The sequence below is a fragment of the Bos mutus genome, chromosome 15, assembly GCF_027580195.1.
Source record: "Bos mutus isolate GX-2022 chromosome 15, NWIPB_WYAK_1.1, whole genome shotgun sequence".
NCBI lineage: Eukaryota > Metazoa > Chordata > Mammalia > Artiodactyla > Bovidae > Bos > Bos mutus.
Window position 1 is genome coordinate 35187339 of NC_091631.1, and position 60948 is coordinate 35248286.

A 60948-nucleotide genomic window follows, 5' to 3' on the forward strand; every position below is an offset into this window, starting at 1 on the left:
CCCCCAAAATTAGGGGATAAGATTTCTCAGGGCAGCTCTAAAGAGCCAACACAGCTTGGCAGGGGTTGCAGTCCAAAACAGGCAAGAGATAGATCTTCTGATCCCTAAACAAGGAGGGACTTGAGCCATCTTGAATGAGACATGTTGTTTCTGGGTAAATATCTCCAGCTAAGCTAAAGAAAGTCTCACAGTCCTCGAGAAAAACATTCAGATCCTACAGGATCTCAAAGAACGAGCTGGAGAGTTCTCAGGGTGGCTACAATCCCTCTTTGGGGGACCCTCCTGGTGAAGGAAATTTGGAGTTGGCTAATGCCCCTACTAGTCCTTGTTATCCCTATATTGATGCTGCTCATGATTGCTCCATGTATTATCAATTGTCTAACCTGTTTTGTCGGAGAAGGCAATGGCACCCCACTCCAGCACTCTTGCCTGGAAAATCCCATGGACGGAGGAGCCTGGTAGGCTGCAGTCCATGGGGTCGCTAAGAGTCAGACACGACTCAGCGACTTCACTTTCACTTTTTACTTTCATGCATTGAAAAAGGAAATGACAACCCACTCCAGTGTTCTTGCCTGGAGAATCCCAGGGATGGCGGAGCCTCGTGGGCTGCCATCTATGGGGGTCGCACAGAGTTGGATAGACTGAAGCAACTTAGCAGCAGCAACCTGTTTTGTGTCTGCCCAAGTCAACAAGCAGTGCCAGTTCAACAAGGATATATAAAACTACAGCCAACCACAGAAAATATCACTCACCCTTAGATGGACACAACTCTAAGGACTCTGAGCCTTGAGACTAGCAAGAGGGGGAGGCCCAATACCCCTCACCATCCCAGTTCAGCAGAAAGAAGCCAGAAAGACCTTGCCGCCCCTATTCCCAAAGAATTGGGCCTCCCATCTCTTGAGTGGGGAGTGTTAGGTAGTTAGAATAGGAAAAAGGAGGCCAGAATGGCGGTGGTTAAAAGAAAAGGAAGGGAAAAGCCCGCGAAAATAGAATAAAAGAAGGTCCGGGAACTGGAGTGAGGCCCCCAGGTAGAACAAACAGCACTCCCGGCCATCCCAATTTACATAGGGCAGGCCCAGGGGGAGGAGAAAAAAAAAAAAAACATATAAAAAAAGGAGCCAAAGGGCCAGGGGTCTCTCTCTCTCTCTTCTCTTTGCATCTTTTGGGTCAATATGCCCTCATGCCTCGAGGATGTATTTTCCTTTATTTTCTAAATAAAACTGAGCTGTCACACGGAGCTGTAACACTGGTCCATTGCTTCAACTTTTTGTTGTGATGAGACAGAACTGAGGAAATTACACACTCCCCTGACATAACTGTGGTCAATAGGAAATTACACACTCCCCTGACATAACTGTGGTCAACTTGAAATTGACTAAGAGTGAGGTAATGGATGTGTTAATTAACTTGATTGTGGCCATCATTTCACAACCTATATATATGTCAAATCATCATTTTGTACACTTTAAATACATACAATTTTGTCACTTATATCTCAATAAAACTGGTAAAAAGACAAAAATTAAAGCATTTAAAAAGAGAAATTGGTTGTTTTATTATTATGTAATCAATAAATGAACAAGTGAACTAAAGAATGATTATCAGGAAACTCTGTTTTTAGCTTCATTTTCTTATCTGTTTTTAGATAAGTTTTACTTAATTAGTCCTTATAAGAGTTATGAGAAAGAAATTTCAGGATATCAAGGGATGAGATTCAATTAAAGTTTTTTGCAGATGTTTCTTTGATGTCTTACCAGGAACACTATTGTACAACATTCATATATTATTCACAAGATTTCAGCAACCTGCTAATGAAGTTTCTCTGTTTTGTTTTATTTTGTTGAAAGTTGAAGTTGCGCTCTACTCCCATTTTTGGCAGAGGTACATATGAGTATAAAGAAAAGTTTTTTCCCATTAAAATCCATGGTTGTTTCACTGGACTTTCCTGGTGGTGCAGTGTATAAGAATCTGCCTGCCAAGGCAGGGCACATGGGTTCAACCCCTGATCCAAGAAGATTCTACATGCTGCAGACAACTAAGTCTCCATGCTGCAACTACTAAGCCACAACTCTAGTGCCTGTGAGCCACAACTGCCAAGCCCATGTGCTGCACCTTGCTGAAGCCCTAGCACCCAGAGCCTGTGCTCTGCAACAAGAGAAGTCCACACATCACAACTAGAGAGTAGCTCCCACTCTTCACAACTAGAGAAAGCCCACACAAAGCAACAAAGAACCAGTGCAGTCAGAAATAAACAAATAAAATTATTTTTTAAATGCTTTCAAAAATCAATGATTGTTTCCTAAAGTGCTCCAACCTCTTTTTTTAATGTCACTTTAAGCTGAAACAAACAGTGGTACTCCTTTGGTATAGATTCAATGTCAGACACTTTCTGTTGTCTTCTAGCAACATTAAAATAGGAAACAAGAATGAGATAGTATATTTTTGCAGTGTCTAATTATTCTTTCTATGTGTAAAAGATACATATAGGTTGATATGATTCATGGATAATAGAAAACAGGCACAATTTATCATGTTTATATTCTACAAGAAAAAAAAAACCATATACTGTTTGACAAATGTTGAGGTGTTGATGGCATTTTTGCTCTATAACAGAAATTTTGACAAGATTTCCAGACCATGGCTTATAAGTGAAAATTAAATATGATAAATTACTCTCAAAAATAGTAACGCACTGGAAGAATATAAAATAACCAAATGAAATACAGTTTTGGATTATAATGTCTATAGGTCCTTGAATAGAACCAGTGTGGTCTTTCTCAATAAAGAGCTGTTTTTTTCAACTCATGCATGGACATATTTTCACTCAAAAAATAAAAAGCTATCTCTCTATTTGTTGGTTTCCTGGAGATGAAACTAGTCAGCAGGGCACAGTGGGCTTTCAGAATCAATACAAAATTGTTACTATCATTTTTTAAAGGTTGGTGACATTCATGAAAGTTTGCAAACTCAGATTATTTACTCTATGAAAACCGTACTGTGAAACCTATACTACAGAAATTAAAGCAACAATGTTTGTGAAAGCATAAAACTAGTTTCTTTGTTTAGCATTCTCTAGAGGAACAAAAAATTAACACACACCCATATGGCCACCAATAAACAATTTTTTGAAGAAACCATGTGACACCTAATATTAAGGAGTATTATGCATCTATGAAAAAAAATAAAACCATTAATATATAAAGATGTTCTACTATATTATCAAATTTGTAGAACTCAAAAATTAAGCATATTCATACCAAGAAATGCAAACAGTCTTCACCATTTATTAAACTTAAATAAAGTTCAATCAAGCAGTAATATCACATAGACCTCTCAGCATAGTCAGAATGTATGTAAATCCACTTTTCTTCGCCATAATTTTATCAAAGCTCTTTTCAGCTCACTGTTGCGCAAGCTATATATCAGTGGATTCAGCAGAGGTGTTAAAAGTGAGTAAGACAAGGACATCAACTTCTTGGTTTCTGGGGAGTAGCCAGATTTAGGTTGTAAGTAAGTCATACTGGCTGTGCCATAGAAGAGGGTAACAGATGTGAGATGGGAGGCACAGGTGGAAAAGGCCTTTTGCCTCCCAGTGGTTGATGGCATCTTCAGAATGGCAAAGAGAATTCGAATGTAAGACAGAATTATCAACATGAAAGGAACCATGATAATCAAAATGGTGCCAGTGAAGGCATAGATCTCAAACAAAAATGTGTCTGCACGTGCCAGCTCTAGCACTGCTGGAGTTTCACAAGAGATGTGATTGATTTCACTGGGGCCACAAAAGGGAAAACTAGAAACCCATGTTGTTTGCACAGTACCTAACATGAAACCCAAAGTCCATGAGCCTGGAACTAATTTCATAAAAACTCGTTTGTTCATAATCATTGGGTAGCTCAGAGGAGAGCAGATTGCAGCAAATCGGTCATAAGCCATTGCCCCTAGGAGAAAACATTCAGTCCCACCAAAAAAAAGAATAAAATACATCTGTGCAAAGCAGCTCACAAACGAAATTGACGTTTTTTCATTGGAGAGAACCACCAGCATTTCGGGCATAATGACTGCACTGATACTAACATCCACCACAGACAGGTTTTGGAGAAACAGGTACATGGGAACATGCAGGCTCTGTTCCAGGCAGATGACAACTATAATGACGACATTTCCTATCAGTGTCAGCAGATAAATAATCAAGAAAATTCCAAAGAGCTGCCCTTGGAGTTCAGGAAAGTTAGAAAAGCCCAAGAGGATAAACTCAACCACAGAGCTTTGATTTTGCCTTTTCATTTCAATAGTGGAGCATATTTTGCATTTATGGGCATAGTATATAAATTATGAAGTCACAATTCAATAGCTATGTTTTCATTCAACCCTAGATATTCTTAGGAGAAGATAAAAAGAGGAACTCATTCTGACAGAAATTCAGTTTGGCAATTTTGGAGAGTGGGCAATTATTCAAATTAATGAATCTTTTTGCAAAAAAAAAAGGAGGAAGTGAAGAAGTCTGTCTCAGAAATCTTGTCTGAAAAGTACAAAATAATATCAAAATTCTTTTCCAACTTGTGTAGCTTGAAAATGAAAATAGTCTTAAAACAAATGTTTTATAAAGTATAAAAGTTAACAACTGGAAAAACATACCCATGAAATTTTTTATAAGTCTAATAATTCAAAGATACAGCACAGTCAATTGTTATTTATTATAACTATTTTTCTAGTTCAAAATCCCTTTTGTGATTTGGTTAAATATGAAAACTCTGCAGAAAAACAAAAAGGGACTTGTGTTTCAGATCTTAGGTGGTCTGTAAATAATGTGAAATGACTTCAGTTTACTGATTTTTTTCATAGACTGTGAAATAATAGTCAATTATCTTGCAATTGGCCTTCACAGAAAATATTCAGGGTTAATTCTTTATGGTTCATCTTTGTCATGATGATTTAAGAAAAGTCCGATTTTGATCATTCCGAAATTGTGATTTAAATGTGTTTTTTCTCTCTATTTTTTCTCTTTTAGTCTCCCTCTCACCAAGAAGTTAATCATTAATTATTCAACAAACACTGACTGAATACCTATCATTTTCTAGGCTCAGTAATCTCAGGTACACATTTAATCCCACAACTCAACAAAGAGCTGGAAACACTACACAAAATAACATTCTATCCTTGTCTCAGTATTCTCTAAGTCCTAGCTCTATCTTTGTCCATTGTCCATTACCATCAATTGTCAAAAAGTTCATCCAGGCTTTACCATAACATCTTACAGAAAAGATATATATACGGATTTAGATTATACATATAAATATGAACTCTAACTCCCTCACTAAACTATTAACTCCAGGAGTCAAAGATTTTTATTGTTTTTTGCTGGCCCATAATAAATGTTAAATCAACTTTGGATTAATAAAGGAATAAAAAATGAAGAAAATCCAAAAAACCTTTAAGGAAAAGAGAGTCTAAAAGGAAAGTGCACAACACTTTTAGGAAGCAGAGGTGATAAATGCTTCAGACATTTCAGTGAGGTATGGATTACTTCTAATTTGGGACAAAGTACAAAGAAATATAATCATAGAATGTCATCAGTGGGAAGTACCTTAGGTGAGATAAAGAAAACAAAAGGAGGAGAGATGACCTGCTCAGATCAAAGGTTTTTGATGACAACTTAGCATCCCATTGAAGGCCTACTGGCCATTGTGTGGTGACTTGAAAATCATCAGGAAGATGATGTGGAACCCAGAAGAACAGAAGGAAACAGCAAGGTGAAGACATTTAATGTCTTGGGTGAGGATCAGTAGGACATTAGTAGACACTAGAAGGCAAGTTGATTTGTTCTGAATAAATCATCATTAAAATTGAATGTCTGTATTAACCATAATAATTAGGTTTAGAATATAAAAATCACCTAAAATTAAGAGAATATACTCACAAGATCAAACATTTAAAATAAATTTCTAAGAAAGAATGTGTATTCAGTGCCAATATTTAAAAGTGGATTGACTTTGAAATTAGAAAATTTAGAGTATAATATAAATAAAATGAAAACTTTTTAGGACTGATTTTAAGCATGTTATGGAACAAAATGTGAGTGGTAAAGAGCAAGTGACCACAGATGTTCCACAATATTCAACTAAGACTATAATGCTCTCTTGATAACTCACTGACACAAAATACTTGAGCAGATCACTCCCTCAGGTTTCATCCTTACAATGGAAAAAGTAGGTGTTGGACTTGTTAAACAAGTTCCCTTCCAGTTGCAAACTTCTAAGATTTGATTTTAGTGCATGCAAAGTACTTGACACTTCTGGTTATTGCCTGAACCTTTCTCTGAAGTGGGGAGAAAAATAACTTGACCAGCATCAACATCAGTTAGTTACTGACTCAAACGTTTCATCTGTGTCTAGTGATTCCTGAGCACTGAGACATCACTTCAACAGCATCTCCAACTATCAGTGGAAGACGAACTACAAATGGAACACCCACTAATGAGCACACAGCAGAATTTTCACTTTCTTACCTATTGAATCTGTCAATTTAAAGTTCACACTACATTGTCAGAAGTTTCACCTCTAGTCAAAACCCATTTCCTCATAAATACAACTCAGTGATTCAGTGTACTGATGCTAGAACATTATATGGCATTGAATCATATGCCCTGGAGAACTCATCCCTGGAGAACTTGAAATTACTTTATACATGCTTTCTTGTATTTCTGCATAACTAAAGATACTTGAACTTGGGCTCCTCAGGTGAGAAATCTCAGGGGGACTAACCTGGAGCACCACTCCCTCATATTCCTACAGGGACTAAACACCTCCTTACACAAGAAACTCAATTTCACCATGACATCTCCCAATAGCAAGTAGAAACAGAGGCTGAAAAAAGTTGTAAATATGAAAGAAGAGAGTGGTGGGATAAGGATGTGAGCAAAGGCAGGTAAACCAGAGTAGGATGATAATTGGATGGAATCTATATTTTGTGCAGTGATGAGAAACAAGTTAAGGCAAGCAGATTGAAGCCTCTTTGTAATAAGTCTGGATGCCAAATCCCCAGCCCTATTCAAGACACTTTGATCATTTGTATTACAAATACAGTCACTAAAATATTTTTTACCAAAAATGTCACTACAATCATCATCACAGATAGATCTTTTAAACTAGGAGTCAAAAGCTAGAATAGTTTGTATATTGTGAACAAGTCATTTAACTTCTCTGATTCTATTGCTTCCTCTGTAAAACAAACATAACATTAACATTACATATTCCAGAAAAACATCTACTTCTCCTTCATTGACTGTGCTAAAGCCTTTGACTGTGTGGATCACAACATACTGGAAAATTCTTCAAGAGATGGGAATACCAGACCACCTTATCTGCCTCCTGAGAAACCTATATGCAGGTCAAGAAGCAACAGTTAGAACCAGACATGGAACAACGGACTGCTTCAAAATTGGGAACGGAGTACATCAAGGCTGTATATTGTCACTCTGCTTATTTAACTTATATGCAGAGTACATTACGCAAAATGCCAGGCTGGATGAAGCACAAGCTGGAATCAAGATTGCTGGGAGAAACATCAGTAATCTCAGATATGACACCACCCTTATGGCAGAAAGTGAAGAGGAACTAAAGAGTCTCTTGATGAAGGTGAAAGAGGAGGGTGGAAAAGCTGGCTTAAATCTCAACATTCAAAAAGCTAAGATCATGGCATCCAGTTCCATCACTTCATGGAAAATAGATGGGGAAAAAATGGAAACAGTGACAGACTTTATTTTCTTGGGCTCCAAAATCACTGGACAGTGACTGAAATTAAGTGACTGAAGCCATGAAATTAAAAGAGGCTTGCTCCTTGGAAGGAAAGCTGTGACAAACCTAGTCAGCATATTAAACAGCAGAGACATCACTTTGCTGAAAAAGGTCCGTCTAGTCAAAGCTATGGTTTTTCCAGTAATCATGTATGGATGTGAAAGTTGGACCATAAAGAAGGCTGAGCACTGAAGAATTGATGCCTTTGAATTGTGGTGCTGGAGATGACACTTAAGAGTCCTTGGAATGCAAAGAGATCAAACTAGTCAATCCTAAAGAATATCCACCCCGAATATTCATTGGTAGGACTGATGCTAAAGCTCCAATACTTCGGCCGTCTGATGCAAAGCATCGACTCATTGGAAGACTCTGATGCTGTGGTAAGATTGAAGGCAGGAGGAGAAGGGGACGATGAGGATGAGATGGTTGGATGGCATCACCGACTCAATGGAAATGAGTTTAAGTTTAATCTGGGAGTTTAAGTTTACATTTAAATAAGTTTAAAAGAGTTTAATCTGGGAGATGGTGAAGGACAGGGAAACCTATTGTGCTGCAGTCCATGGGGTCACAAAGAGTCAGACACGACTGAGCAATTCAATAATAACAACAACAACATCACATATGAGAATCAAGGACTCACGGATCATCCTAAATTGATCTAAACAACTAAGGAGACCACTGGCTCAGTCCCAGCAGAGTGAATAGATGCCTGAATCTGTAGGCATAGCTTTTCCAGAACTAGGCAATGTGGTCAAAATGCAGCTTACCTTTGTCTACTTCTCATCACTGCAGGTTTTTGAAGCAGGTTCCGCCTTCAAAGAAGCTTTTTCAGGACTTCCTTGGTGATCCAGTGGCTAAGACTCCATACTCCCAATGTGCCGGAGTCCAGCTCCAGCAGCCAGGGATTCAACTTGAAGTGGGGGATGGTGTCGGCGAGTAACGACGCAGCCTCTCAATTTTCTTGGACTGCGCATTTATTTCAAGTTTAAGATTTTCTTTTATACTTTTACAAAAGCATTAGGTCAGAGGTTTGACATTTTCAGTTCCCCCTCACCCAGATTTATTATCTCCATAAATCATTGGTGCCCTTCAAACAGAGTTCCTGCTTCAGCGATTCTCTCGGAATCAGCTTTACCATCTATTACCTACTTCCTTTTATGTGTCCTATAGTTAACTCGTGATTACACTGTAACTCATGCTACATTCCTTAGTTTATTTGTTATCTTTCTAAACCCTGTTTGCCCCTAACATCCTGAGCTCACTATCTCTTAAAAAGGCTTCTAGCTATAGTATCTCTAAAATTCCTAACCTCTATAAGCTATAGTAAAATATTCTAACATTACATTACAACATTCCTTAAATCTTTAACTTCTAACTATTTTAATTATTTCTAAGCCCTAAATTCAGTAAACTCCTTTGCCATAAACATTTTCCTCACAAATAGGCTTCAGATAGCAATCCCTCCCATGGCCTCAAGCTGCGGCCTATGTGCTCATCCTGAAACACTCTTTTGTAAAAGTCCTTAAACAAATGTCAATGATTAACTTTATGAATTATTCTCTGAGCACAGCTGCAGAAGGCTTTGTGCCTTCTCATGCTCCTCTCAAGAACAATAAGCACTTTAATATTCATTTTCAGTCAACCCAGCCGAGGAGAGGAAAAAACAAGTCAGAACACAAGGTCTAACTCCTTCATCCCGGGTCCGTGCCTGCGGGACAAAGAGAGGGGGTTGGGGCCATGCCTCCATTTTGTCAGTAATGCCTAACGTGGCTCCCGACATCTCCCCCTTTTTTATTTTTTAGAGCGTAGATATGAAACTCAGTTGATAGAGCAGAAACACTTTGGTTGAGTATTCTGAAAAGGCATGGGGCTATTACACAAATCAGAACTAACAGGCATAAGCACATGGCCGCATTAATCATTATTGTAGAAAAGGATCCATGGAAAAGACACCCCTCCATATTTTCAAAGAGGGAATTAGAAAGCCATTGAGAATAAAAGTCAAACTCCACCTGCTTCATATTCTGAATATCCTGATGTAACTTAGAAATATCAATACTAAAATCTGAATGATTCCAGATGCCTAAAATATGATTCCTAATGCGTTCCCAAGAGTGCATGGACTCATTCACTTGTAGAGGGGTAACACACATCCATTTAAATTCAGCATGGCACCTTAGAGACAATTTAATTTTTAAGTTTGTAATTTCTTGCCCCATAAGCAGAATTGCTTCTTCTAAAGCACTGACCTTATTTTCTATTTTCTTATCTATAATTTCCTGCATAGTAAGAGCTACAGAGACATTTTTGGACAGATGATTGACAAACGAGGCAGTATGCACTTCTTTTGACAGGGAAACAGCAGAAACCATAACTGATGCAATTGTGGCAATCAAGGCAGTTATTCCCACAACCAGAGCTCCAATGAATCTCTTAGGTCAAGAAATTAAGCTATTAAATTCATGTAAAACTTTCAATGCATAATCATCAAACCACTGTCCCTCTAATTTTACAGGAACCATCAAATATGGTGGTTGCTTTACAATCATCATAGCCTTATAATTACTATAATCATTTCCATAAACACAATTTGATATAAAACAATTCACACATTTGATGTTATAAACAGTTTCTCCTTCAAAAACTCCCAAATCATTCCGATTTCTGGCCAACAAAAAGGCATAGGGAGAATGCATGCAGGCCCATACAATATATCTTTGTTCATTTAAAGGTCTATGTAAAATCACAGGTACCATATCAGCCAATGCTCTCCATAATTCAGGCTGTATGGGACCTGTTCCACCAAAACTCACTAAAGGAGGAAACCATCCATTAATATGCCATCTAATAATTGCTAAAGGATACGGGATAAATGGATCATTCCATATGGGTCTATAAGGTTCTTTAAAAATCAAGTTCAATCATTGATCCAAATGATAGGTGCTCCCCCATTCGATCAGAAAATGTCTGGTGGCAACAATGGGAATAGGTGACCTAAGAGCATACAAGCATTCTTTCCAATGAGGAAAGCCAGAAGTTCTGCTTATGCTTTCCCAGACCTTCAGTCCTTGTTCATCAGAGTCCAGAGTGGGGAGTGCACAGCTTGGATAGTCCTTTAAATAAGGGGCTGCCTTTTTTAAGGCATCAAATAGTCTTTCTTGCGCCCCCAGAATCAGCAGCTGTAAAGACCAAAAGTCTCTCTTGCCATTGCTTCTCAGAGAATCAGTAAGCATGCCTTGCAAGGAAGTGCTAACGCATCCATTCAAAACTGGAGCTGCTCCTTGTAAAGAGGAAGATATGGCAAAGCAAATAGGTGGATAAACAGACATGCCTGAAAAATTGAAGGGAGTGCTGACCACTGTTTTAACATTATCAGGATAGATGAAAGCCCTGCCCAAAAGATTAGTATCATTAACAAAAACACGAATGGGCTCATTCATCCAGTCAACAGGCTGGAAAGAAGGTGGATTAGGCAAATAGGCCCAATGAACCTTTTCTGTGCTGGAAGGCCTCGGCTGACAAGCCAACACAGCAAGCATAGCCACAAACATTACCAGAGGAATGGCCTCATATCTCCCCCTTTCTATTAATTCTTCAGCCTGCTGAGTGAGATGTTTTAGCTGGCCCCAAGTTGGTACCGTGCTGGAGGTGGTGACAAGGTGGAGCAGATCCCCTGCATAAAACCCAATGCAGGGGAGCTGGGTTTTATCCCTGCTTGGGGAGAAAGATCCCACATACTCAACCTAAAGATTCTGCATGTCACAAGCAATAGATCCTGCATGCTGCAACTAAGACCTAGCACAGTCAAACAGTTTTTATTTTAAATGAAGCTTTCTCCTCCTGTCAGTGCTAGGTTTCCAACAACACTTAGAGATTCACTCTATTTAATCTGTATCCAGTGGGAAATATACTATTAATAATTATTCTGCTTGTGTGCCATCTGTGTTTCTGATACACTAAAGATGGAAATCAATACAAGCAGCACATCTTGGAAGACAAAACCAATAATCCTGTTATTGCAACAAGGAGAATTAGATGCAGAAGACATGCTACTATACATAGAAAACCCTAAAGACTCCACACAAAAACTAGTAGAACTGACAAATTCCACAAGGTAACAGGATACAAGCTTCCCACTTTTGTGGGAAAATGTCTGTTCAGGTTCTTTGCTTCTTTTAATTGAATTATTAAGGGTTTTCTATTTATCTGTATGAGCTCCTTATTTTTTTTTAATATTGACCCCTCATCAGATAGATGGGTTCAAATATATTCTCCTGCTCCATAGGTTGTCTGTTTGTTGATCATTTCTTTGACTATGCAGAAGTTTTTTAATTTGATGTTCAACATCAATGAAATATTTCCCTGTTTTTTTCTTGGAGTTTTACATTCTCAGGTCTTGTGTTGAATCCATTTTGAGTTAATTTTTGTGAGTAGTGTAATACAGAGTTCCAATTTCATTCTTGCATGTGAATATCCAGCTTTCAGTATTATTTATTGAAGAGACTATCCTTTTCCAGTGGAGCATCTGGGCTCCCTTGTCAAATAATGTGTTCATAGAGGTGAGGATTTATTTCTGGGGTCTCAATTCTATTCCATTGGCTTATATGTCTGTTTTTTATGCCATTACCATACTGTTTTGATTGCTATAACTCTGGAATTTAGTTTGATACCAGGAAGTGTAATGCCTCCAGCTTTATTCTTCTTTCACAGGATGCTTTGGCTACTTGAGGTCCTTTGAGATTCCATACACATTTTAGGACTGTTTTTTCTATTTCTGTGGAAAATATCATTGGAATTTTGATAAGGAATGCATTGAATTTATCATTTTGGGTAGTATGAACATTTTAACAATACCAGTTCTTATGATCCATGAACAAGGCATATTTTTCCATTTGTTTGTGCCTTCAATTTCTTTTACCTATGTCTTATAGTATTCAATACATAGATATTTCACCTCTTTGGTTAGATGTACTCAAGTATTTTATTGTTTTTGATGCTATAGTAAATGAGATTTTCTTTACCTCCTTCTCAGATGGTTTGTTCTTTGTCTACAGAAATATAACTGCTTAGTGAATGTTGGAATGGTATCCTGCAACTTTAATGATTTTGCTAATTAGTCATAGTACATTTTTGCTGGAGTCTTTGGATTTCCCATATATAAAATGATGTCATCTGCCAACAAAAACAATTTTACTTTTTCCTTTCCAAATTGGATGCCTTTTATTTATTTATTGTCTAATTGCCCTGGCTAGAACTTTAAATACTGTATTGAATAGAGGAAGTGAGAATGGGCACCCTTCATTTATTTCTGATCTTAAATTTTCATCATTGAACATGGTGTTACCTGTAGGCTTGTCATATAAGAACTGTATTATGTTGAGGTACATTTCTTCAATACTCATATTGTTGAAGGTTTTTATCATGAAAGGATGTTGGATTTTGTCAAACCTTTTTCTACATCTCTAGAGATTTTGATGTGGTTTTTACCTTTCATTTTATTAATGTGGTATGCCGCATTACTGACTTGCCTATGTTGAATCATTTTTGCATCCCAGAAATAAATATTGATAATGGTGTATAATATTTTTAACATGCTGTTGAGTTCAGTTTGCAAGTAATTTGTTGAGGTTTTTTTTTACACTGATATTCATCAAGGATATAGCTTTTAGTTTTTTATTCTTGAAGTTGCTTTATCTGGATTTGTTATCAGGATAATACTGACAGGTAAAATGAGCTCAGGAGTGTTCCCTTCTCTTTAATTTTTTTTTCTTTTTTTTCACACAATTGTGGCCTTTGTAATAGCAGCAGTGCAATCTACCACAGGAAATCTTTTCCTGAAAATTTCATCCAAAAAAAATATGGTTTTTCCATCAGTATAGATTTTATATAATTTCAGTGGACAAAGCTGGAATTGCTTGAAATATTGCTCCTCTTACAAGTAATTTAAAATATTAATAGTATTTACCATTTCTTCTTTTCAATACAGTGACTGATGTTAGCTTTGGGCTATTATTTTTATTCATTAATTTTTTTTAATTTATTTTTCTTTATAATATAAAACATCAGTGTCTCTTTTGCTGTCTCGTATACAGGGTTATTATTACCATCTTTCTAAATTCCATATATATGCGTTAGTATACTGTATTGGTGTTTTTCCTTCTGGCTTACTTCACTCTGTATAATAGGCTCCAGTTTTCATCCACCTCATTAGAACTGATTCAAGTGTATTCTTTTTAATGGCTGAGTAATACTCCATTGTGTATATGTACCACTGCTTTCTTATCCATTCATCTGCTGATGGACATCTAGGTTGCTTCCATGTCCTCCTATTATAAACAGTGCTGTGATGAACATTGGGGTACACGTGTCTCTTTCAATTCTGGTTTTCTCAGCGTGTATGCCCAGCAGTGGGATTGCTGGATCATAAGGCAGTACTATTTCCAGTTTTTTGAGGAATCTCCACACTGTTCTCCATAATGGCTGTACTAGTTTGCATTCCCACGAACAGTGTAAGAGGGTTCCCTTTTCTCCACACCCTCTCCAGCATTTATTGCTTGTAGACTTTTGGATCGAGCCATTCTGACAGGCATGAAATGGTACCTCATAGTGGTTTTGATTTGCATTTCTCTGATAATGAGTGATGTCAAGCATCTTTTCATGTGTTTGTTAGCCATCTGTATGTCTTCTTTGGAGAAATGTCTATTTAGTTCTTTGGCCCATTTTTTGATTCGGTCATTTATTTTTCTGGAGTTGAGCTGTAGGAGTTGCTTGTGTATTTTTGAGATTAGTTGTTTGTCAGTTGCTTCATTTGCTATTATTTTCTCCCATTCTGAAGGCTGTCTTTTCACCTTGCTTATAGTTTCCTTTGTTGTGCAGAAGCTTTTAAGTTTAATTAGGTCCCATTTGTTTATTTTTGCTTTTATTTCCAATATTCTGGGAGGTGGGTCATAGAGGATCCTGCTGTGATATATGTCGGAGAGTGTTTTGCCTATGTTCTCCTCTGGGAGTTTTATAGTTTCTGGTCTTATGTTTAGATCTTTAATCCATTTTGAGTTTATTTTTGTGTATGGTGTTAGAAAGTGTTCTAGTTTCATTCTTTTACAAGTGGTTGACCAGTTTTCCCAGCACCACTTGTTAAAGAGATTGTCTTTAATCCATTGTATATTCTTGTCTCCTTTGTCAAAGATAAGGTGTCCGTAGGTGCATGGATTTATCTCTGGGCTTTCTATTTTGTTCCGTTGATCTATATTTCTGTCTTTGTGCCAGTACCATACTGTCTTGATGACTATGGCTTTGTAGTAGAGCCTGAAGTCAGGTAGGTTGATTCCTCCAGTTCCATTCTTCTTTCTCAAGATTGCTTTGGCTATTTGAGTTTTTTGTATTTCCATACAAATTGTGAAATTATTTGTTCTAGCTCTGTGAAGAATATCGTTGGTAGCTTGATAGGGATTGCATTGAATCTATAGATAGCTTTGGGTACTATACTCATTTTCACTATATTGATTCTTCAAATCCATGAACATGGTATATTTCTCCACCTGTTAGTGTCCTCTTTGATTTCTTTCACCAGTGTTTTATAGTTTTCTATATATAGGTCATTAGTTTCTTTAGGTAGATATATTCCTAAGTATTTTATTCTTTTCATTGCAGTGGTGAATGGAATTGTTTCCTTAATTTCTCTATTTTCTCATTATTAGTGTATAGGAATGCAAGGGATTTCTGTGTGTTGATTTTGTATCCTGCAACTTTACTATATTCATTGATTAGTTCTAGTAATTTTCTGGTGGAGTCTTTAGGGTTTTCTATGTAGAGGATCATGTCATCTGCAAACAGTGAGAGTTTTACTTCTTCTTTTCCAATTTGGATTCCTTTTATTTCTTTTTCTGCTCTGATTGCTGTGGCCAAAACTTCCAAAACTATGTTGAATAATAATGGTAAAGTGGGCACCCTTGTCTTGTTCCTGACTTTGGAGGAAATGCTTTCAATTTTTTGCCATTGAGGATAATGTTTGCTGTGGGTTTGTCATATATAGATTTTATTATGTTGAGGTATGTTCCTTCTATTCCTGCTTTCTGGAGAGTTTTTATCATAAATGGATGATGAATTTTGTCAAAGGCTTTCTCTGCATCTATTGAGATAATCATATGGTTTTTATTTTTTCAATTTGATAATGTGGTGTATTACCTTGATTGATTTGCAGATATTGAAGAATCCTTGCATCCCTGGGATAAAGCCCACTTGGTCATGGTGTATGATCTTTTTAATGTGTTGTTGGATTCTGATTGCTAGAATTTTGTTAAGGATTTTTGCATCTATGTTCATCAGTGATATTGGCCTGTAGTTTTCTTTTTTTGTGGCATCTTTGTCAGGTTTTGGTATTAGGGTGGTGGTGGCCTCATAGAATGAGTTTGGAAGTTTACCTTCCTCTGCAGTTTTCTCGAAGAGTTTGAGCAGGATAGGTGTTAGCTCTTCTCTAAATTTTTGGTAGAATTCAGCTGTGAAGCCGTCTGGACCTGGGCTTTTGTTTGCTGGAAGATTTCTGATTACAGTTTCAATTTCTGTGCTTGTGATGGGTCTGTTAAGATTTTCTATTTCTTCCTGGTCCAGTTTTGGAAAGTTGTACCTTTCTAAGAATTTGTCCATATCTTCCACATTGTCCATTTTATTGGCATATAATTGCTGACAGTAGTCTCTTATGATCCTTTGTATTTCTGTGTTGTCTGTTGTGATTTCTCCATTTTCATTTCTAATTTTATTGATTTGATTTTTCTCCCTTTGTTTCTTGATGAGTCTGGCTAATGATTTGTCAATTTTATTTTCCTTTCAAAGAACCAGCTTTTGGCTTTGTTGATTTTTGCTATGGTCTCCTTTGTTTCTTTTGCATTTATTTCTGCCCTAATTTTTAAGATTTCTTTCCTTCTACTAATCCTAGGGTTCTTCATTTCTTCCTTTTCTAGTTGCTTTAAGTGTAGAGTTAGGTTATTTATTTGACTTTTTTCTTGTTTCTTGAGGTATGCCTGTATTGCTATGAACTTTCCCCTTAGGACTGCTTTTACAGTGTCCCACAGGTTTTGGGTTGTTGTGTTTTCATTTTCATTCATTTCTATGCAAATTTTGATTTCTTTTTCTATTTCTTCTGTGATTTGTTGGTTATTTAGCAGCGTGTTGTTCAGCCTCCATATGTTGGAATTTTTAATAGTTTTTCTCCTGTAATTGAGATCTAATCTTACTGCATTGTGGTCAGAAAAGATGCTTGGAATGATTTCAATTTTTTTGAATTTACCAAGGCTAGATTTATGGCCCAGGATGTGATCTATCCTGGAGAAGGTTCCGTGTGCACTTGAGAAAAGTGAAATTCATTGTTTTGGGATGAAATGTCCTATAGATATCAATTAGGTCTAACTGGTCTATTGTATTATTTAAAGTTTGTGTTTCCTTGTTAATTTTCTTTTTAGTTGATCTATCCATAGGTGTGAGTGGGGTATGAAAGTCTCCCACTATTATTGTGTTATTGTTAATTTCCCCTTTCATACTTGTTAGCATTTGTCTTACATACTGCGGTGCTCCTATGTTGGGTGCATATATATTTATAATTGTTATATCTTCTTCTTGGATTGATCCTTTGATCATTATGTAGTGACCTTCTTTGTTTCTTTTCACAGCCTTTGTTTTAAAGTCTATTTTATCTGATATGGGTATTGCTACTCCTGCTTTCCTTTGGTCTCTATTTGCATGGAAAATCTTTTTCCAGCCCTTCACTTTCAGTCTGTATGTGTCCCCTGTTTTGAGGTGGGTCTCTTGTAGACAACATATGTAGGGGTCTTGTTTTTGTATCCATTCAGCCAGTCTTTGTCTTTTGGTTGGGACATTCAATCCATTTACGTTTAAGGTAATTATTGATAAGTATGATCCCATTGCCATTTACTTTATTGTTTTGGGTTTGAATTTATACACCCTTTTTGTGGTTCCTGTCTAGAGAATATCCTTTAGTATTTGTTAGAGAGCTGGTTTGGTGGTGCTGAATTCTCTCAGCTTTTTTTTGTTGTTGTTGTTAAACAATAGTCTTTATTTTTACACAAAGTAGTGCAAAATGAGGCAGTTCCCCTAAGGGTGACTTGGAGCTAGAAAATCCATCCTGAGCATAAAATGATCAATACCACCAAATAATGTAAACCTCTATGAGCTTCCAGCAGAACCCAGGCTGGCAAAGCTGCTTAGGTTGTGTCCTATGCAGTTGACAGAACCTAAGAGCATGACACCACCCAAGTCCTCAGTCCACTTATGCTTCCCTCTAGGGGACAGGAGAGCACAAAGCTCTACCTACACTGATCTCACTGTGTGTGGATCTGCCACTTGGTAGATGCCCAGTATGAGGATCTGCCACTTGGTAGAGGTACGAAAGTCACAATGACATGAGGTCTGTCAAGAGCCCTGGGAGGTCACAGCCTAGCTCCTCAAAGTTTCCTAGGAACTGGCTACCCACAGACCATCTCCACATTAGGGCTGTGCACACAGGTGACACTCAACTTACAGTTGAGAAGTCCATCACAGAGCCAGTTCAGTAAGATGTATTAACTAAGGCAACAGCTCATTCTCTTCTCCTCATCTCATTTGAAGGCCTTTCTCTAGTATGAGTGTTCTGATGACAAACAACGTTAGACCTTCGGCTCAAAGCTTTTTTACATTCACTACACTACTCTATGGGCTGTTAAGTTCTGGCGCTGAGTTAGAGCACACATTTGACAAAAAATACTCCCCCACTTGCTGTGCTGGTGCTGCACTTCTGTGGTGTGAACTTTTTGGTGTTAATTAAGTTGGGTGCTTTGGCTAAAGACTTCTCCACATTTAGTGCACTTGTGTGGTTTTTCTCTGGTGTGAACTCAGATGCGTAATGAGAGTAGAGCTTTGGCTAAAACATTTCCTACATTCACTGCACTCGTAATCCGTCTTTGCTCAAGTATGAATTTTGTAGTGGACTTTAAGGTGGGAGCTTCGCTTAAAGAACTTTCCACATTCACTACACTTGTAAGGCCTTTCTCCAGTGTGAACTCTTCTATGTTTACTGAGGCTGGATATGAACCTAAAGACTTTTCCACATTCACTGCATTCATAAGGCCTCTCTCCAGTGTGAACTCTCTGGTGCTGAACAAGTTTGCTTTTAGTGGTGAAGCTTTTCCCACATTCACTACAATCATATGGCTTGGCTCCAGTGTGAGTTCTCTGGTGTACAACAAGTTGGGAGCTTTGGCTAAATAGCTTTCCACACTCCCTACCTTCATAAGGCTTTTCTCCTGTATGAATTCTTCTATATAAAAAAGCTGGAATTACACCTAAAGACTTTCCCACATTCATTGCACTTGTAAGGCCTTTCTCCAGTGTGAATTCACTGGTGCCATACAAGTACATGTTTGTCACTAAAAGCTTTCCCACATTCACTGCACCCATAAGGCCTTTCTCTAGTGTGGACATTCCAGTGCTAAACAAATATATATTTATAGCTGAAGGCTTTCCCACATTCAGCATATTCATAAGGCCTCTCTCCAGTGTGGACTCTCTGGTGCTGAGCAAGCTTGGACTTTTGGGAGGTTTTCCCACGTTCGTGGCATTTACGCTGCCTTTGTCCATTATGAGAAAGTTCTAAAAACTCAGTGCCCTTTTGCAATTTAATCTAGCATGGTGCTGGATGCTTGGGGCTGGTGCACTGGGACAACCCAGGGGAGGGCACGGGGAGGGAGGAGGGAGGAGGGTTCAGGATGGGGAACACAGGCATACCTATGGCGGATTCATTTCAATGTTTGGCAAAACTGATGCAATGTTGTGAAGTTTAAAAATAAAATAAAAATTTTAAAAAAAGATGAAAAAAAAAAATCTAGTGCTGGAAATAGTGAGAGATACCAGGGAAATCCTTCTAGCCTCACAGCACATAAAAGCCTTCCCCAGTGCATGGACTGTGCATCTCTTCATAAAGGCCTTACCCACGTCTCTTCTAAAGAGTTTATCTCCACTGTTCTGCTGAAATTTCAAACCTGCTCCACACAGGGTCTGGCCAGGGTTTATTCCCATGTCCTCAGCTACACATACACCACCTTCTACATTCAGGCTACACATGTCCCAGGGAGAGGCTGGGTGGAGAGGTCTATCTTTGAGTTATTTCTCTGTGGCACTTCTACAGAAACATTCTGCTCCAAAGTTCTCTGCTTGACCTTTATTCCATGCCAACAACCCAAGGATACAACCAGTACAAAGGTCTCCAGCATGATATCATGGTACAGGCATCTCTAGGCCTCATCAAGGAGCCTCCATTCCTCCTGGGAAAAGTACACAGCCATGTCCTCAAAGGTCACAGGGCCCTCAATCGTACTCATCAACGCAGCCATTCCAGCCGAGTCTGTAGGCGAAGGAGGGGCCCAAGCACGGCGGCTCCTGTTCCAGCACGGAGACAGATTCTGGCCGAAGGGAGCCCACGCCGAGCCTCAGATCCGTCTCAGGACAGCTGTACCAGCGCCTACCCAGCTCGCTATACCTCAAGGCGGCACAGGGTTCCCAAGATCCCCACCAGGGAACCGATTTCACCAAATGTGTACTGAGTTCACAGAAAGTCGCTTGCAGTTGACCAATTCTCTCAGCTTTTGCTTGTCTGTAAAGCTTTTGATTTCTCCTTCATATTTGAATGAGGTCCTTGCTGGGTACAATAATCTGGGCTGTAGGTTATTTTCTTTCATCACTTTAAGTATGTCTTGCCATTCCCTCCTGGCTTGAAGAGTTTCTATTGAAAGATCAGCTGTTATCCTTATGGGAATTCCCTTGTGTGTTATTTGTTGTTTTTCCCTTGCTGCTTTTAATATTTGTTCTTTGTGTTTGATCTTTGTTAATTTGATTAATATGTGTCTTGGGGTGTTTCACCTTGGGTTTATTCTGTTTGGGACTCTCTGGGTTTCTTGGACTTGAGTGATTATTTCCTTCCCCATTTTAGGGAAGTTTTCAACTATTATCTCCTCAATTATTTTCTCATGGTCTTTCTTTTTGTCTTCTTCTTCTGGGACTCCTATGATTCAAATGTTGCAGCATTTAATGTTGTTCTGGAGGTCTCTGAGATTGTCCTCGTTTCTTTTCATTCGTTTTTCTTTTATCCTCTCTAATTCATTTATTTCTACCATTCTATCTTCTAATTCACTAATCCTATCTTCTGCCTCTGTTATTCTACTATTTGTTGCCTCCAGAGTGTTTTTGATCACATTTATTGCATTATTCATTATATATTGACTGTTTTTTATTTCTTCTAGGTCCTTGTTAAACCTTTCTTGCATCTTCTCAATCCTTGTCTCCAGGCTATTTATCTGTGATTCCATTTTGATTTCAAGATTTTGGATCAATTTCACTATCATTATTCAGAATTCTTTATCAGGTAGATTCCCTATCTCTTCCTCTTGTGTTTGGTTTGGTGGGCATTTATCCTGTTCCTTTACCTGCTGGGTATTCCTCTGTCTCTTCATCTTGTTTATATTGCTGAGTTTGGGTTGTCCTTTCTGTATTCTGGCAGTTTGTGGAGTTCTCTTTATTGTGGAGTTTCCTCGCTGTGTGTGGGTTTGTACAGGTGGCTTGTCAACGTTTCTTGGTTAGGGAAGCTTGTGTCAGTGTTCTGGTGTCAGTGTTCTTCTCTCTGGAGTGCAATGAAGTGTCCAGTAATGAGTTATGAGATGTCTGTGGTTTTACAGTAACTTTGGGCAGCCTGTATATTGGAGCTCAGGGCTGTGTTCCTGTGTTGCTGGAGAATTTGCTTGGTATGTCTTTTCCTGGAACTTGTTGGCCCTTGTGTGGTGCTTGATTTCAGTGTAGGTGTGGAGGCGTTTGATGAGCTCCTGTTTATTAATGTTCCCTTGCTGGGAGCCGGCGTGAGGAGCTCCGCCCATGGCAAAGGTCATGAGGAAGGAGGCTTGGCATACACAAAGGCGGGATCGAGCCTCAGGAGTCCCCCTGGAAATTCTTGAGCATCTACCCCCAAAATCAGAGTCTGCTTACTTTCTGCTTTGTGCTCTCACCTACACCTCTGACTTTGTGGGGGGCTGTCCCCCACCACCTCTCTCTGAAAAAGAGTTAACTTACAGCTCCAGTTAATAAAGTTCCTGGGTGTGATAGTGTTTCAAACTACAAACTCCTTCAGAAGTCCTCTAGCCTGCCTGAATAGGTTTTTCCGGCTACATGTGATTGTTCAGAGCCTCCCAACTGTGAGAGGTATGAGATGTTCTAAACTGTCTAAATACAGATTCCTTTGAGCAGTTAAAAGATTGATTAGAAATTGTATTGGTGAAGGGCTTTTCACTTGTTGGGCCAATGTTTGCTGCTAAGTTTCCATATCCCTTACCTGCTGTGTCCCTGGCAGTGTATTGATTAATATAATTGGTGTAAGTAGTAGCTTTAATGTTTGTAACCTGGGACCCTTGAGTTAATTCTTTTTCTTGTTATAGCCCACCACACCTTTGCCCTATAGGAATGCAACTTTATCTAATGCTTTTGGAGGGTGACGCCTGACTAATCACCTTTAGAGAAAAATAAGTTTTCTGAAGAAAGGGTCTTAAAATGTTAACAGGCCTCCAGGCCAGAAGATGATGCAAATCACCTAAACTTTTGCATATGATAAGTTTGCAGGAAGAAAGCCTGACTTACTGCATGACTCTACCCCTTCCCCCATTATCTTCTATGCATAACTTAAGGTATAAAAACTATTTTGGAAAATAAAGTGCAAGCCTTGTTCACTGAAACTTGGTCTCCCCATTTCGTTCTTTCTCTCACCTTCTGGCTGAATTATTCAGCCTCTTTTCTCCACTGAATTTCTTCACTGAGCTATCCTTATTTAACCACTCTTTATATCTTTAATTAACATTTAAATAAGCTGTTGTTTCCTGATTGCCGATGCCATCTCCCCTTCAAATTCCCTGGATCCACTGGGGCTGGACCTCGGCAAGTCCCTGGAGTCAGGGTTTGGACTTAAGCCTCCTGCTTCCAGTTATTGGTCTTATTTTTACAGTAGTCTCAAAACTTCTCCTTCTATACAGCACCATTGATAAAACATCTAGGTTAAAGATGAAAAGTTTCTCCACCGTGAGGGTCACCCAGAGAGGTTCACAGTGTTACATGGAGAAGAGAAGAGGGAGGAGGGAGTTAGAGGTGACCCAAAAGAGATGAGGTGGAATCAATAGAGGAGAGAGCAGGCTAGCCAGTAATCACTTCCTTATGTGCACTGCTCAACTGGACCGATCAGAGATGTTCACGTAGTTATACAGAGAAGGGAAGAGGGAGGAAGAAGACGGAGGTGGCCAGGAGGATAAAAGGGGGGAATGAAAAGGAGAGAGACAGATCCAGCCAGTAATCAGTTCCCTAAGTGTTCTCCACCGTCTGGAACACACAGAAATTCAGAGTTGGATAGAGTAGAGAGGGGTTAGGGAGGAGACACAGGCGACCTGGTGGAGAAAAAGGAGAGTCCAAAGTGGGAGAGAGCAGTCAAGCCAGTAATCTCACTCCCAAGTAAAAAATGGGTACTGAAGATTGGGTTCTTAAAGGTACAAAATTGGTAACAAATACCTAAAGGCAAAAATTAAAAATCTAGAGTAGAGTTTGGAATTTCAAAAATACAATGTTAAAGAAAAGAAGAAGGAAAAGAAAGAGAGAAAAAAAAAAAGTCACAAAAGTTATAAAGAAAATATAGCTACAAAATTGATAACAAATACCAAAAAGCAAAAGTTAAAAATCTAGAGTAGAGTTTGGAATTTCAAAAATACAATGTTAAAGAAAAGAAGAAGAAAAAGAAAGAGAGGAAAATAACAAACAAAAACAAACCAAGTCACAAAAATTATACAGAAAATATAGGTACAAAATTGATAACAAATACCAAAAAGCATAAATTAAAAATCTAGAGTAGAGTTTGGAATTTCAGAAATACAATGTTAAAGAAAAGAAGAAAAAAAAAAGAGAGAGAGAAAAAAAAAAACAAGGTCACAAAAATTATTTAAAAATATATATGAAGTTTGCTTTTAAAAAAAATAGGGTTTTGTTTTTTTTGCAAAGTAATAGTAGGTTATAAAAGTGAGAATTAAAGGAGTAATAGAGGACTTAAAATTTTTTTTAATTAAAAAAAAGGAAAGAAAGAATGATTGTGAAAATAGTAAAAATATATCTAGGACTTTCTCTGGTGTTGTTGTGGGTATTGTGGGTTCAGTTCATTTTTGGCTAGTTCCTTGGTCTGGCTTATATTTCTTTTTTTTTTTTTTTTTACAATTTAAAAAAATTATACATGTGTTCCCCATCCTGAACCCTCCTCCCTCCTCCCTCCCCATACCATCCTTCTGGGTCGTCCCAGTGCACCAGCCCCAAGCATCCAGCATCGTGCATTGAACCTGGACTGGCATCTCGTTTCATACATGACATTTCACATGTTTCAATGCCATTCTCCCAAATCTTCCCACCCTCTCCCTCTTCCACAGAGTCCATAAGCCTGTTCTATACATCAGTGTCCCTTTTGCTGTCTCGTATACAGGGTTATCGTTACCATCTTTCTAAATTCCATATATATGCGTTATTATACTGTATTGGTGTTTGTCCTTCTGGCTTACTTCACTCTGTATAATAGGCTCCAGTTTCATCCACCTCATTAGAACTGATTCAAATGTATTCTTTTTAATGGCTGAGTAATACTCCATTGTGTATATGTACCACAACTTTCTTATCCATTCATCTGCTGATGGACATCTAGGTTGTTTCCATATCCTGGCTATTATAAACAGTGCTGCGATGAACATTGGGGTACACGTGTCTCTTTCCCTTCTGGTTTCCTCAGTGTGTATGCCCAGCAGTGGGATTGCTGGATCATAAGGCAGTTCTATTTCCAGTTTTTTAAGGAATCTCCACAGTGTTCTCCATAGTGGCTGTACCAGTTTGCATTCCCACCAACAGTGTAAGAGGGTTCCCTTTTCTCCACACCCTCTCCAGCATTTATTATTTGTAGACTTTTGGATCGCAGCCATTCTGACTGGTGTGAAATGGTACCTCATAGTGGTTTTGATTTGCATTTCTCTGATAATGAGTGATGTTGAGCATCTTTTCATGTGTTTGTTAGCCATCTGTATGTCTTCTTTGGAGAAATGTCTATTTAGATCTTTGGCCCATTTTTTGATTGGGTCATTTATTTTTCTAGAGTTGAGCTGTAGGAGTTGCTTGTATATTTTTGAGATTAGTTGTTTGTCGGTTGCTTCATTTGCTATTATTTTCTCCCATTCTGAAGGCTGTCTTTTCACCTTGCTAATAGTTTCCTTTGATGTGCAGAAGCTTTTAAGTTTAATTAGGTCCCATTTGTTTATTTTTGCTTTTATTTCCAATATTCTGGGAGGTGGGTCATAGAGGATCCTGCTGTGATGTATGTCAGGGAGTGTTTTGCCTATGTTCTCCTCTAGGAGTTTGATAGTTTCTGGTCTTACGTTGAGATCTTTAATCCATTTTGAGTTTATTTTTGTATATGGTGTTAAAAAGTGTTCTAGTTTCATTCTTTTACAAGTGGTTGACCAGATTTCCCAGCACCACTTGTTAAAGAGATTGTCTTTAATCCATTGTATATTCTTGCCTCCTTTGTCAAAGATAAGGTGTCCATATGTGCGTGGATTTATCTCTGGGCTTTCTATTTTGTTCCATTGATCTATATTTCTGTCTTTGTGCCAGTACCATACTGTCTTGATAACTGTGGCTTTGTAGTAGAGCCTGAAGTCAGGTAGGTTGATTCCTCCAGTTCCATTTTTCTTTCTCAAGATCGCTTTGGCTATTCGAGGTTTTTGTATTTCCATACAAATTGTGAAATTATTTGTTCTAGCTCTGTGAAGAATACTGTTGGTAGCTTGATAGGGATTGCATTGAATCTATAAATTGCTTTGGGTAGTATACTCATTTTCACTATATTGATTCTTCCAATCCATGAACATGGTATATTTCTCCATCTATTAGTGTCCTCTTTGATTTCTTTCACCAGTGTTTTATAGTTTTCTATATATAGGTCTTTAGTTTCTAAAAATAGAAATCATTCCAAGCATCTTTTCTGACCACAATGCAGTAAGATTAGATCTCAATTACAGGAGAAAAACTATTAAAAATTCCAACATATGGAGGATGAACAACACCCTGCTGAATAACCAACAAATCACAGAAGAAATCAAAAAAGAAATCAAAATTTGCATAGAAACGAATGAAAATGAAAACACAACAACCCAAAACCTGTGGGACACAGTAAAAGCAGTCCTAAGGGGAAAGTTCACAGCAATACAGGCACACCTCAAGAAACAAGAAAAAAGTCAAATAAATAACCTAACTCTACACCTAAAGCAACTAGAAAAGGAAGAAATGAAGAACCCCAGGGTTAGTAGAAGGAAAGAAATCTTAAAAATTAGAGCAGAAATAAATGCAAAAGAAACAAAAGAGACCATAGCAAAAATCAACAAAGCCAAAAGCTGGTTCTTTAAAAGGATAAATAAAATTGATAAACCACTAGCCAGACTCATCAAGAAACAAAGGGAGAAAAATCAAATCAATAAAATTAGAAACAAAAATGGAGAGATCACAACAGACAACACAGAAATACAAAGGATCATAAGAGACTGTTATCAACAATTATATGCCAATAAAATGGACAACGAGGAAGAAATGGACAAATTCTTAGAAAAGTACAACTTTCCAAAACTCGACCAGGAAGAAATAGAAAACTTTAACAGACCCATCACAAGCACGGAAATTGAAACTGTAATCAAAAATCTTCCAGCAAACAAAAGCCCAGGTCCAGACGGCTTCACAGCTGAATTCTACCAAAAATTTAGAGAAGAGCTAACACCTATCCTGCTTAAACTCTTCCAGAAAATTGCAGAGGAAGGTAAACTTCCAAACTCATTCTATGAGGCCACCATCACCCTAATACCAAAACCTGACAAAGATGCCACAAAAAAAGAAAACTACAGGCCAATATCACTGATGAACATAGATGCAAAAATCCTAAACAAAATTCTAGCAATCAGAATCCAACAACACATTAAAAAGATCATACACCATGACCAAGTGGGCTTTATCCCAGGGATGCAAGGATTCTTCAATATCTGCAAATCAATCAATGTAATACACCACATTAACAAATTGAAAAACAAAAACCATATGATTATCTCAATAGATGCAGAGAAAGCCTTTGACAAAATTCAACACCCATTTATGATAAAAACTCTCCAGAAAGCAGGAATAGAAGGAACATACCTCAACACAATAAAAGCTATATATGACAAACCCACAGCAAACATTATCCTCAATGGTGAAAAATTGAAAGCATTTCCTCTAAAGTCAGGAACAAGACAAGGGTGCCCACTTTCACCATTACTATTCAACATAGTTTTGGAAGTTTTGGCCACAGCAATCAGAGCAGAAAAGAAATAAAAGGAATCCAAATTGGAAAAGAAGAAGTAAAACTCTCACTATTTGCAGATGACATGATCCTCTACATAGAAAACCCTAAAGACTCCACCAGAAAATTACTAGAACTAATCAATGATTATAGTAAAGTTGCAGGATATAAAATCAACACACAGAAATCCCTTGCATTCCTATACACTAATAATGAGAAAACAGAAAGAGAAATTAAGGAAACAATTCCATTCACCATTGCAACGAAAAGAATAAAATACTTAGGAATATATCTACCTAAAGAAACTAAAGACCTATATATGGCTTATATTTCTCAAGATCTATAGGCCCCTTCCTATGTAGTCGGTACTAATGACAGGGTTTTAATCTATTGCCTGTCGCTTCCAAGGCTATTCCCTCTGTTATAGCTTCTTCTGTTTGCTGGTCTCTTCAGTGTCTGACTTCCGCCCTGATAGAAAGGGGGCGGTGGTAGACACTTTTTTTTTTTTTCAGGCTCGCTTGTTCAGTCACGCTGTGGGGAGGGAGGAATGCTGCAAACAAATAACACTGGCGTGTGCTCGCAGTGCCTCAGCCACCCTGGGCCTGCCCCTGTTCACGGCGCGTGTAGCCTCCCTACCCACACTGCTCAGGCTCTAGGTTGCTCCACCAGGAACCATCTGAGGCTGGCCCTGGGCTGCTTGCACCTCCCAGGTACAAGCCACTCAGGTTCAGGCACTCGGGTAGTCCTCAGAGGCGCAGACTCGGTTGGGCCTGCGTTTTGTGCCCTTCCCAGGTCCGAGCAGCTCAGGTGATGAGGTGTTTGGCGAGCACAGTTGCTGCGACTTATCTCCTCCCCGCTGCTCGGTTTTCCGGGTGTACAACCAGCGCACCTTCTCAGGTGGATATTGACCGTCCAGAACCCCAAGAAGTCTTAGTTAGCAAAGAAGCCTGCTTACAGTTTTGTAGATAATGTCTCTCTGGGGCTGCAATTGCCCCCTTCCAGGTCTGGCTGCCTGTCACAGGAGGGGGATGGTTTGCAGCCGGCTATCTCTGTTCAGTCCTTTGTTCCGTGCGCGGGCCTGGTGGTGTCTTAGGTTAGGGCTGGCTTTTGGCATGGTAGTTATCCCACAGTCTGGTTTGCTAGCCCAAATTAGTTTGCTCAGATAGCGCTCCGGGCATTCAGGCCTGACCCTTATTCTAAGCGATGCAGCCCATGCCTCCCTGCCCAGCCCCTACTTGCTAGTGGCACGTGCAGGCGTCTACACTGCTTCTCCGCTGGGGGAGTTACCACTGGGCTCGTAATCTGTGGGTTTTAATTGTTTAATTATTTTTCCTCCCCATATGTTGCCCTCTGTGCTTCCAACGCTCGGCACAGACTCGGCAGTGAGAGTGTTTCCTGGTGTTTGGAAACTTCTCTCTTTTTAAGACTCCCTTCCCAGGACGGAGCTCCGTCCCTCCCTCTTTTGTCTCTTTTTTTGTATTTTATATTTTTTCCTACCTCCTTTCGAAGACAATGGGTTGCTTTTCTGGGTGCCTGATGTCCTCTGCTGGCATTCAGAAGTTGTTTTGTCGAATTTACTCAGCGTTTAAATGTTCTTTTGATGAATTTGTGGGGGAGAAAGTGGTCTCCCCATTCTAGTCCTCCACCATCTTAGCTCCTCCCCCCTATAGTTATTTTTAATAAGAGTTGAAAGTGATTCATAGATTACTATTAGTATACTGGAGAACCTGAAGTTTACAATGTACTTAACTCCATTTTTGTTTTTTATATTATGTTCACATTGTCAATATCCTTTCATTTTACCTTACCCCTCAGATTACTAATTTGAATGGTAATGAACTCCCTCATTTTGTTTTTTTGGGGGGAAAATAAGTCTTCTACATTTGTGAAGGATGCTTTGCTGGATGCTCCTATTTGTCAGTGTTTTCTTTTTTTCCTTCTTATAACATTTTGACTATATCATCCCATTCTCTCCTGGCCTGCAAAGTTTCTATTGAGAAATCCATCTTAAGTGGAAAACCTTTTATGTGTCAAATCACTTTCTCTTGCTTCTTTCAAAATTCTCTCTTTGTCTTCAAATCTTGACAATTTCATTATAATGTGTCTTGGTCAATTCTTTTTCAGCTCAACCTATTTGGGCACTTTCCATCATCATGAATCTGGCTGTTCGTTTCTCTCCCTAAGTTTGAAATATTTTTAGCCATTATTTATTTAGACTTCTTGTTGCTTTCTCTCTCTTTTCTTACTGTGATTTCTACAACATATATTTCAAATGATAGTCTTTTGAGATATTTTGGAAAAACAGAGACAGAGCCTGTTGGAAGAATTTGTATATGCCTGTTTAATGCCCTACTGAAAAATATACAACATTCAAATATTACTCAAACTAATTTCAAATATTTGATGATGAAATTTCATTGTGAAAATCCAATCAATTTTATACCTATATTTCTGATTTTAATAGAGGTAATAGCAATTAAAACATTTTTTTCACAATTGAGTGACAGCTTTGAATGGAAATAATGTATTACCTTTTCATTATCATTCCAAGAGCAGAAATTAAGGACTGTAAGAGCTCATATGATACAGATTCAATAAATGGTCCCTCTTTATTCACTGATAGAAACATTCAAATATGAAGCAAGCATGAAATGTTTCAAATATTGTAATTTGGGATATAATTCATGCTGAGAAAGACCACACAGTGATGTGACTCAAGAATCATTGAAAATATGCCCAATTAGTTAATCATATTACTTTCACACAATTAAAAAAAAATTACCCATTGTTTATAAACAAAGTGTCTAGAGGTAGTATGGGCCTACAAAAGCAAATTTAATACAAATCTCTAAAAATAGATGCCTATAAGGGAAAAGGTACCAGTACTATCAAGTGGTATTTCAGGAAAGTTCCCATGGAGTCCTCTGGTCACCAACATTGGATGAGCATCTTGAAAAATACCAAGAGAAATACTCTTCTGAATTATAACCTGTTTCAGCCCATGAATGAGAGCCATGTCTATCTCCCCCAAACAGCTGCACTTTGTTTACTTATTCATGGAACAGCTTTCACTCCAAAAATATAAACCTCAACTATTTATTGATCTCTTTAAGCTCTTCCTTATTACTGCAACAGAGTAGGCCTTTAAGTCTACCTGACAGAACTACAAACATTTTGAAAAGTAATTCTATAATAGCTATTAAAATCTATAAGCACAATTGATCTTCATCCCATCAGGCCCACTTTGAGGAATGTATCATAGAGAAATAAAACATCAGTATACCTGAACATATGCAAGTAGGTGTTCATTGGAGCTTTGTTTAAATGACCATAGCACAGTGATGATTTGGTATTCATATACAGTAACAGATGCCTACTGATGAAAAGAACTGACTCATTTGAAAAGACCCTGATGCTGGGAAAGATTGAAGTCAGGAAGAGAAGGGGACAATAGAGGATGAGATGCTTGGATGGCATCACTGACTCAATGGACATGAGTTTGAGTAAACTCTGGGAGTTGGTGACGGACAGGGAAGCCTGCCATGTGCAGTCCATGGGGTCTCAAAGAGTCGGACACGACTGAGTGACTGAACTGAACTGATACAGTAACAGATGAACAATTATATTAAAAGTCATCAAAAATTATGTATCAATGAAAAATAAGGACAACAGCACATTGTCAAAAGAGAGAGATCCCTGCTATATTTTCAAGCTTGGAGAACTTTAAATATATTCATATCAAGAAATGCAAACTATTTTTACCATTATTACATTTAAATAGAGTTTAGTAGTAGTGACCATGGGGTCACTAAGAGTTGGACGCGACTGAGCGACTTCACTTTCCCTTTTCACTTTCATGCCTTGGAGAAGGAAATGGCAACCCACTCCAGGGTTCTTACCTGGAGAATCCCAGGGACGGGGGAGCCTGGTGGACTGCGATCTATGGGGTCACACAGAATCGGACACGACTGAAGAGACTTAGCAGCAGCAGCAGCGGTGACCAATATCACATGGCTTCTCAGCACAGTCAAAACGTATGTAAATCCATCTATATTATCTTATGTGAAATAGATCGCCAGTCCAGGTTCAATGCATGAGACAGGGTGCTCAGGGCTGGTGCACTGGGATGACGCTGAGGGATGGTATAAGGAGGGAGGTGGGAGGGGGGTTCAGGATGGGGAACACATGTATACCCATGGCTGATTCATGTCAATGTATGGCAAAAACCACTACAATATTGTAAAGTAATTAGCATCCAATTAAAATTAATTAATTAATTAATTTAAATACAAAAACAATATTTGCAAATTATATATCCAACAGAGAACTAGTATTTATAATATATAAAGAACCTTCTAAACTGAACATTAGAGATCTCTGTTATTTTTTGTAACTACATGTAAGTCTATAATTGTCTCAAAATAAAAAGTTAATTTAAAAATGTATGTAAATCCACTTTTCTTTGCCATAATTTCATCGAAGCTCTTTTCATCTCACTGTTGCGCAAGCTATATATCAGTGGATTCAGCAGAGGTGTAAGAAGAGAGTAAGCCAAGGACATCAGCTTCTTGGTTTCTGGGGAGTAGCCAGATTTAGGTTGTAAGTAAGTCATATGGGCTGTGCCATAGAAGAGGGTAACAGATGTGAGATGGGAGGCACAGGTGGAAAAGGCCTTTTGCCTCCCAGTGGTTGATGGCATCTTTAAGATGGAAAAGAGAATTCGAACGTAAGACAAGAGTATCAACAGGAAAGGAACCATAACAATCAAAATGGTGCCAGTGAATGCGTAGATCTCAAATAAAAAGGTGTCTGCACATGCAAGCTCTAACACTGGGGGAGTCTCACATGAAAGATGATTAATTTCATTGGGGCCACAAAAGGGAAAAGTAAACACCCATGTGGTCTGCACAGTAGCCACTGTGATCCCTGAGACCCATGAGAATGTAATCAATTTCATGAAAACCCTTTTGTTCATAGTCACTGGGTAGCTCAGAGGATGGCAGATGGCAGCAAATCGGTCATAAGCCATTGCTCCCAGAAGAAAACATTCAGTCCCACCAAAAAGAAGAATAAAATACATCTGCGAAAAACAGCCTGCAAAAGTGATCACAGTTTTTTCACTGGAGAGGACCACCAGCATCTCAGGCATGATGACTGCACTGAAACCTACTTCCACCACAGACAGGTTCAGGAGAAATAGATACATGGGAACATGGAGGCTCTGTTCCAATGAGATGACAACTATAATGATGGCATTTCCAATCAGAGTCACCAGGTAAATAACCAAGAAAACCTGGAAGAGCTGCCTTTGGAGTTCAGGGAAATTAGAAAAGCCCAAGAGGATGAATTCAACCACAGAGCTTTGATTTTGCCTTTTCATTTTGGTAGTACAGCATGTAATATTTTATGGCAAAAAAATGTAAATTATGAAGCCACAATCCAATAATAGAGAGTTTAGGTCTCCATTCACCTCAAATAATCCTGATGAAAGCTGTAAAGAGGACGCTATCTTGACAGAAGTTATTTTGGCAATTTTGAAAAATGGCCGGTTACAAGAAATAAATGTATCTTTCAAATATAAAAGGAGAATGGACACTTCTGGCTTATAAATCTTATCAGAATAGCACAAAATAATATCAAAGTTCTTATTTTCTAGTGCAATTCATACACTATATATTTTGATATTTTAGCATAACTTGAAAGCAAACATAAATAACTTATGTCACATTCCTATTACATTGCTGTCAGTTTCCCCAATTTTATATAAGTATGAAATCTAATACCACAGAAAATAAAGTATCAAAAGTGACAAAAGGAAAAAGATACCCAAAAAAGTTTTATAACAACCAAACAATTTAAAGTTACAGCGCAGTTGATACATGTTTATTACAAATATTCATAGGTTAAAAATTGTTTTATGTGACTCAGTTAAATGTGACAACAGTCTGCAGAAGCATACAATGGAGGTTGTAGTATTACTTACATTCAATGATCTGTAAACTAAGTGAATAATTGACTTCAGGTTTATTGATAACTTCCTCAACTGGTCATGGCAAATTGTGTTGATACTAGCTTCACCATGGCCCATTCTTGTGAACCGCAATGACTTAAGAAAAACATCTAAGTTTTGAAAATTGTGAAACAGTGATTTTAAAGATTCTTTTTCCCTCCCTCCCTCCTTTCCTCTCTCTCTTTCCCTACTCTATCACTAGGTTCATCAAAAAGTTCATTTCATTATTTCTTATTCAACAAACACAGAAAGAGCATCTACCATTTTCTAGGCTCAATAATCTGTGGAACTTTTGATTTCACAGGTCAACAAAGAGCTGACAACATGAAGTAGCATTTGATTCCTGGGTCAGGAAGATCTGCTGGAGAAAGGATAGGCTACCCACTCCAGCATTCTCGGGCTTCCCTTGTGGCTCAGCTGGTAAAGAATCCACCTGTAACACAGGAGACCTGCATTCGATCCCAGGGTTGAGATGATCCACTGGAGAAGGGAAAGGCTACTCATTCCAGTATTTTCTGGCCTAGAGAAGTCCATGGATTGTATAGTCCCAAAGAGTCGGACACAACTGAGTGACTTCCACTTACTCACTCATATACCTCAGCACCTTCTAACTTCTATCATTTATATCTTGCCCAACATCTCCAGTGTGAAAACTCCAGGAAGGCAAAGATTTTCTTTTGTTCTCTGTTGTATTCACAATACACATAAGAATCCATGACCCATAATATATCCTAAAAAAATATGTGATGAATACAGAAAACAGGAAATCGAGACAGTATTTTAAAGGCATAGAGTGCCAGAAAGAAAAATAACATCAGCACACCATCCTATTGGGAAGCAAGAGTAATAAGTGTTTTAGATATTTCAATGAGAAAAACATTACTTCTAAATGGAAAAGGAAAGTGAATAACCATAATTACAGGTGTCAAGTGTGGAAGATACATCAGGTGGAAAGATCAAGACGTGAGTGAGACTGAATTGCTCAAGTGAAAAGGCATTTGATGACAACTTACACTAGAATCAAGACCTACCAGTCATTGTATGATATCTTGAAAACCAGTGGAAGTTCACTGTGTCAGATGAAAAGGACAGAAAACAAGTCTTCAGTACAGATCAGTATCACATAAGCAGACAGTAGAAGGCAAGCTAACTTATTCCTGAATTTGACCTTAATCATATATTAACATCAATGTCTGTATCATCCATAATAATTTTATTTGTATGTAAAGATTCTCCTAAATTTAGTAATTTAAACTGCAGGATCAAATACCTAAATTTCTAACAGAGAAAAAAATAATGTGTATTCAGTTCCAAATATTTTAAAGTGGATAGGTTTTTAAACTAGAACATTTAGGATATTATATACACAAAATGGAAAACTTTTAAAGGACTTTTTAAAAGCATGCTCATGATGGAAAGAGCAAATAACCACACATGATCCACATTTTATTTATAACTTAGAAGATTATAATCTTGTCTTGATAACCCTCTGACATAGAATACTTGGGCAGATCACTCGTTTACCAAATTCCCTTTCAGTTGCAATGTTCTAAGATTTGATGATTAGTGCATGAAAAGTACTTACATCTCTAATTACTACCAAAAACTTTTCTCTGAAAAGAAAAAGAAATTGACCAGCATCAACACCAAAGAGTCTACCAATTCAAATGTTTGATCTGTGTCTAGTGATTCCTGAGCACCGAGACATCACTTCAACAGCATTTTCAACTATAAGATGAAGATGAATTGTAAGTGAAAATCTAACAAGCACACAGCAGAACCTTCATTTTCGTACCTACTGGCTCTATCAATTTAAAGTTCACACTACTTTATTAGATATTTTACCTCCAGTTAATAGCCACCTTCTCATAAATACAAGTCAGAGATTCTGTGCGTTGGTGCTATAACATTATACGACACTGAATCACATGCCCTGGAGAATCCATCCCTGGAGAACTTGCAATCACTTTATACATGCCTTCTTGTATTTTCACATGATAACCAAGGAGGTTTGAACTTGGCCCTTAAGGTAAGAAAGCCCAAGAGGGCTAAACTGGAGCACCACTCCTTTGTATTCCTACAGGGAATAAATACCTTCTCACTCAAGAAACTCAGCTTCACCAAGACATCTCCCAACAGGAAGTGGAAACAATGGCTGAATAAAGGATGAAAATGGGGAAAGAAGAGAGTGGTGGGGAGAGGGTGTGAGCAAAGGCAGGTGAGCCAGAGGGCAACGAATGACTGGATGGACTGTACAGTTAGTGCAGCAGTGGGAAATAAGTTAGTGGTGGGAAAAACAGTTAGTGCAGTAGTGGGAAATAAGTAGATAGAAGACTCTTTGCAAAATAAAAAGCCTGGATGCTCTCTCACCCAACAAGAACTTTTTATCTTTTGTAGTAGAAATATAGAGCCCCTGAAAATTTTATGAGAAAAATGTAATTAAAATTTGTTTCATTGACAGAATCTTTAAGCCAGCAGTCAAAAAATCTGGACTAGTTTGTCTAATTTGAGCAAATCATCTAACTTTCCTGATTATATTACTTTCTCTGTAAAATAATCATTAACATTTTTGATATCAACTGCATATTTGTGAAAATCAAGGGACTCAAGGATGAGTCTAAACTGTCTTGTACAATTAGAGCCATTGGTTCAGTCCCAGAAGAGTGAAGAGTGAATGAATCTGCAGGTTTGGCTTTGTCCAGAACTGGATGGTGAGTCTAGAATGCGGGTTCCCTTTGTCTACTTCTTATTGTTGCTTTCCTGATGTAGGTTGTTCTATTCTCAAGGAATCTCACCTTTCCTGGAAATTATAAAGCTGCCCTCTACACTTAGAGGTTCATTCCATCTAACCTCTGTGCCATGGGAAATGTACCAGTTACTTGGAGGAGAAAGGATTTTCTTTACAGAATCCAATCCAAGGAACATTTCCAAATCATTCAGTATAGGGATAACACCCTATTTATGGGACAGTCATGTGTAGTAGGCATAGGAAATGCTACTTAATATATGATTTATACCCCATCAACTCCATGGGGGCTTCTGAAATACTGAAATATGCTATTTCTTGCTGTAGGTGGTGGCAACACAGGTGATGTGCCGATTGTGAGAAGTCATCAATATGTAGAGCTATGATTTGCACACTTTCCCATGTGTACATTAGAATTCAATCAAAACTGTATAGAAAAATTGCAGATACAAGCTAAAGGGGATAAAAAGGAAATAATATTAATATCAGGCTATATCTTAAAGGCAATAGTACTAAGATGAAGAAAATAATAGTCTGGAGATTTAACACACCTTCCTCAATGATTGACAATATAGACAACAAAGACATAGAAATGAGAATATTTTAATAATAAAATTTTTATCTATAAGATGATAACGAGAGAGTAAATATAAGTCAGAAACAACACATTTTCTGTGGCTAACTATATTTTCCTCTTAAAATATTTATAAAATATTTATAAAAATGGATTATGTGTTTGTCATAAAGAAAACAATCAATAAATCCAAATTCTTGGCACTCACACACGTAATACACTTTGCAATAAAACTGCAGAACAACAACCAAATATAACAAAAGGAAACTAAGGTCTTGGAAATTCAGAAACATTCTGAAATTATCTTTTGCTAACTCAAAGTTGGACATGAACTATAGACTATTAAGAAATGAACTTTTAAATTAAATGACCAGATTTTCATTTATTAATGTCTTCAAAATTTTATTTCTAGTCTTGTCCTAAACTCTGTTCACCCTCAGCATCCCCCCATTTCAGGTAGTAGTAGCTTAAATTTTCTAGTTACACAAACCAAACACCAAAGAGTCATCCTTGAATTCATTTCCACTGCCCTGTCTCCAGCATTGCAGGCAGATTCTTTACTATCTGAGCCACCAGGGAAACCCTTTTCTTCCCAGTTCAGTGCAGTGGCTCAGTTGTGTCTGACTCTTTGCAACCCCATGGACTGCAGCACATGAGGCCTCCCTGTCCATCACCAAATCCCAGAGTTTACCCAAACTCATGTCCATTGAGTCGGTGATGCCATCCAACCATCTCATCCTCTGTCATCCCCTTTTCCTCCCAACTCATAGTAAATCCATAATCTATCTAAAGTGTTCTGAGTACGGTGTATAAAATTTGAACATTCTCACTCTTCTTAAAAGGGCTTCCCAGTTGGCTCAGTGGTAAAGAACCCATCTGCCAATGCAGGAGATGCAGGAGACACAAGTTCTATTCCTGTGTTAAGAAGATCCCCTGGAAGAGGACATGGCAACCCACTCTACTATTCTTGCCTGGAAAATTCCATGGACAGAGGAGCCTGCCAGGGTACTGTCCATAGGGTCACAAAAAGCTGGACATGACTGAGCAATTGAGCATGCACTCGCCCTTCCTAAAGCTAATATCCTGATCCAAGTTCCTTTTGTCTCCCAGTTGAATTATTGCCATAGCCTCTGAACTTCCCCCTTCTTCCTCCCATGCCTCTGCTCAAACCCTCCTAAAGCACCCTATCCCACTCACTGCAGAAGTCAAACTTACAAACATAGATTAAAATCTGTTTCCCTAGGCTTCCCTGGTGGCTCAGTGGTAAAGAACTTGCCTGCCAATGCAGGAGACGATCTCTGATCTGAGAAGATCACACATGCTGTGAAGCAGCTAAGCCCATGAGCAAGGACTATTGAGCCTGTGCTCTAGAGCCCAGGAACCACAACTATTGAGCCCACACGCTGAAACTACTGAAGCCCCCACACCCTAGAGTCCATGCTCGGCGACAAGAGAAGCCACTACAATGAGACGCCTGTGCACTGAAACGACCCAACACAGCCAAAAATAAATAAAAATTTTTTTAAAAAAAAAGATCTGCTCCCTCATTGCTCTTGGAGCTCATCTCCACTACATCGCCTTGCTTACTCTCATCCAACCAAGGTCTTGCTAGTTCTCGAATCCCCAGCTATGTTCTCACCCACAGTTATTGCTTTGCTTTTCCTGAACATGGGCTCTTCCTTTCCAAAACGCTTACTCCCTCATGTCCCTTTGCCCAAGGGGTATCTTCTCCAGGAGAACTTCCCAAATCAACCTATTTAAATTGAACCTCAAACCCAACTCTACTACCCTGATTTATTTTTCTCCACAATATTCCTCAGAAGAGATACATCCAAATCATAAAGACAGGTTTATATTATTGGGTGGGCTACACAGTTCCTTCAGTTTCTAAGTAAAATAAAAGACACATTTTTCATTTTCACCAGGAATTTTTAATGAACAACATATTCACTGTTTTGTTCTGTTACCTTCTGCCATTTTTCAGGCAACTTCATAATTCCATTTTCCTGAAAATTTTATCTTTTTGAGCAAAGAACTGTTCCAGGTGCCTTTTATACCCTTCCAGGGAATTGAAATTTTTTTCTATTAAGAGAATTTTGTAGACCGAAATAAATGGAAATCTGAAGGTGCAATTTCTCGTGAATACAGTGGATGAATCAGAACTTCCCAGTCAAGCTGTAACAGTTTTTGCCTGGTAATCAAAGAAACATGTGGTCTTGTGGTATCCCGATAGAAGATTATGCATTTTCTGTTGACTAATTCTGGATGCTTTTGTTGAGTGCTGCTTTCAGTTGGTCTAATTGGGAGCAGTACTTGCTGGAATTCATCATTTGGTTTTCCCAAAGAAACTCATAATAGAGGACTTCCTTCCAATCCCACCATATACACAACATCACCTTCTTTGGATGAAGACCAGCCTTTGGCGTGGTTGGTAGTAGTTCCTTTCACTTGCCTCATGATCTCTTCCATCCCACATTGTTGTATAGAATTCACTTTTCACCTCCCATCATTATTTGTTTTAAAAATAGAACGTTTTCATTACATTTAAATAGAGAATTGAATGCAGATATATGGTCAAGAAGGTGGTTGTTTTTTTTTTTTTTCACTTAAACTATGTGGAACCCAAACATCAAAGTGATAAACACAAATAAGCTGGTACAAAACATTTTAAATGCTTGATTTGGACATTTTGAGTGTGTCAGCTATCTCCCATGTGGTACAACATTGATTGTTCTTAATTAATGTCTTGATTTAATTGCTATCAACTTCAACTGGTTTATCCAACTCTAGATCATCATCCATGGAGAAATCTCTGGCACAAAGCTTCACAAACCACTTTTGACACATTTAATCTGTCACAGAACTCCATATACTGCACAAATCTTTTCTCTGCATTTTAGTTGCATTTTACCTTTCTTAAAATAATAAAGCATAGTAAGCCAAAAATGTTGCTTTTTTCTTCCATCTTCAGTATTGAAGTGACTACACAAAAATTCACCAGTTGTGTCATTTTCTTAATGCACACTAATGTGACAACTGTCACAGATCAGATCAGATCATTTACTCAGTCGTGTCCGACTCGTTGCAACCCCATGAATCGCAGCACTCCAGGCCTCCCTGTCCATCACCAACTCCCGGAGTTCACTCAGACTCACATCCATCGAGTCAGTGATGCCATCCAGCCATCTCATCCTCTGTCGTCAATTGTTTCAAATGAAGTTAAAGACAACTAAGTGCTACTAGAGCCAGCTTGTGGAAAATACCAAACAAACTTTTTTGTCAACCCAATACTACCAGAAAAAACCACTGCAGAGGATGAAGTATTATTAGGGATAAACTGAACTGGACTCTTCAGGACCTTCTTGGGTATATAGCCCCCGCTCCCGACCCTGTGTGTGTCCCCTGTGTCTTGAAGTAAAAGACTTTGCTTCAGGCCTCCCCTAAGTGTCAAAATCCTGGCTCCAGAGTTAATGATTATGAAATGTGATCATGTAGTAACAAAGAATAGCTGTTAGACTGGGAAACTGGTAATAACTTTGACTATAAATCAACCACATAGCAGAGTGATTAGACTCCTAGCTTCCTGAAAGATATAGATATAGCTCTAACACACATTCCTAAGTTGTTTGGATAGAAAGCTGACCCCTACCAGATGAAAACTGCTGACCACAGCACATAGTCCCAAGACCAGTTGACCAGAAGGTTGATGATGCTCAAAATTTCACCTTGATACCAAGCAATCTGATCATGCACAAGTTGATCATGCACCCTCTGGCCCGCCTTTTCATATCACCTTAAAAATCCTTCCCTGAAAGCCATTAGGGAGTTCAGGTCTTTTGAGCACGAGCTGCCTATTGCCTTTGCTTAGCACCCTGCAATAAATCCTGTGCTTTCTTTCACAACAATCTAATGTTCACAGATTTTCATTGCTGTGCACTGGGCAAGTGGACCCAAATCTAGATCCAGTAATAGGAAAAAAGAGTCACTATATAATGAGAAAAGGTTCAGTTCTCCAAAAATATGTAAAAATACTAAACCTGCAAGTATCCATTAATACGGCTACAAAGTATATCAAGCAACTATTTCTTTATGAATGAGCACCCAAAACTTTGTTTCTTTGTCCTATCAATTCTTCACCTTGGGCCACTTCTTAGGTCCCATTTCTATTGTAAAAATACATGAAAAAATACCAAGAGAAACTCTATTTTGAATTATAACCTGTGTGAGTCCATGAAGCAAATCAGTTTGGTCTCCTCAAAACAACTGCCCCTTGTTTACACATTCATGGAACAAGTTTTCATTCCAGAAATTAAAATCTCATCTATTCTTAGTGTGTGGAATTCCACCCTATTAGTGCAGCAGAGTGGGCCTTCAGGTCCATCTGAAGAATTTATAGTGACTGTGAAAAGTAATTCTGTAATAAGCTACTAAAATTTATAAACACACATACTCTTCATCCCATGAGGCCCAGGCCTATGTCCTACAGAAATAAGATGTTAGTAAATATGAACATATGGAACTACTTGTTCATCAAAGCATCATCTTAAGGACAATAATCTGGTAAAACTAGAATGTACATGATAGAGGAATAGGCAAATAAATTCTTACATCATATGTCATCAAACTTAGGCAGCTAGAGAAAATGAATGTGAATATCCTTTAGAAACAGAGAGCCCCCTGACATATTTTCAAACTTGGGGAACTCAACAAATTAAATATATTTATATCAAGAAATATAAACTAGTTCATCATTATTACATTAGAGTTTGGTCAGACAGTGAATATATATCACATGGCTTCTCAGCAAGTCAAAATGTATGCAAAGCCACTTTTCTTTGCCATATTTTCATCAAAGCTCTTTTCATCTCACTGTTTCGCAAGCTGTAGATCAGTGGATTCAGCAGAGGTGTAAGAAGAGAGTAAGCCAATGATGTCAGCTTCTTGGTTTCTGGGGAGTAGCCAGATTTGGGTTGTAAGTAAGTCATGCTTGCTGTGCCATAGAAGAGGGTAACAGATGTGAGATGGGAGGCACAGGTGGAAAAGGCCTTTTGCTTCCCAGTGGTTGATGGCATCTTCAGGATGGCAAAGAGAATTCGAATGTAAGACAAGAGTATCAACGAGAATGGAACAGTAACTGTCAGAAGGGTGCCAGTGAATGCATAGATCTCAAACAAAAAGGTGTCTGCACATGCAAGCTCTAGCACTGCTGGAGTTTCACAAGAGATATGATTAATTTCATTGGAGCCACAAAAGGGAAAACTAAACACCCATGTGGTCTGCACCGTAGCCACTGTGATCCCTGAGATCCACGAGAATGTAACTAATTGCATGAAAACCATTTTGTTCATAATCATTGGGTAGCTCAGAGGATGGCAGATTGCAGCAAATCGGTCAAAAGCCATTACCCCCAGAAGAAAACACTCAGTCACACCAAGAGTGAGTATGAAATACATTTGTACAAGGCAGCCCAAAATAGAAATCCTCATCTTCTCAGTGGAAAGGATCACCAGCATAACAGGCATAATGACCGCACTGATACCCATATCCACCACAGACAAGTTCTGGAGGAACAGGTACAAGGGGACGTGCAGGCTCTGTTCCAGGGAGATGACAATTATGATGATGGCATTTCCCATCAGAGTCACTAGGCAAACCACCAAGAAAGCCCCAAAGAGCTGCTCTTGGAGTTCAGGGAAGTTAGAAAAGCCCAAGAGGATGAATTCAACCACAGAGCTTTGGTTTTGCATTTTCATGTCATCAGTGGAGCATATATTGTTTTGAAGAACATAGTTATAAAACATATTGTATAAATTATAGTACTAAGTTACAGTCTAATAGCTCTGAGTCAGGGTCTGCAGTCACCCCAAACAATCTGGGCAGAAGATGAAAAAAGAAGCCCATCCTGATAGAAATTTAGCAATTTTGGCAAATTTCTAGATAGAAGCTTGGCAATTTTGGAGAATGACCAATTATTGTAGCTTAGAAATCCTATCTGATATACACAAAATAATGTCTAAGTTGTATTGTAACTTGCATACTAATAGTTTGGAATTTAAATTTAATGTTAAAGTAAGCAGGAATATATTGTAACTTAGATGTCACTTATATAACATTTCTAAAGGTATCACCTATTTTCCTAATTTTATGTAAATATGAAATTTAAGACCACAAAAATAAAGTGTCCAGGCTCATATCTGCTTGTGCTGATGAGAAAGTCGAGACATAAATGAAAAGTAAATGTGGGCCAAGGCTATCATTTCATTCAAAAGGCTCTGGACAGAGAAATATTTAAATATTTTCAAAAATGGAAAAGATAAGACAATTTGAACTTCCTTAAATATAAAATTACAGTAGGTTCTTACTGCTACAGAATTATATACTGACAGTGAAACTTATGTTACATATATTGTACCATAATAAAAATGTTAACAGATTAAAAATTTTAATTAAAAATATAGTCTCAAGAAGTCACAAAAGGAACAAGATAACCCACATATAATTTTATAAAATTTTAATAAGTCTAAGTATAACAAAGATGATATGCAGTTGTTATAACTATTGATTAGTTCAAAAGGACTGTGTATGGCTTGGTTAAATGTGACAACACTGCAGAAAGACACAAGGAAGGTTTATTTCTGAGGTTCCTGCCTTCGGTGATCCATAACTATGTGAATTTGCTTTACACTTGATTTTTGCTCAGACTGTACCTGGACAAATACATAGAAATTTGTCCAGAGGAGAAATTGGTGGGGGGGACAGTTCTCATTGGTATATCCCTGTAATCATATGTTTTAAGGAAATGTTCATGTTTTACTCATTGTAAACTTATAATTTAAAAGTTTCCCTTCTAGTTCCCTTTTGCTGTCCTCTCTTTCTTCCTTCCTATTAAATTTCTCATCAAAGTGTTCAATTAATCATTAATTATTCAACCAACATTGATTGACCATCTGCCATTTTTAAGCCTCCGTGCTCCAAGGCACACTTTGGACACCAGAGCTCAACAGAGAGCACAACCTAAAATGGGAAACAAGGCCTCACTCCCTAAGCCAGTAGTTCTAACTCCTACCTCTCATACCATGCTCTATTTTTTCATTATCTCCTACAGACATTTTATTTACTACTTTTATATATACATCTATACAGACATGGACACATATACAGACATATACATATATATATGTATAGATACACAATAATTCTTTCATTAAATATAAACTCCAGGAGGGCAAAGATTATGTTTTATATTAAGAATGCCTACAACAGTTTCTGACCCATAACAAATGCAAAACCAATTTTTTCTTGAACAAATGAAAACAAAATTTAGGAAAATGCAGACTCTGCCTTTAAGGAATATTCTATCTACTTGACAAGCTAAATCAGTATAAACACTATTGGGCAACAAGATTAATTACAATGGTCTTAGAGTTTTCAATGAGGAAAATGTTAGTCTAAATGAGGAGAGATGAAAAACTACATCACAAGAAGTCAGAGGTGGAAGGGCAATTAGACAGGAGGAAGGCCGACTTACTCAAGTCAAAATGTAATTGATGACAACTTAGCACTAGAATGGAGGCCTTCTAGGTTTCTGTGATAGTTTGAAAACCAGGGAATGACATCTGTGGGAAATGAGGAATCCAGAAAGACAGAAGGAGCAATTGAAAACATAAAATGTTGCCTTGGGTACCAATCATTAAAATATCAGCAGACAGCCATTGTGGGTTGACTTATATATATCTGAATTTGCCTATAGTCTTGTATTAAAATCAAATGTCTGTATCAACCATAGTAATTATATTTTGGTTGTCAAAAATCACCTAAATCAATAAAAATAGGATCGAATATTTAAACCCATTTCTAGTTGGGGAAAAAAGAGAAATATGTATTCAGCTAAAAATTTTAAAAGTGGATAAGCACTGAAAATAGAAAACTTGGAGTATCATATAAACAAAGTGGAAAACCTGTAAAGGACTAATTAAAAGAATATATGAAACAAAATGTTCACGATGGAAAGAGCAACAAACCATTGGTGCTCCACATTTTCTCTGTAACTTAGAACATCCTAATGCTCTCTTGATTATTCTCTGACATGGAATACTTAGGAAGATCATGTCAACCTTCCAGGTGAAAAAGGTTGGAGTTGGACTTATTTACCAAGTTCCTTCCCAGTTGCAATCTTCTAAGTTTTCAGGATTAGTGCATTCCAAGTACACATGTCTATTGCCCCAACTTATTCTCTGAAAGAAAAAAGAAATTGAGCAGCATCAACACCAAAGTGTCTTACTTATTCAAATGCTTTATCTGTGTCTAGTAATTCCTGAGCACTGAGACATAACTTCAATGGTATCTCTATCAGTAGAAGATGAACTACAAATGGAAAACCCACTAACAAGCACACAGCAGAACCTTTACTTCCTTACCTATAGACTCTGACAATAAAGTTCACTATTTTGTCAGAAGTTTCACGTCTAGTCAGAAGCCACCTTCCCATAAACACAACTCAGTGACTGTGTACTTCGCACTGAATCTGGAACATTATGACACTGAATCATATGCCCCAGAGAATCCATCCCTGGAGGACTTGCAGTCAATTTGTATGTGCTTCCTCAGGTCTTTGCACAATAGCTAAAGAGGCTTGAACTTGGGCCTTCAGTTGAGAAAGCTCAAGAGAGCTAAACCTGGAGCACCACTCCCTCATATTCCTATAGGGAACAAGCGCCTCCTCACACAAGATTCAGTGTCACCATGACATCTCCCAATAGCAGATAGAAACAAAGACTAAATAAAGGTTTTAACTGGGGAAAGAAGAGCATGGTGGGGTGAGGGCATGTGGAAAGGCAGGTGAGCCAGAGGGTGAGGAATGATTGGGTAGAACATACAGTTTATGCAGGGCCTAATACAAGCTAGGTCAAGAAAATGGAAGCCTCTTTGTAAAAAGCCTGGGTACCCTCCCACCTACCCTTTCAACCAAGAATTTTTTGATCATATGTACTAGAAATGTACAGCCACTTTAAATTGTTTAGAAAAATATCATTACAAATGATTTCAAACAGACCTTTTAAACTGGGAATCAAAAGGCCTAGACTTGTTTGTATAATTTAAGCAAATACTTTAACCTCCCAAATTCCATTATTTTCTCTGTAAAATAATCACAAATTATTGATCTCACTGAGTATGTGTGGAAATCAAGGGCCTAAACTGTCTTGAACAATGAGACCATTGGCTCAGTTGCAAAAGAGTGAAGAGATTAATGAATCTGCGGGCTGGGCTTTGTCCAGAACCAAATGATGAGGCCAAAATGAAGGTTCCCTTTGTATACCTCTTTGTGTGTGTGTTGTTGTATACTTCTTATTGCTGCTTTTCTTGAGCAGTTTGCTCTATTCTCTAAGGAAGCTTACCCCTCTTGGCAGCAATGAATTTGCCAACAACACTTTGAAATTCATTCAATCTAATCTGTGTCCAGTGGGAAATGTACCACTTATGCTGAGGAGAGGGGATTTTCATCACAGAATCCAATTCAAGGATCCCTCTTATATCATTCATTATGGTGGGATAACACCCCAAGCACAAATGTGTCAAGTTCACCAGGCATAGGGAGGCCTGCTTAATATGTACTTTGAGTGATTCATACCCAATCAATCCCATCACAGGGATCCTTTTTTAAAAACACAATCAGGTTTCTATCTCCACAACTCATTTTTGGCAGAAATAGTTGTCCATAAAGACTGTTTTCTGCCAAAATTTAAAAAAAAATTTTAATGCAAAGGATGTTTTGCCCATTTACTAATATCTCTGGAGCAGAAACTAAGGACAGTAGGAGCTCCTGTAACACAATTCAATGAAAGGGTCCTTCTCTATTCACAGTTGTTTAGTCACAAAGTCCTGTCCAACTCAGTAGCAACATTAAAATTAGAAGCAAGCATTAAAGCTTCCAAATGTTGCAAAATGAGAAATTAATCATGCTGGAAAGGTCACAAGTTATGGTCTGCCTCAGCAACCATAGAAAATATGCTCATTTATTTACCATATTGGTTCCCACAGGAAAAAAAATTATCTATTGTTAATAAGAAAGGTATCGGGGGCATTTTAGGCCAACAAAGGGAAATTTAGAAAATGTCTTAAAAACTGTGGTCTACAAGTGAAAAAGATATGAATATTATCAAGTAAGACTTTAGGAAGTTTCCATGGAGTTCTCTAGTCACCAACATTGGATAAATATGTAGAACAGAAACAAGAGAAATTCTGTTTTGAATTATAATTTGTGTGAGTTCCTTAAGTAGAATGGTTTGGTCTCCCAGAATAACTCAACTTTCTTTACATGTTCATGGGATAGATTTTCACTCTAGAGATTAAATCTCATCTGTTTGTTGGTCTCTTGAAGCTCTACTTCAGTAGTTCACCAGAGTGGGACTTCAGATCAGTCAAAAGGAGTTACAAAGATTTTGAAAAGTTATTCTGTAACAGCTATTAAAATCTATAACTACACATATTCTTCATCCCCTCAAGCTTAATTTGAGCAATCTATCATACAGAAATAAAATGTCAATACATATGAACATATGGATCAAGTTTTTTATTAAAGTTTTATCTTAATGACAATAGTCCAGTAACAACATGGATGTTCACAATAGAGGAAATGATAAATAAATTGTTATATCATATGTCATCAAAGTTATACATCTATGAAAAATGAATGTGAATACACCATCTAAAGAGATATATTTCCTTAATAGATTGTCAGACTTGGAGAACTCAACAGATTGATACATTGACAGAAAGGAAGGTAAACTATTTTCACCATAAGTAAATTTAAGTACAGTGCAGTCAGACAAGATCAATTATCACAAGGTTTCTCAACACACTCAGAATGTATGTAAATCCACTTTTCTTCTCCATAATTTCATCAAAGCTCTTTTCATCTCACTGTTTCGCAAGCTGTAGATCAGTGGATTCAGCAGAGGTGTGAGCAACGTGTAAGCCAAGGACATCAGCTTCTTGGTTTCTGGGGAGTAGCCAGATTTGGGTTGTAAGTAAGTCATACTGGCTGTGCCATAGAAGAGGGTAACAGATGTGAGATGGGAGGCACAGGTAGAAAAAGACTTTTGCCTCCCAGTGGTTGATGGCATCTTCAGGATGGCAAAGAGAATTCGAACATAAGACAAGAGTATCAACGAGAATGGAACAATAACTGTCAGAATGGTGCCAGTGAATGCATAGATCTCAAACAAAAAGGTGTCTGCACATGCAAGCTCTAACACTGGCGGAGTCTCACAGAAGAGATGATTAATTTCATTGGAGCCACAAAAGGGAAAACTAAACACCCATGTGGTCTGCATAGTAGCCACTGTGATCCCTGAGACCCATGAGAATGTAACTAATTTCATGAAAACCATTTTGTTCATAATCATTGGGTAGCTCAGAGGATGGCAGATTGCAGTAAATCGGTCAAAAGCCATTGCCCCCAGAAGAAAACATTCAGTCACACCAAAAAGAAGAATGAAGTACATTTGTGCAAAACAGCCCACTGTAAAAATCCTCATCCTCTCAGTGGAAAGGATCACCAGCATAACAGGCATAATGACCGCACTGATACCCATATCCACCACAGACAAGTTCTGGAGGAACAGGTACAAGGGGACATGCAGGCTCTGTTCCAGGGAGATGACGACTATAATGATTACATTTCCCATCAGAGTCACCAGGTAAACCACCAAGAAAACCACAAAGAGCTGCTCTTGGAGTTCAGGGAAGTTAGAAAAGCCCAGGAGGATGAATTCAACCACAGAGCTTTGGTTTTGTCTTTTCATGTCAACAGTGAAGCATATGTTGTTCTTACGAATATGGCTTGGAAGGTCAAAGTCACAGTCCAATAGCTTAAACCAAACCAATCTGGGCAGAAGACATAAAGATGGGCTCTATCAGGAGCCCATCCTGATAGAAATTTAGCTTAACAATTTTGGAGAAGAGCTGATTATTGTAACTTAGAAATCTTGTCTGATATATACAAAATAATACCAAAAAATAACATCAAACTTTTATGACAAATTGAACATTAAGTAGTTTAAAAACCTCATTTAATGTTAAAGCAAATAGGAATATTTTGTAACTTAGACCCCTTTCATGTAACATTGATCAAGTTATCATCTATATTCCCAATTTTATATAAGAATGAAATTAAAGACCACAAAAAGTGTCTGGGCTCACATTTTCTTATTAGAAAGTACGGACATAAGAGGAAAGCAAATGTGGATTAGCGCTCTCCTCATTTCATTCAAAAGGCTCTGGATTAAGAAATATTTAAAGATTTTTTAAATGGAACAGATAAGACAATTTGAGTTTCCACAAGTATAAAAATTCAACAGATACTACTAGGGAAATGTGCACCTAAAAATGGTAAATTTTATGTAATGAATATTTTAACACAATATAAAAATTAATAGATTAAAGTTTTAAATTTTTAAAAATGAAAGTATCAAAAAGAGACAAATTGGAAAAGCTACCCAGAAAATTGTGATAAAAAACCTAATAATTCAAAGTACAACAAAGAAAATATGTAACTGTTATGAATATTCATTAGTTCAAAATGACTCTGTATGGCTTGATTAAAAGTGACAACGATCTGCAGAAACACACAAAGAGGGTTTGTTTTAGATGTTTCTACCTTAGGTGATCTGTAAACTATGTACATTAATTTTAGAGTTACAGATTTTTGCTCAGACTGTTCCTAGACAAATATATTGGGATTTGCCCAGATGAGAAATTTGGAGGGTCATTTCTCCATGGTGCTTCCTTATGACCATGATGATTTAAGAAAAAGCCCATGTTGTAGGAATTTTATACTTGTAATTTTAATGAATCCCTTATCTCACTCTTCCTTCCTCTCTTCTTTCTCCCTATTAAATTTTATCCAATTGTGCGATTAATCATTAATTACTAAACAAACACTGATTGAGCACCTACCAGAGTTCAACAAGGAGCAAACCTCACAGCCTAAATGGGAAATAGGATTTCACTCCCTAACCCAGAACTTCTAACCCCTACCTCTCATACTGTGTTCTGTTCTTTTATTATCTCCTACTGATATTCTATGTATATTTTTTATGTATAAACTAACTCTTTCACTAAACATAAACTCCAGGACAACAAAGATTATGTTTTATATTCACAATACCTACGACAGTCTCTGACTCATAACAAGTACTAAATCAATTTTTTCTTGAATAAATGGAAAATGCAGACTGTACCTTTAAGAAATGTTATGTTTACATGAAAAGTAAAATCAATATAAACACTATTGGGAAACAAGGGGTTCAGACATTTCATTGAGAGAAAGCTTATTTCTAAATGAAGGATGAAGGTGAATAACTACATCACAAGAAAGTGGGGGGTAGAAGGGCAATTAGACTGGAGGGAGAGGGGAGGAAGGCTGACTTGCTCAACTCAAAGTGTGTTCGATGACAGCTTGCATAGAATGAAGTCCTGCTAGCTTTGTGTGATGTTTTGAAAACCAGTTAACTGGAAGATACAACAAGCTGAAGACACACATTGAGTACAGATCATAGCATATTAGCAGCCAGCAGGAGGCAAGTTCACCTATTTCTGAGTTCAGCCACAGTCACATGTCAAAATCAAATATACATATATATATATATATGTATATATAATTATGACTGCTTCGCATTGTTGCACAGCAGAAATCAACATAAAATTGTAAGGTAATCTTCCACCAATTAAAAAAACAAAACTTTTTAAAAATCAGATGTCTGTATTAACCATAATAATTATATTTTGGGTGTCAAAAATCTCCTACATTTATAAATAGACACTGCAGGATCACATATTTAAACTCATTTCTAATGGGGAGAAAGAACAATAACTATTCAGGTACAAATTTTATAAGTAAATAGATTTTGAAAATTTAAAAGTTTACAGAATCATATAAACAAAGTAGAAAACCTTCAAAGGACTGATTAAAAGTGTATATGAAACAAAATGTTCATGGTGGAAAGAGCAACAGACCATGGCCAATCTGTCTTTTCTATATAACTTAGAAAACCCTAACACTGTCTTGATAACTCTCTGACATGGAATACTTAGGTAGCACACTCCTCTCTGGATCTCAGCCTTCCAGCTGAAAAAAGTTGGGTTGGACTTATTTACCAAGTTCCTTGCAGTGACAGTCTTTAAGATTTGATTACTACTAGATGCAAAGTACTTCACCTCTAATTATTGCTCCAAATTTTTCTCTGAAAAGAAAAAAAAATTGATGAGCATCAACATCAACTGACTCAAATATATAATCTGTGTCTGGTGATTCCTAAACACTGAGACAATGCTTCAACAGTATCTCCAACTATCAGTGGAAGATGAACTGCAAACGGAAAACCCACCAACAAGCACACACCTGAACCTTCACATTCTTACCTATTGAATCTGTCAGTTTAAAGTTTACAGTGCTTTGTCCGAAGTTTCACCTATAGTCAAAAGCCACCTTCTCATAAACACAACTCCATGATTCAGTGCACTGTTTCTAGAACATTATAATATTGAATCACATGCCACAGAGAATCACTTTATACATGCTTTCTTGTATAATAACTGCACAATAACTAAAGAGGCTTGAACTTGGGCCCTCAGGTGAGAAAGCTCAAGAGGATTAACCTAGAGCACCACTCCCTCATATTCCTACAGGGAATAAATACCTCCTCACACAAGAGATTCAATGTCACCATGACATCTCCAGATAGAAGTAGAAACCATGACTTAACAAAGGTTGTAAATGGGGAAGGAAGAGAGCAATGGGGAAAAGGTGTGAGCAAAGGTAGGTGAGCAAGAGGGGGAGGAATGACTGGATGGCATGTATAATTTATGCAGGGGTGGAAAACCAGTTAAGGCAGGTAGACGGATATCTCATTGTAAAAAGTCTGGATATCCTCCCACCCTCCCAATAAACAACTCTTGATCTTTGTACAGGAAATATAGAGCCACTGAAAATTTTTGAGAAAAATGTCATTACAAATGATTTCAGATAGAACTTTTAAACTGAGAATCAAAATATCTGTACTTGCTAGCATATTTTGAGCAAATATTTTAACTTCCCTGATTATATTACCTTCTCTGTAAAATAATCATAAATCACTGATCTCATTGAGTATTTGTGAAAATCAAGGGACTCAAAGATGAGTCTAAACTGTCTTATACAATTAAAAAGGTCATTGGCCCAAAAGTATGAAGAGATGAATGAATCTGCAGGCTGGTCTTTGTCCAGAACTAGACAATGAGGCTGGAATGCAGGTTCCCTTTGTCTATTTTTATTTCTTCTTTCCTGGTGTAGACTGTTCCATTTTCAAGGAAGTTCAACCTTCCTGGCGGCAATGAGGTTGCCAACAACACTTAGGGATTCATTCTATCTAATCTGTGTCCAGTGGGAAATGTCCCACTTAGGCTGAGGAAAAGGGATTTTCATCACAGACTCCAATACAAACCCCTCCTATATCATTCACCATGATGGGATAACACCCCATGCATGTACCAATCACTTGCACCAGATGCAGGGAAGCCTGTTTATGTACTTTTGATGATTCATACCCCAGCAATCCCATCACAGAGTCCTTATAAATGCTGAAATGTCCTATTTCCCTGGTGGCTCAGATGGTAAAGGGTCTGCATGCAATGCGGGAGACCCAGGTTCAGTCCCTCAGTTGGGAAGATCCCCTGGAGAAGGAGATGGCAACCCACTCCAGTACTCTTGCCTGGGAAATTCCATGGATGGAGGAGCCTGGTAGGCTACAGTCCATGGGGTCTCAAAGAGTCTGACATGACTGAGAGACTTCACTTTCACTTTTCACCCCAGCAATCACAGGGTCCTTATAAATGCTGAAATGTCCTATTTCTTGATGTAGTTGATGGATGGTAACACAGATGATGTGCAGTTTTGAGATTTCATCAAGATGTAGGGCCATGAATTATACCCTTTGCTAGGTGTACATGCTATTTCCTGGAGAAAAGGCAGCAAGAATACACATGAAGAACTATACAAAAAAGATCTTAATGACCCATATAACCACAATGGTGTGATCACTCACCTAAAGCCAGACATCCTGGAGAGTGAAGTCGAGTGGGCCTTAGGAAGCATCACTACAAGCAAAGCTAGTGGAGGTGATAGAATTTCAGCTGAGTTATTTCAAATCCTAAAAGCTGATGCTGTGAAAGTGTTGCACTCAATATGCCAGCAAATTTGGAAAATTCAGCAGTGGCCACAGGACTGGAAAAGGTCAGTTTTCACTCTAATCCCATAGAAGGGCAATGCCAAAGAATGTTCCAGCTACCACACAATTGCACTCATGTTAGTAAAGTAATGCTCAAAATTCTCCAAGCCAGACTTCAACAGTACATAAATCAAGAACTTCCACATGTTCAAGCTGGATTTAGAAAACGCAGAAGAATCAGAGACCAAATGGCCAACATCTGTTGGATCATAGAAAAAGCAAGAGAATTCCAAAAGAACATCTACTTATCCTTCACTGACTACGCTAAAGCCTTTGACTGTGTGGAGCACAACAAACTGTGGAAAATTCTTCAAGAGATGGGAATACCAGAGCACCTTACCTGCCTTCTGCAAATCTGTATGCCCATCAAGAAGCAACAGATCAGTCCATGGAACAACAGACTGGTACAAAACTGGGAAAGGAGTAGATCAAGGCTGTATATTGTCACTCTGCTTATTTAACTTATATGCAGAGTACACCATGAGAAATGCTGGGCTGGATAAATCACAAGCTGGAATCAAGATTTCCAGGAGAAATACCAGTAACCTCAGATATGCAAATGACACCACCCTTATGGCAGAAAGCAAAGAGGAACTAAAAATCCTATTGATGAAGGTGAAAAGGAGAGTGAAAAGCTGGCTTAAAACTCAACATTCAGAATATTAAGATCATGGCATCCAATCCCATCATTTCATGGCAAATAGAAGAGAAAACAATGGAAACAGTGACAGACTTTATCTTCTTGGGCTCCAAAATCACTGCTGATGGTGACTGCAGCCATGAAATTAAAAGATGCTTGCTCACTGGAAGGAAAGCTACGACAAACCTGCTGCTGCTGCTGCTAAGTCACTTCAGTTGTGTCCGACTCTGTGCGACCCCACAGACGGCAGCCCACCAGGCTCTGCCGTCCCTGGGATTCTCCAGGCAAGAACATTGGAGTGGGTTGCCATTTCCTTCTCCATGACAAACCTAGATAGCATATTAAAAAGCAGAGACGTTATTTTGCTGACAAAAGTCATGTAGTCAAAGCTATGGTCTTTCCAGTAGTCATGTATGGATGTGAGTTGGACCACCAAAAAGGTTGAGCGCTGAAGAATTGATGTCTTTGAATTGTGGTGTTAGAGAAGACTCTTGAGAGTCTATTGGACTGCAAGGAGATCAAACTAGTCAATCTTAAACGAAATCAATCCTGAATATTCATTGGAGAGACTGATGCTGAAGCTAAAGATCCAATTATTTGGCCACCTGATGCAAAGAGCTGACTCACTGGAAAAGACCTTGATGTTGGGAAATATTGAAGTTAGGAGGAGAAGGGGACAACAGAGGATCAGATGGTTGGATGGCATCACTGACTCAATGGACATGAGTTTGAGCAAGCTCCAGAGATGGTGAAGGACAGGGAAGCCTGGTGTGCTGCAGTCCACGGTATCACAAAAAGTTGGACACAACTGAGTGACTGAACAATGACAACTGTATTAGTTTAAGGTCTACAACTTAAAGCATTCATACATGAATATATTGCAAAACAATTACCACCAAAACTTTGATTGATATCCATCGCCTCACATAGTTACAAATTTTTTTCCTTATAAAATGTCCTCTCTTAGTGACTTACAATATACAATACAGTATTATTAACTACAGTCACCATACTGTATGTTACTTCCCCAGACTTTATTTACCTCATAACTGGAAGTTTGTACTTTTTCACAACCTTCAGCCATTTATCCCCCTCCCCACCACTCAACTCTGCCAATCATTATCTGTCGCTGTTTCTTTTTCAGTTATTTTAGGTTCCACATAGAATTGAAATCATACAGTATTTGTCTTTATCTGTCTGACTTATTTCACTCAGGATAATGCCCTCGAGGTCCATCCATGTTGTCACAAATGACAGGAGTTCCTTCTTTTTATGGCTAAACAATGTTCTAGTATATATGTAAGTATGTATGTAATACGTATATATCTCATTTTTTATAACTGCTGATAGATACACTTAGGTTGTTTCAACATCTTGGCTAATGTAAATAATGCTGCAGTGGTCATGGGGCAGCTATCTCTTTGAGAAAATGATTTTTCTTTCCTTACAATATATATTCAGAAGTGGAATTTCTAAGTCATATGTTAATGCTGGGTTTCCCAGGTGGTGCTAGTGGTAAAGAACCCATCTGCCAATGCAAGAGACATAAAGAGATGAGGGTTTGATCCCTGGGTCAGGAAGATCCCCTGGAGGAGGGCATGGCAACCCACTCCAGTATTCTTGCCTGGAGAATCCCATGGACAGAGAAGCTTGACAGCCTCAGTCCATAGGGTCGCACAGAGACAGACACAACTGAAGCGACTTAGCACACATGCACGCATTTTACTAGTAAATCTTAATTATTTGACATAACTCCACACTGTTTTCCATAGCCATGCATCAATTTATATTCCCACTAACAGTGCACAAGTGTTCCCTTTTCTCCAATCCTCATCAACACTTATCTCTTGCCTTTTTGATAAGAGCCGCTATAACAGGTGTGAAGTGATCTCGTGATTTTGATTTGTAGTTCCCTTGTAATTACTGATATTGACCCCCTTTTCATGTACCTGTTGGCTATCTGTATGTCTTCTTTGGAAAATTATCTCTTTAGTTTTTCTGCCCATTTTTTAGTCAGATTGATTGTGTTTTCCTGTTGAGTTGTGTGAGCCTTTTGTATATTTTAGATGTTAACCCTTTTCTAGATGTATAATTTGCAACTATTTTCTCCCATTCTGTAGGCTGCCTATCATTTTGTTGATGGATTCCTTTGCTGTGCAGAAGTTTCTTAGTTTGATATAGTCCTGCTGGCTAATTTTTGCTTTTGTTGTTTTTTATTTTGATGTAAAATTCAAGAAATGAATGACAATGGAAATAATGTTATACCACTTTAATACTATCCCTGGAGCAAAAACTAAGGACATGGGAACAACCTCATGGGAAAGTGGTTCAACAAAGCAGCTGCTTTCAAACAGCAATGTTAAGACAGGAAGCAAGCATTAAATGTTCCAAATGTTGCAAGAATAAGAAGTTTATTCTGGAGAAGATCACACTGTTAATGATGTGACTCAAAGACCATAGAATACATACCTAAATGGCTATTCACTGATTTTCTCACAAAAAAAAAAAAAAAAACTATTGTATCTATATAAACAAAGTGTCTGGGGGCAATTTGAACTTAGAAAGGGAAATTTAATAAAAGTCTCTAAAAGCAGTGGTCTATAAGTGAAAAAATATATACTAGTAGTATCAAGTGATACTTCAGGAAGTTTCCATGGAGTTTTCTGATCCCCAGCCTTGGGTGAATATCTGGAAAAATATCAAAGGAAATCCTGTTTTGAATAATAATCTGAGGAGTTCATGAAGTAGAAACAGTTTGGTCTCCCAAAATAACTGGATTTTGTTTACTCATCCATGAAACAGGTTTTTCACTCTAAACTGAAATCTCATCTATTTGTTGGTCTCTTGAATCTCTACCCTGTTAGAGCAGCAGAGAGAGCCTTCAGAAGAGTCTGAAAAGTTACAATGATTTTGAAAAGTAATTCCCCAATAGATATTAAAATTCATAAATACACATACTCTTCATCCCATCAGGCCTAGACTGAGAAATCTATCATACAGAAACAAAAAGTCAGTACATATGAACAAACAGAAGTAGTTCTTTATTTAAATCGCATCTAAATGACTGTAATCCTGTAACAACCTGAACATTCATGATAAAAGAACAGATAAATAAATTGCTATATCACATCATCAAAGTTATGCACCTATGTGGCGTTCCCCAGTGGTCCAGTAATTAAGACTCTGCCTCCAATTCAAGGGACTCAGGTTTCCATCCCTGGTCAAGGAATTAAGATCCTACATGCCCTGCAGAGCAGCCAATAAAAAAGAACTTACACACATATAGAAAATGAATGTGAACATACTATCATAACAGAGGGATCCTGATATATTTTTAAACTTGGAAAAATCAACAAATTAAATATATTATTACTATCAAGAAATGTAAACTATTTTCACCACTATTAAATTGAAATAATGTTCAGTCTGGCAGTGAATCAATATCACCTGCATTTTCACCATAGTCAGAATGCGTGTAAATCCACTTTTCTTCGCCATACTTTTAACAAAACTCTTTTCATCTCACTGTTTCGCAAGCTGTAGATCAGTGGATTCAGCAGAGGTGTGAGCAACATGTAAGCCAAGGACATCAGCTTCTTGGTTTCTGGGGAGTAGCCAGATTTGGGTTGTAAGTAAGTCATGCTTGCTGTGCCATAGAAGAGGGTAACAGATGTGAGATGGGAGGCACAGGTGGAAAAGGCCTTTTGCTTCCCAGTGGTTGATGGCATCTTCAGGATGGCAAAGAGAATTCGAATGTAAGACAAGAGTATCAACACGAAAGGAACCATAACAATCAAAATGGTGCCAGTGAATGCGTAGATCTCAAACAAAAAGGTGTCTGCACATGCAAGCTCTAACACTGGGGGAGTCTCACAGAAGAGATGATTAATTTCATTGGGGCCACAAAAGGGAAAACTAAAAACCCATGAGGTCTGCGCAGTAGTCACCATGATCCCTGAGACCCATGAGAACATTACTAATTTCATGAAAACCCTTTTGTTCATAGTCACTGGATAGCTCAGAGGATGACAGATTGCAGCAAATCGGTCGTAAGCCATTGCCCCCAGGAGAAAACACTCAGTCCCCCCAAAAAGGAGAATGAAGTACATCTGTGCAAAACAGCCTGCAAAAGTGATCGTAGTTTTTTCACTGGAGAGGACCACCAGCATCTCAGGCATGATGACTGCACTGAAACCCACTTCCACCACAGATAGGTTCAGGAGAAACAAGTACATGGGAAGGTGCAAGCTCTGTTCCAGGGAGATGACGACTATAATGATGGCATTTCCCAGCACAGTCACCAGATAATCAAGAAAGAACACCCAAAAGAGCTGCCTCTGAAGTTCAGGAAAATTAGAAAAGCCCAAGAGGATGAAGTAAAACACAGAGCTTTGGTTCTGACTTTTCATGTCAACAGTGGAGCATATACTGTTTTAGGAACATAGTTTACAAAGTACCAAGTCACAATCTAACAGTTCTGAGCCAGCATCTGCATTCAACCCAAACAATCTTGACAAAATATATAAAGAGGAGCCCATCCTGATAGAGATCTATTTTGACAATTTTGGAGAATGGCTGATTATTCTAACTTAGAAATCTTGTCTGATACACACAAAATAATATCAGAGTTTTATTGCAAACACCATGTAGTTTGAAAATCAAATTCAGTGTTAAAGCAAATAGGAATATTCTATAACTTAGATCCCATTCATAAAACACTACTAAAGGTAGCATCTATTTTCTCAACTTTATGTAAATATGAAGTTTAAGACCACAAAAATAAAGCTCATGTTTGCTTACGCTAATCAGAACATAGGGCCATAAGAGGAAAGCAAATGTGGGCTAGCATTCCTCATTTCATTCAAAAGGCTCTGAACTAAGAAATACTTAAAGATTTTGAAAATAGAACAGGTAAGACAATTTGAACTTCCATAAATATAAAAATGCAGTAGGTACTTACTACTTCAGAATTGTACACTTAAAAGTAGTAAAACTTATATTACATATAAAAGTTCAATGGATTAAAATTTTCAATTAAAAATAATGCCTCAAAAATGACAAATGGAAAAAGATAACCCACAAAAAAATTTTATAAAATTCTAATAAGTCTAAGTACAACAAAGATGATATATACTTTAACTATTCGTTAGTTCAAAATGACTGTGCTTGGCTTGGTTAAGGTGACAACTCTCTGCAGAAACACACAAAGAAGGTGTAATTTAAATGTTCTTACCTGATGTGATCTGTGACTATGTGAACTGGCTTTATACCCATTGATTTTTGCCAATAGGTCAAATATATTGGGACTTGCCAGATGAGAAACATGTGGTGTCGGTTCTCATTGGTGGAACCTTAAGACATAATGATTTAAGGAAAAGCCCATGTTTTATTCACTGTAAACTTATAATTTAAAGTTTCCCTTCTCTCTCTCTCTTTCATTCTCTTCTCTTTCTCACCATTAAATTTCTCATCAAGGTGTTCAATTAATCATTAATTACTCAACACTGACTGAGCACCTACCATCTTTAGCCTATATACTCTGAGACAAACCTTGGATACGAGAGTTCAACAGAGAGCAAACCACACAACCTAAAATGGAAAATAAGGTCTCACTCCCCAAGCCAGAACTTATAACTCCTGCCTCTCACACTGTGCTCTATTTTCTTCAATAGCTCCTACTGATTTGCATTTACACATATATTTGTGTACATATAACACACACTATCTCTCTCACTAAATATAAATCCCAGGATTGCAAAGATTATGCTTTATATTCACTATGCCTACAAGACTTTCTGATGCATAACAAATACTAAACCAATTTTTTCTTGAATAAATGAAAACAAAAATTAGGAAAATGCAGACTCAACTTTATAGGAATGTTCTATCTACATGAAAAGTAAAATCAGTATAAACAGTATTGGAAAAAGGGTAATAACAAACATATTAGATACTTCAAGGAGGAAAAGATTACTTCTGAATGAGGGATAAGGGTGAACAACTACCTCATAAGCAGTCAAGGGTGGAAGGACAATGAGGCAGGAGAAAGACAGAAGGAAGGCTAACTTGCTCAAATCAAAATGTATCTGGTGACAGTTTAGCACTACAGTGGAGATCTTCTGGTTCTCTATGACATTGTAAAAATCAATGGAAGTTAACTGTGGGAGATGAGAAATCCAAGAAGACAAAGACAGCAAGTTGAAGACATGTAATGTTGTCTTAAAAAAAGGTCATTAGAATATTAGCAAACAGCAGAAGGCAAGTTGACTTCTTCCTGAGTTTGGCTATAGACATGTACTAAAATCAAACATCTATAAATTATATTTTTGTTGTCAAAAGACTCCTAAATTAATAAAAATATACTCTGCAGGCCAAGTATTTAAACTACTTTCTAATGGAGAGAAATAACAATACATATTCAGTTACAAATTTTCAAAGTGGATAGGATTTGAGCGCTAGAAAATTCGGAGTATCATACAAACAAACATACAAAGAAGGAGAAGAGGGTGACAGAGGATGAGATGGTTGGATGGCATCACCAATGCAATGGACATGAACTTGGGTAAACTCCGGGAGATGGAAAGAGACAGGGAAGTCTGGCGTGCTGCAGTTCATGGAGTCGCGAAGAGTCGGATACAACTTGGCAACTGAACAACAACAACACAAAGTGGAAAACCTCTAAAGGACTGATGAAAAGCATGTTATAAAACAAAATGTTCATGATGTAAATAGCAACTGACTATAGATGCTCCACTTAATAACTTAGAGACCATAATGCTGTCTTAATAGCTCTCTGACATGCAATACTTAGGCAGATCACTCTCTTTTCTAGATTTCAGCCTTCCAGTTGAAAAAGGTCTGAGTTGGACTTATTTGCCCTTTCCTTCCCAGTGAAAATCTTCTAAGACTTGATGATTGGTGCCCTCCAAATACACACCTCTAATTATTGTCCAAACTTTTTCTCTGAAAAGAAGAGAGCAAAATTGAATAGCATCAACACCAAAGAGTTTACTGATTCAAATGTTTCAGCTGTGTTCAGTGATTCCTGATCACTGAGATCACTTCAACAGCATCTCCAACTATCAATAGAAGACAAACTGTAAATGAAAAACCCACCAACAAGCATATAGCAAGAATCTTCACTTTTTTACCTTGAATCTCTCAAGTAAAAGAGCCTGGAGGATCAAGATGGTGGAGTAGAAGGACTTAAGCTCACCTCCAAAATCACAACGTGTAAAACAACCATCAGTGAAAAAGACAGAAATCTATCACAAAAGATCTTATACAACTGAAGACATAAAGATGAAGCCACAACAAAACAGGTAGAAGGGGTGAACTTGCAATATAATAATGTTCATGCTACATGATTAGAAGCTTTGCCTCTAGTCAAAAGCCACATCCTCACAACACAGCTCAGTGATTCAGTGCACTGATTCTAGAACATTATATGGCATTGAATCACATGCCCTGAAGAACCCATCCCTGGAGAACTTGCAGTCA

At 37.9% G+C, this 60948-nt stretch overlaps 5 protein-coding genes across 5 annotated transcripts; all 5 read right to left on the reverse strand.

The window, feature by feature from the left end:
- Positions 1–3342: 3342 nt before the first annotated feature.
- LOC102283000 (olfactory receptor 10A6) lies at positions 3343–4287 on the reverse strand. The gene has a single exon (XM_005910800.2). The coding sequence runs from the start codon at positions 4285–4287 to the stop codon at positions 3343–3345; it is 945 nt and encodes a 314-aa protein (XP_005910862.1).
- Positions 4288–31642: 27355 nt separating this feature from the next.
- LOC102277984 (olfactory receptor 10A3) lies at positions 31643–32593 on the reverse strand. The gene has a single exon (XM_005901962.1). The coding sequence runs from the start codon at positions 32591–32593 to the stop codon at positions 31643–31645; it is 951 nt and encodes a 316-aa protein (XP_005902024.1).
- An 8758-nt stretch (positions 32594–41351) lies between these two features.
- LOC102277422 (olfactory receptor 10A3) lies at positions 41352–42296 on the reverse strand. The gene has a single exon (XM_005901960.2). It carries the CDS (start codon positions 42294–42296, stop codon positions 41352–41354), a length of 945 nt encoding a protein of 314 aa, XP_005902022.1.
- Positions 42297–47402: 5106 nt separating this feature from the next.
- Positions 47403–48347, reverse strand: LOC102277136 (olfactory receptor 10A3). Its single transcript, XM_014480192.2, has one exon. The coding sequence runs from the start codon at positions 48345–48347 to the stop codon at positions 47403–47405; it is 945 nt and encodes a 314-aa protein (XP_014335678.2).
- Positions 48348–56912: 8565 nt separating this feature from the next.
- Positions 56913–57857, reverse strand: LOC102276857 (olfactory receptor 10A3). The gene has a single exon (XM_005901959.2). It carries the CDS (start codon positions 57855–57857, stop codon positions 56913–56915), a length of 945 nt encoding a protein of 314 aa, XP_005902021.2.
- Positions 57858–60948: the final 3091 nt, after the last annotated feature.

Coding starts and splice junctions, on each gene's coding strand:
- LOC102283000 (XM_005910800.2), bottom strand. CDS start 4,287: ATGAAAAGGCAAAATCAAAGCTCTGTGGTTGAGTTTATCCTCTTGGGC.
- LOC102277136 (XM_014480192.2), bottom strand. CDS start 48,347: ATGAAAAGACAAAACCAAAGCTCTGTGGTTGAATTCATCCTCCTGGGC.
- LOC102277984 (XM_005901962.1), bottom strand. CDS start 32,593: ATGAAAAGGCAAAATCAAAGCTCTGTGGTTGAATTCATCCTCTTGGGC.
- LOC102276857 (XM_005901959.2), bottom strand. CDS start 57,857: ATGAAAAGTCAGAACCAAAGCTCTGTGTTTTACTTCATCCTCTTGGGC.
- LOC102277422 (XM_005901960.2), bottom strand. CDS start 42,296: ATGAAAATGCAAAACCAAAGCTCTGTGGTTGAATTCATCCTCTTGGGC.